General features: G+C 39.1%; 2 protein-coding genes across 7 annotated transcripts; both read right to left on the minus strand.

Moving 5' to 3' along the window:
- Nucleotides 1–27,274: 27,274 nt before the first annotated feature.
- On the minus strand, nt 27,275–35,037 carry LOC116267721 (uncharacterized). 4 transcript variants are annotated; one of them, XM_031649593.2, is made up of 11 exons: nt 34,857–35,034; nt 34,650–34,730; nt 34,244–34,567; nt 31,670–32,128; nt 30,971–31,148; nt 30,402–30,699; nt 28,743–28,815; nt 28,522–28,612; nt 28,211–28,290; nt 27,591–27,900; nt 27,275–27,515 (listed from the first exon to the last, which is right to left on the minus strand). In XM_031649593.2, the coding sequence occupies exons 3-10, from the start codon at nt 34,331–34,333 to the stop codon at nt 27,625–27,627; spliced, it is 1,545 nt and encodes a 514-aa protein (XP_031505453.1). In that variant the 5' UTR covers nt 34,334–34,567; nt 34,650–34,730; nt 34,857–35,034; the 3' UTR covers nt 27,275–27,515; nt 27,591–27,624. The 4 variants fall into 4 exon arrangements, with proteins under 4 accessions (XP_031505453.1, XP_031505450.1, XP_031505451.1 ...); XM_031649590.2 differs by having other exon boundaries at nt 27,275–27,900; XM_031649594.2 differs by lacking the exon at nt 27,275–27,515 and having other exon boundaries at nt 27,682–27,875; nt 34,857–35,037.
- A 12,652-nt stretch (nt 35,038–47,689) lies between these two features.
- Nucleotides 47,690–59,396, minus strand: LOC116267807 (pentatricopeptide repeat-containing protein At4g21190). 3 transcript variants are annotated; one of them, XM_031649720.2, is made up of 7 exons: nt 58,933–59,396; nt 58,757–58,830; nt 58,383–58,483; nt 55,348–55,446; nt 52,446–52,589; nt 51,895–52,107; nt 47,690–47,973 (listed from the first exon to the last, which is right to left on the minus strand). In XM_031649720.2, exons 3-7 carry the CDS (start codon nt 58,464–58,466, stop codon nt 47,746–47,748), a joined length of 768 nt encoding a protein of 255 aa, XP_031505580.1. In that variant the 5' UTR covers nt 58,467–58,483; nt 58,757–58,830; nt 58,933–59,396; the 3' UTR covers nt 47,690–47,745. The 3 variants fall into 3 exon arrangements, with proteins under 3 accessions (XP_031505580.1, XP_031505581.1, XP_049931265.1); XM_031649721.2 differs by lacking the exon at nt 58,757–58,830 and having other exon boundaries at nt 59,150–59,396; XM_050075308.1 differs by lacking the exon at nt 58,757–58,830.
- Nucleotides 59,397–72,089: the final 12,693 nt, after the last annotated feature.

Consider the following 72,089-nt stretch of genomic DNA (forward strand, 5'->3'; position numbering starts at 1 on the left):
CCAGAATGCGCCATAGATTGGGGCGTTGGCGGTTGCCGACCCCAGGCGATACCCCTCCACACCCTAAATTATGTCACAGCAGCATCAAGAGGTGGCGACCGACTGCTGCCTCTTGATGAACAAAAAAAAAAAAAAGTGGCGTTACGATCATTTCCGTTCGACCCATCAACAGAACGAGATATCCGATAAACTCTTCACCGCTTCCCCTCACCTTCCTCGTCAATCTTCTCACGGCCTGACTGATCTTATTTCCTTTCCGGCGCTTCCTCGCCGGCGATCGCCACATACTCTGATCGCGTTCCCTGACGTTATTTATTCGTTCATCGGTCGTGAAAATCGACGGAGCATTGATCACGCCCATTGCCCGAGCAGCAAAGAAAGACGATTAGCGGGAGGCATATCTTTTCCGGCAGACAAGCTCGAAAGGTACGGGGCCAAGGGTCATGGCGACGTGTATGGCAGCAGGGAAGAACGTCATCGTGATCGGGACGAGCAAGGGTTGGCTTATCAGGCATGATTTCGGAGGCCCAGATTCTTACGTTAACCTTTCGTTCGATAATTTGGTAGACAATCTTGTAATCTTGATGGATTGCGTCATCTGTTCATACATTGTTTAATTTTTTAGTGCAGTATACCGTTCAGTTACGACATTCTGATCTTGATGAATCGAATCATGCCGTCATCTCATATGCTTTTAATTTGCAAGTGCATTGTTCCTTTCAGCTATTTAACAATCGTAATAGTGATCGCATCATTCCTTCTCTGTTTAGTATTGTCCTCAGGGCACACAATGATCGCCGTTTTCTTGTGCAAGTAATCTGCGATCGTTAAGAAACTCATACCGCTTCTTTTGTTCGTGAACAATTCTCTTTAGCTGTCTTTTTGTTGACGGTCCTAAAGTTTAAGACGCTTGGATTCGTCAAGACTGCGGCCAAAGTAGTCATATTTTCTATGAACTTCAGATATATTTGGCACTAGACACGGCGCAATGCACAAACAATGTGTTCGGTTATGGATCGAAACATTAGTATGTTTGCTTTTTTCTTTCTTAGGATCCGTTTTCACAGGACTTGGAGAATTGATTCAAAGAACCCTTTATCAACATCATTTTTTGATCGCTGGTATGCATCTCTTGACTCCTTTTCTGTTTTTAGCATAACCTAAAAATGTTGTTACCAGAAAATCTAAAAGCGGATTATGTCTTGGCTAAGCTATTCCCTCGTATTTCTAGAATAGGGACACTGAAATTCTGCATGATATTATGGTTATGAAGATCAATTAAATTACGAGCCCATGCTTTCGTACTCTATTTGATTAAAGCCAAGCAGTTGCGGTAAAAAGATTGATATATGGTATCCAACAGTTATCTTGTTTTCGATTAACCTGTATGGTGCGGTTGACCATGGACACACCGAGCACTCGGTCAAATTACCTGAAAGGAAGCGTTCTTTTCTATTTTGATTTCCTTTACCGTCGTACTCCATGCCAATGTTTGTAGCTTTCTATCCATCCATGTGTGTGGCTGTAGATCTGGATCTTTCGTCCAGCAGAATGGGAGATCAACCTGTACACAGTGTGTTCCAGTATCCTGGTGGCTGTCATAATATAGCAACTGTCCTTTGCACTGGAAGAGCTGAGACATTCTACATACATGCAAAATGGCGCAAGCCTCAAATCTTTGCCAAATTGAAGGGGCTCATGGTCAATGCTGTTGCTTGGAACAGGCAATAGATAACAGAAGGTGGTTTCTTTACATAACGTTATTTTAATTTTTACAGGTCCAGATTTGGATCATGATATTATGGCATCCTATCCCATTTTATTTCCTATATTTAACACAATTTTTCTGCATAAAGCTTCTACAAGGGAAGTGATTGTTGGGACTGACAACTGGCACCTGTTCTCAGACTTGTCCAGCCAAACATGCGTATTTGATTTTTTCATGAAAACAAAAGTTTTTTTGTAGTTCGATTTTACCGTTAGCATGTTTCAACTTAGATTCAGTTTATGTACCTATCATGAAACTATTTCAAGTGATTTGTAACAATTGTTTGCAAAGGTTCCTCTTGGTCTTGCATGCATGGGATCTTCTTTATTGGTGCCATACAAGTAATGCTGCCCACGATGTATTGTAGCTTCCTATAACCATTTGGACATTCAGTCAAGGGCAAGAAGAGAAGGAATATCAGTGGCATAGAATGCAACGAGGTCATAGAGCATGTCTTGGTTTGCACACGGAGCAAGAATGTCTTTACATTATATTTGTTGTAGTATATAGTTGGAAATGTGTTCACGGCCCCTTCAATTATGTTTTGTTTTCTCGGTAAGCATCTTTCTGTTGACAACTTGATGTTGGAGGATGCACCAGTAGTAGGTGTAAGGCTACACCGTTTTTAAATTGTCGAGTGCCTAGTTGATGTCATGTCACCATAAATAAACAAAGGTAGAAATTTGCTTTATCGACATTACCAGAATATCATGATGTTGTGGGGGTTACGCAAGAGGACATATTTACTTCTCAAAATTTTGGGGCTGCATCTTTCTTCTCTAACCTTATTTCATTAACATAAATATGAGTGTCATTTTTGTGGTGAAATCCCTGAGTGGTTATAAGCTCTTGTAGCAACACAAAGATTAATTATAAATGCTTACGACTATCAATAGTCATCTTGTGCTTATGTCTTGACTAACTCTATTGCCTATTTTGATGTTTCTTTCTTTCACATTTATAGTGATTCTAGGATTTGATGTATTGAGCTTGTGGAGGGGAGTGAAAATTGGGACGCAATGCCGTTGTGATTTCTTATTTGTGAAAGAACATAAATGAGAGACTCATACACACCCACTTGGAATGCGGACAGAAGCACTGAAACACGGACAGAAGCACAGGGACTATCACAGAGTAGGGGTATTATGCGTACGTATAGCCGTCGACGTCGAGGGGTCAGCGCACAATAGGACAATAACCAGTAGATCAAGGACGGAGATCAGAGGTGGATGGTTCGGGCAGATGAAGACTGCATCAGCTGAAAGGAGCTGAGACAGATTGGGCACAACCAAGTGTGCGTCCGGGCCAGGCTTAGCTAACAGGAGCTTAGGCTAACTTGAGTGCGTCGCGTTTGGGTTCAAGCCCAGACCGAGTCATTGTATTCGTTTGTGTTTTGGTTTTGTTTGAGTCAGGTCTTGTACTCGTCTTAGTTCGAGACAGCGGGTTAAACTTGAGACAGTCCAGTGGTATATAAGCTGGAGACTGCGCCAAAACTTTAACTTTTGACATTTGAATCAATAAAATTGATATTTTCTCCCGCGTGAAGGCCAGACCACTAGATTGTGGCGCCAAAGTCTTAGCCGACGAGGAACACTCACCAGAGAAGGAATACCATGTGCAGAACCAGAGAGGAGGAGCTAGGAACTCCACCAAAACTGCAGGCGACGTCATTTCTAAGCAGCTGAGCAAATTCTAACCAAGGTACAGACGTTCATCACAGCAGCATCTAGAGGCCAGGATGGAGGAAGGATAGATCTGATTGTGAGCCCAGATGCCGATCGATTTGATTAATTGCAAACTGTTGCACGACAGCCAGAGATCAACTCTACCGGTAAGAATTCTCACTCCATAGATTCCTTACCATGGATTGATCCGTTAATCCGATCAAAAGAGGGAAACTGAAGTTGATACTCTGAGTGATTCGAGACCATCCCGTCTAACGCAAGGAACAGATCGATCAGATCCATCCTAGATCGAAGGATTAAGCAAGAGATTAGGTCCTGACGAGATCAGGCGAGAGCGACTGCCAACTTCGGCAGATCGCCTAACGTCTGGCTTAGATCGATCTTTTCTTTGGTTGAATCGATCTTAATCCGACGTATTGTGATCATGTTTGCTGAATTTACATCTGCGTCGAGCTACGGAGGAGTTTTATCCAGCAGATCAAGTTGTTGTGCGAAGAAGACATGTTACAGGTTCTGAAACAATCGTGACAGAATTGCCTAATCAGAGGCGAATTTCTAGCGATCGAAATCCGACCAAAGGACGGCATTAGATCCATTGAGTTTGTAAGTAAAAGATCAACCTTCTAATAAATTTTGACCTCAGTCGGAGTTGAATTGGCCAACTAACCGAAGCCGATCGAAATCGCGGCGGTGATTGGCCAAAATCGGCGACGTTGTTCTTACGACGACTAGAATTGGGGCTGGATTTCATCACCAACGAATGGTTGACTGGGAGTGAGTTTGGATCTAAAACTTTGGGCGTTTGATCCTCAACATCTGGGCTATCACTGGTCCAAATTTCAGCTCAATCCGAGCTACGGTCAAATTTTGGTGAATTTTTGAACGAGACTGACTCCAAAACATCGTCTGAACCCTGCGACCACCTGATTCAGGCAGAATCAGGTGCTACTTCAAGCGCAACAAGTCCTCAGTTGGAAGCGACTTTCGAGCTAGTTTTTGGAGCATCTAATCCTCCAGATCTTAGCTTTCTTTCAAACTAGATTTCATGGATTTTGGAGATCTATACGCTGAGATATGAATTTTTGAAGCAGTAGAGGTCTGACGCTGATTTTACACCTGCGAGAGTGATTCTTGCCAGTTTCCCCAACTTTTGTTAAAGATTTGGGTGAAATCAATCCTCTGGTGCATTCTCCATGACTCGAGCTATGTTTAATTGAAGAATTAGCCTTTGCTTTATAGCTTGATTCATTTGCAGCTTCATATCGATTGTTGTTCGTCGCTGTGGAGAACTGGTTCATAAGTTGAACCTGTACTTTTGAAGAGCGCGCTGCCGGTGCTGAACGAGCACCTGCTGCCCCCTATGCCATCATTCAACAGGGGTTAATTCCATCCTTGGTGATGCTCCTTACCTCCTAAAATCTCCATTCTATCACTGTAATCTTGCCTACAGTGACTGCGGATTCTGCTAGTGTCTATGACAGAAAAAGAACGAGGAGGAATGTAATCACCCCAAATTTTTCTAAAGGACAATGATGTTTTATCCAAATGCGAAATTCAAATTTAGGCACAAGATTTCCAAAATACTACTCTCAGATCCAAATTAAATCCAAAATAGAACTCTCAGATCCAAATTAAATCCAAAATACTACTTTTAGATCCAAAACCCAAGTTCAGATCCAAATCAATCATTTAAGACCGATTTGCCCCTCCTTTTGACCAAAAAACCTTCTTTTAGAGGGTGATTTTAGTCTTTTTTAAACAAGACCGATTTGTCCCTCCTTTTGACCAAAAAACCTCCTTTTAGAGGGTGATTTTAGTCTTTTTTTAAACAAGACCGATTTGCCCCTCCTTTTGACCAAAAAACCTCTTTTAGAGGGTGATTTTAGTCTTTTTTTTAAACAAAACCGATTTGCCCCTCCTTTTGACCAAAAAACCTCCTTTAGATGGTGATTTTAGTCTTTTTCAAACAAGACCGATTTGCCCCTCCTTTTGACCAAAAAACCTTCTTTTAAAGGGTGATTTTAGTCTTTTTTAAACAAGACCGATTTGCCCTTCCTTTTGGCCAAAAAATCTCCTTTTGGAGGGTGATTTTAGTCTTTTTAGGTCAAAAAATTCAAATTTTGGGTTTTGGCTCCAAAATCCTCTATAAATACCCCCCCATATCCCCCCTCTTGGGCAAGATTGGTCCTTGGGAGAAACTCTAGTGTATTCTCACTTGAAGACTTAGAGTTTCTCTTGAGCTCTCTCTCTCTCTCTCTCTTCCTCTTTTCATTTCCTTCTCCAACTTAGAGCAAGCACTTTTGGAGCTTCATTCAAAAGGGGATCTTCAAGTGAAGGTGTTCATCTTCCTTAAGTTATTTCCCATTAGAGGTATGTAATCTTCATCTCTCTCATTTCTCTCTTCTTTCTTTTCATTAATGTTCTTATTATTATGTTATTTCTTTCTCTTAAACATAGTGTTGTTGTTGTTTTCATTTTTTTTTTCTCATCTTCATCTCCCCATGGCCAAAGGAGATAGCACTCAACCTCTTTTTAGAGACAAGAGGCTATGCTCAAATGCACCGGGAGCATGAGAAAATGAGATGATATTTTATTTTATGATTAAATCATGCTCTTTCAAGTATTCTTGTTGTTCTTGTTCTTTCTCTTTCTTCTCTTCAATATATATTCTTGTTGTTGTTATTCTTTTCCTTAATGAATATATTTTTGTTGTTATTGTTATTTCATTTCTTCAATATAGTCTTGTCCTTGTTATTTTCTTTTTTTTCTCTTCTTCCTCTTCCCATGACCAAAGGAGATAACCCTCAATCTCTTTTTAGAGACAAGAGGCTATGCTCAAGTGCATTGGGAGTGTGAAAAGATGAGAAGATCTTTCGTTTCATGATTGAATCATGTTTTCTCTTTTATTAAATATAACATTGTATCTCTTTCTATATTTTCTTCTCATCTTCATCTCCCCACGGTTAAAAAAGGTAGATCTCAATCTCTTTTTAGAGACAAGAGGCTATACTCAAAGTGCACCGGGAGCATGGAAAGATGAGATGATCTTTCATTTTAATCATGTCCTTTCTTTTCATGAATACATTCTTATTGTTTTTTTTTTTTGTTTCATCTCATTTTCCTCTCTTCCTCATTTCTCCATGGCCAAAAGAGATAGCTCTCAATCTCTATTTTAGAGTCAAGAGGCTATACTCAAGTGCACCGGGAACATGAGAAGATGAAGTGGTATATCAATTCATAGTTACATCATGTCTTCCCTCCTAATTGAACTTTGCTTTTTCCATCATTCTCTTTCTTTCTTTCATTCCTTGAATGTTATCTATAAATTATGCACGCATGATTGCTTGGTTCTTTACTTACATGTGAATGTATGGCGAGAATGAGAGTGTGGTTTGGGGACTCTTTATTTTCATATTAATTTTTGAGGTTGGGACTTGTCCAACCCGGGATAAACCCTCACGAAAATGTACATGTTAATATGCATTTTCATGGCATTTTGCGCTAGATTCTTTCTTAATCATCGCATTAGGAACCCTAACGAGTGCTTCGTTATGTTGCTTGTTTTCTTTCATACCCAATGGTGGAAGAAATATATCCCTTACAACAAACTAAATAATAACATTGTATACTTATATAAATCATATTTTCCAAAACATTTTCAAAAAGAACCTTCTAATATGGCCTTAGGGACTTAGCTTAGACTCTTGCATGAGTCCAAGCTCCCCTCCGGCCCACATTAAATTTGAAGTTGGTAATTTTAAGTTGTTCCTTGATTTTTTTTAATCTTGTGAAGGTATGGATGTATACACATGTTATATACATTTATGCCAACATGATGACCCCCATCTTTCTCTCTCTATGCTTTCACTTTCTATTTTATAAATTTTCATATGTGCATGAATACGTATGTACATGTGTTCCATCTCCTCTCTTTCAAATATTTATTCCTCTTTTCAAGACAAATATCTTCTCTTATAACATTTCTCATACCCATATATGCGTATGATATTTTTCTTTTCCTCTAAAATCTCTCTTTCTCTTCGAATCAATACATCTTTTTCTCTTTATATGTGATGATATGTACACAAGTATGCATGTCTTTCTCTATATCTCTCTCTTTCCTTTCATAAGAGTGTTTTATCTCTTGTATTCTTCTTAACATTCTCATCTCATGAACTTTATATTTACCAACTTCAATAAGACCACAAATCAAGTAATGACCCAATATTGGAATCATGCTTGATGGTCTACAATCTCTATCCATTTTCAAAAACTTTTTCTTCTTATATATAATAATTATAACAACGAAATCTTAGATGTATGTTGTGGTAGGAATGATATTAGATGAATGTTGTGGTAGGAATGTTTTACTTTTTTTCAATCATATAGGGTAAATGCATTCATGCATTCTCACCCACTTTATTTCACTTATGATCACAAGCACCTCTCTAAAAGAACTTAAGCAAGAAGGGATGAAGCTCTAGCTAGGTGATAACCGAATTAGAGCAAAATCTCAAACCTACTTAAAGTCTTAAGAGAACACTAAAGTGATTTCAAAATGTTTTCACAAGTTTTTCAAATGATATTTACTAGTTTCACTTTTTCCTCAAAACATTTCACTTTTTCAAGCAATTCTTCAAGAACCTTTTCAAAAGTTTGAAACTCCAAACTTTCAATATTTTCTACACCGCATATAGAATAAAAAAGATGTTTAAGTTAAAACGAAATGCATCAATGATAAACATAGTCCTTGGGTTGATTACCCCCGGTAAAGGTGCCGAGAATGGTCGATCCTCGTACCGACGGGCGAGTCCCTTTCTTTCCTCTTTCAAAACAAAAACCTTATTTTTCTGGAGCACTCCAAAATCAATGAAAATTTTGGGATGCAAACAAGGAACTGTTCAGCAGGAAGATCATCGTGCTGCTGAGGAGCGGATCCTGGAAGAGACGTATGCTGGCATCTAACCAACGTCTGTTACCCCCTATTCCATAATCAACAGGGGTTCCATACATGATTCGGAAAGTGCAAAACCTCCTTCCTTCTTTGTACTTCTGGGTTATAAGTTCTTGATATACTATATTCTTGTTGAGTTGAGGTGAATCGGAAGAGGACGATCCCAGCTGAAAAACGGTTGTAACAGTTGACTAAGGAGGAGATTGCTGTGGGAATACTGTTGAATACCGAGGAAGCTTTGGCTTTATCTCCTTGGTGAACGCTGGACTGGCTCCAACAAGGTACAATCGAACTCCCTATAGCTGCATGGGAGGGTGTAATTCACTTCCAGCCAACCTTCGGGTTTGCAGCCATTAGGGAATCCTCCAAAGCTCATCTAGCGGAGGACACATTCCCAAGCTGCTGGATTTACCTAAGGCGAAGGGTGTGGATTGCTTGTTATAGGAATTGTATGTATGGTTTGGCATGGACTGAATGAATGTATATTGAGTGAGGAAGAGAGCTAAAATTGTATCGTTAACGCTTGTAAAGCCTCACACACAATTATTGACTGAAGTAGGAGAAGACTTGGGAAGGGAAATCTATCATTGTATTCCAGTCCTATGGGTTAAATTTCAGTCGGGGCTGCTGTCCGACTTAGGCTCGAAATTGTCATCCCTATTCTTTTATCCTCCTTCGGCATGTTCAACCCCAATAGATCTTGGAAACCAACTGCAAATTGGTGTTCATACAACAGCTACAAGGTCAGGTCGCATCAGTGGTATCAGAGCTGTTTTGGGGTAACTTGACATAGCCATGGTGAGAAAAGGCAAGTAGCCGAAAGCCGAGGTGATTCCTCACGGTGATGATGAAGTTGTTGCAGAGTTAGATTCTGAAAATGAAAAGATAGCTCAAATGGAGAGCAAAATGAATAGAATAGACAATAAGATGAATGACATAGACAGCAAGATGAATGGTATAGACAACAAGCTAGACCGAATAATGCACTTGATTACTGCGGTGACTACTTCAAATCAGCAGCTCAGCCAATGCATTGAGCAGGTTGAAAAAACTACACAAAGTGTGATAAATCGTGAGAATCATGGCAAAGCCAGATCTAATTCGCCTAGCACGTCTTATGATAAACAAAATGAACATGAAGGACCGATAAATATTAATATACTGAAAGAGCTAGAGAAACTAATAAATCGGTCTAAGGGAGTGCCGAGTTTGGGAGATAGGCATGATGGGCTAGATCAACCTAATCATAGGGTTGAATTTCAAGAGGAATGCCATCCACCAACAGTCCATGATCATCATATACCAGTTTGGGAGGACCTTGAGGAAGCACATAGGCCGGTTAATGATAGGAGAAAACCGATAGGGCGTCAAGGGAGAGAAAACCGCAATTACATTGATGCAAGGGCACCAGCACTAAAGATCGAATTTTCGAGATTTAGTGGGCAGAAAACTCATTGAGTTTTCAAGGCTGAGAAGTATTTTCAGTGTCAAAGCATACCACAAGATCAAAAAATTACTTACGCTAGGTGATACGGCCCATCCTGAGGCAGCCAGACAGGGAGCCACCCCTGACACCAGCAGCACTACCGACAGAGGTCACTTGATGGCCAGGGAGGCTAACACAAGGGAATGCGGGGATGACAACCCCGAGCCAGTGCCAAGGGAGGTTCATGGAGAGAGGCGCGGGCTGAGGACTGCCCGAATGAATTCAAGGGAGGTTGACCACGCTGCCCGACGAGGGGAGCAAATCGCCAGAGAGGTTATCTCGGGAGGCTTGGTCTCCATCGCCGAGACCGGGGCGAGGGTAGGGGAAGCTGTTGTGCTGCTGGTTGCCGCCAGACTGACCTGCGACCAGAGCAAGGCGCAGCCCAGGCGTCAGCCACCCTGGCCGACGCCCCCATGCCCAGCCGACCTTCCGCGAGTGAGGTTAAGGAGTCTTCCCTACAGAGCGTTCCACGGCGTAGGAAGGTTAAGGTCGAAGTCCCAGGTGAACACGACCAGCAGAGGGAGGTTAGCACTGGAGATTTGACTTTGCACAGGTCAGATGGAAAGGGGCTAGCCACAGCAAGGGGAGGTTCTATAACCTCCTCGGACAGGGGCAAGAGGGGCCTGCCACCAAGACGAGCAGAGGGCTGAGTCCCATTACCCAGCCAGCTATCACATCCAAGAGAGCGAAGTTGGGGGCAGATTCTATACTGCCCTAGAAGACTGCCCAATGAGCTATACTCGAGAGAATGATGGATACCCAACCGAGCAAGAGAACGTTGAGTGGCAATGGGTGGACCATGTGCAAACGGACTAGAGGAATGTGGGGAGTAGAGTGAAGGAAGAGCACCGGCCCTCCAGAGAGGTGAATAGAAATGGCTGGACTGGAAGCCATACCTCCCGCGGCAGCTCGGGGCACCACTCAGCCACACATAAATCACCAAGAGGAACCTGGGGAAGCAGTCCCTATCGGGGTAGTAATGACAGAACCCCCTATCCCTTGAGAGCTCCACAAAGAGGGCATAACATGCCCAAGAGCAAGGGCTTTCATGCAGAGCCAATCCACCACTACTGGTCACCCAAACTTGAGATTGAGCGAGACCAGTGGCATACCCGTAACCGCACCAAGAACAGAGGTGGTACCAGCCGGATGGGAGAATACCAGCGAGAAGGGAATCCTAAGGGTTCACGGTTAAGGGTAGGTTCAGACCACCTCCTTGGTTTGAACTATAGGAGGAATGAAAACCGTGAAGGGGACTATCGGCCCGAGAACAATAGCTAAACCCGATGGCCAATGTCAGTGCTCCTACCAGACCTTAATGCACCGATTAGAGAGTTCCAACGCTCCATGAGCAAGCTCCTAGAACAAGCATGTAGCCCTTGGTCCCCTATTGATTTCGCTCAGCCCACTCAACATAATCTAGCAAGGGACCTCGAGGAGGATCATGTTGATGATGGACTTCAGAAGCTTCCTACTACGGCCCAAGGAGAAGAGACACCAGTGTCAGACCAGACCGTGAGTGATGAGAGTGCAGATGTTGCAGCCATGGCTAGGAACTTAGGAAAAAGAAGAATGTTGGCCCGAGCTACAAGAAAACGCCTCACGAGGCGCGACAAACTTTTCCTGGCCTGTTTAATGAGAACCCGCAGCCGGATGAGGGTTGAATCCCGAGAGGCACAGCTTGGGGAACCCTCCAACGGAGAACCGATCCCCTATACCATGACGAATGGGGCTGAGAGCTTAGCAGCCCTATCGTCACTGCCTAATGAGAGGGATGATTCACCAACACAAGCAGAAAGCTTAGCCCCTTACAAGCAGATTCTCATGGGCATGGAATGGCGGATCAGGGCTGGAGAGGAAGAGAGGGATGAACACCAAACGCTTGCTGGAAAGGAAGATACGGGGGAGTCTCTTATTCCCACCAATGTGCTAATAAGCGTTGGACCACCCTCCCTAGCTGGTTCAGCAACTATTAGAGAACAATCTTCATCTCCCATCCCAAGATGTATCAGCTTGAAGATTATAGAGACGCCAAGCATGAATGACATAAAGGTTGACATCAAGCTAGCTAGACCTCTAGCCAAGGAGGACAAGGAGACCCCGGTTCTCAGCTGAGGATGTGAACCCTTGCTGACCGTGCACAGCATGGATGCACTAAAACAGATTGAGGAGCCGGCTGCATTCAGCCAAGTCTATCTTGGACCGGAATGGTTGAAGTCAGCCAAGATGGGAGGGACAAATGCTCCCAAAGCCATGGGGGGTACGGGCAGGACTTATGTCAGCGACAAACCATCAGGTATTAGAAGATCTTCCCCAAGCAAGGGGCGTTGGGCTAAAGAGATATCAGGGACTGGTGCCCCTTCCACCAAACCGGTAGCCCTCCTACCTTGGCATAAACACGCAGGCATCTTGGGAAGAGGACCTCCCGGAATGGCCCAACCCGTTAACGAGAAGGCAACCCATCACTGTAAAGCCGGGCACGTCGGAAGAATACAAATCCCATGTTGGACAGCCCGAAATGGTAAGAGTTACTCTTCGGTTGCCACCTTTTATGACCGACGCAGATGGACCGGGTATAGGAGGCCTAAAAATCCCTCCCAACAGCCACCTAGGGGGGAGCTAAACCGAGAGCTGCCTCCACATTGTAGGAGACTTCCTCCTGCGTGTACCAAGGGGCCTAACATTACTAAGAGCAGCCCGAAGGCTTCATCGTCACAAGGTTTTCCATGTAAGGTGGGATTCTTGGCCTCACAAGAGAAAGGTGGAGATGAGTTGGACCAAGAGGCTAGGGCCCAACTCAGGACTGCCTACCACCACCTAGTGAAAGAGAGAACCGAGCCCATGGTGGGGCTCCTACCGCCTGCCATTCGAGAGGGACTCCAGCCACTTACGTGGGACAAGGCATGCAAGAGAAATGGTTTTCCACAGGCCGACAAGGGCAGGCAGCAACCAAGCTATTCTCCATTCCTTCGTCGGTGCTTGACTCCCCTAGAACCGTTAAATCCTGACAAGAGAGGACCAAGCTCCCATGCTGGAGCGAAATGGGGACCAAGACGCCCATGTGGACATCCCCCTAGCCTCAAGGACAGATCAAGGGGAGAGGTTTCCTCCGAGCCTCCAACCGGATCTCTCAAGGAAGACGATAAAGATGTACACAACCGGGGTGATGAGAGTGAGGACCGAAGTAGGCCCAGCAATGGAGATGATGGCCTAATGCTGCGAGGATACATCCATACCATGGGCCTGGTATTGCTTGTGGATGGCAATCTCTCTTGTAACCTCATAAACCACCAAGTTGCTCGATGGGTTTAGGGAGGGGCAAGAGGGCACTTCACTAGCAATAGGGAAGTTGGAGGTGACATAAGGGAGCCCCTTTGTGCTGAATGTAAGGACGTGGAAATCCAGATCCAAAGTTATAAGTTCCGGGCAGATCAATATGTATTTGTGGGGTGTGGACCCGATGTGGTCCTAGGTAGCCCTTGGCTGCAAACACTAAGGGATGTTGTCCTAAGCCCAAGTGACTTGATAGTCTGGTTCACCAAGGAAAAGGGGGATGAAGTAACCCTTTTTGCCTTTGGACATGGCAACACTTCTAAGGGTGCCTTGGGCGAAGGGACGACCGACCATTACTTCCAAATGGCAGCACCCAACGCGCAAGGTGGGGCACCACTTCCGCCCATCTTCCAACCTCCACTTCAGCCTCATAGGGTCACAAATCAGCCACCGGACAAGAACAGCCGTACACTGGGGGAAGGGAGCCCCGACCATTCATTTATGGGTCAAGCACAAATTGCTTGGGATCCCGGTGGGGAAGGGCAGTGCTCGAGGGACTCCCCGCGCGTCCGTAGTAGGCAACGTCGTGAATATGGGCGGGAAAGAGAGAAGGCGGGCCACATAACAGGGAGGTTACTTATGGTAGGAGCCTGGAGACAGGCTTCATCTAAGCGGGGTGGATCTGATACGGCCCATCCTGAGGCAGCCAGACAGGGAGCCACCCCTGACACCAGCAGGACTACCGACAGAGGTCACTTGATGGCCAGGGAGGCTAACACGAGGGAATGCAGGGATGACAACCCCGAGTCAGCGCCAAGGGAAGTTCATGGAGAGAGGCGCGGGCTGAGGACTGCCCGAATGAATTCAAGGGAGGTTGACCACGCTGCCCGACGAGGGGAACAAATCGCCAGAGAGGTTATCTGAGGAGGCTTGGCCTCCATCGCCGAGACCGGGGCGAGGGCAGGGGAAGCTGAGGGAGGTTGTTGTGCTGCTGGTTGCCGCCAGACCGACCTGCGACCAGAGCAAGGCGCAGCCCAGGCGTCAGCCACCCTGGCCGACGCCCCCATGCCCAGCCGACCTTCTGCGAGTGAGGCTAAGGAGTCTTCCCTACAGAGCGTTCCACAGCGTAGGAAGGTTAAGGTCGGAGTCCCAGGTGAACACAGCCAGCAGAGGGAGGTTAGCACTGGAGACTCGACTTTGCACAGGTCAGATGGAAAGGGGCCAGCCACAGCAAGGGGAGGTTCTATAACCTCCTCGGACATGGGCAAGAGGGTCCTGCCACCAGGGCAGGTCAAGACAGCCACGCCTCAGCGCCCAGCCCATGCGCGTAGGTCATCGCCTGAGAACTGGGCGAGCTCGGCCAGAATGAGACCGGGCGGGACACGTTGGTGTACCACCCAAGACGCGAGGACCAGCGAAGCACGCAGCCCAGGCGCTGGCCATCCTGGACGATGCCTGGGTGGGCTCAGCCTGAGGGAGCATCAGCGGGACACGGGAGTCCACCTGACGGGATTCGTTCCCTCGGTGACGCCGGACACGAAGAGTAGGACAGGACACTGTATAGGGGGGACACTCAGGGCATAACCGGACACAGGTCTGGGCTTGTATGGTGGGTTGGGCCGTCTCTTTTGTAGACCCGGATCCAGGCACAACTTTATGGATCCGAGCACAGACTTTTTGGGGGATCCGAACTGGGGCCCGGACCCGTTTTTATTGTCCCGGTTTTGGGACCCGGGTCTCTTGAAGACCCGGTTTGGTTCACCTCACCAACCTGGTTCGACAAGGCTATCGAATCGGGTCACTGGTCGGCCACCTCCCACGACTCGCATGGGAGGTCGTTGCCTTCATCCCCTTCCCTTAAGAGGGAAGGGCAGCCATGGATGGAGTTGCGTTTTGTATTGGAATCCTGAGGGATCATTCCTGGAAGTTCTTCCCAGAAGCTCGCCGGAAGCTTTTCCCGGCGGCAGCCCTCAGATTTCCCGACATTCGCCCTTGAATGCATTGGACGTTTTCTTCTCCCCTTTCTCTGTTCTTCCCTGCAACTCTTCTTCGTTTTCCTCTCGCCAGACGCTCCTCCCTCGCCGAACGATCATTCCCAGCATAGAAGGGCCACCAGTGAAGGAACCCACGCCCGTTTCCGCCTCCCGATCGCCTTCCCGCGTGCTTCCTCCACGCTGAACCATCTCCACCGCACCGCAACCTCCTACGCATAGACGCCGCCTCCCTGCCGGTTACTGTTGCATTGTCTACCTCTCCCGCCGAGCGAGATCCTGGTGGATTTGGACCGTGGTCGGCTGCCTCCGGCATCCCTCCCGGCCACGGGCTCCAACACTAGGATGTACTTTGAAGGGGAAGCCTTGGAGTAGTTCCAATGGATCAGTCATAGAGAACCAGATGAAACGTGGGATCAGTTCAAGAGTGAGTTGATGAGTAGGTTTGAAGATTCCATATTTACAGATTTCAATGTGCAGTTAAAAAATCTCACTCAAACTAGAACAGTGTTGGACTATCAACACAAGTTTGAAGGTCTATCATACCAACTAAGGGTTTGGGACTAAGAAACCTTAGTAGGAGCTTTCGTTGGAGAATTGCAGCCTGATATTCAGTTGGTTGTGCTTGCCCAAGAATCCCGTGACTTAAAAACATGCATGAAAGTTGCCCGACACAAAGAAGAAAAATGGTAAGGAAACGGATTCTCCAAAAGCAAGAAAAACGGTTTGATCCACACCAGGCCAGACCACCTGAAAATAAACCAAAACCAAGATCAAAAGAGATATCACAACCCAGACATAATATACCTAAGAAGCATTAGGTCACGCCAGAAGAACGTGATAAGAAAAAATGGCAAGGAAACGGGTTCTCCAAAAGCAAGAAAAACAGTTTGATCCACACCAGGCCAGACTACCTGAAAATAAACCAAAACCAAGATCAAAAGAGATATCACAGCCCAGACATAATATACCTAAGAAGCATTAGGTCATGCCAGAAGAACGTAATGAGAGAATGACAAAAGGATTATGCTATCATTGTGATGAAAAATGGTTTAAGGAGCATATTTGCAAAGAGCGAAAATTGTTCATACTCATTAACGATTTTGATGAATATGAGGATGAGCAATCAGACCAAGAAGAAACCGGGAAGGCAATCAGTGGTATCCATGAGCATGATTCGACTGAGTTGAAGGAAGGTTATGTCAAATGTTGACTAATTCTAACGGCCCAAATTCGATGAAAGTGAGAGGACGAATCAGCAAGCACCACATTATTGTTTTTCTTGATATTGGTGCTACACATAATTTTATGATCACTTCAACAACCCAAAGCATTGGTTGTCAGCCAAATCCGCAAGTGGCCTTCAATGTCATGGTAGGAGATGGGTCGAAGTTGCCTTGTAACATATGCAAGGATGTTAAACTTGTCATGCACAAAATACCCTTCACGGTTGATCTATTTGTCTTGCCAATTGGAGGAGTAGACATCATTTTGGGTATACAATGGATGATGACCTTAGGTCGAATCACTTGGGACTTTGAGGAAATGACCATGTCATTTCCAAAGGAGGGTGGTGAAGGGCAAGAGACATTAACAGCCATTCGAACTCATGTGGAACCGAAAGTGGCCATGAAAACATTAATAGCACAACAGCCGGTTATGTGGCTGGTTATTATGGTCAAGGATGTTGTTCCTAAGATTGAAATTAATGAGGACATTCCAGAATGTGTGCAGCATATTCTAGACCAGTTTCTGGGAGTATTTGAGGAGCCTAAGAGCCTGCCTCTGAAGAGGTCACGCGACCATTGGATAACACTCATGAAAGGGGCTGAAGCGGTTAGTGTTAGACTGTATCGATATGCACATTGTCAAAAAACTGAAATTGAACATCTAGTCAAGGAAATGCTGGAAAGTGGAGACATAAGGCCAAGCAACAGTCTATTTTCTTCACCGGTGTTGGTAGTAAAGAAGAAAGATGGGTCTTGGAGGTTTTGCGTGGATTATCGTGCTCTAAACTATGTCACCATGAAAGACAATCACCCTATACTCGTGATAGATGAACTCCTCGATGAGTTGGCTGGAGCAACATACTTTTCATAGATATCAGCTGGCATACATCCACAAACACCACCCCTTTTGAGGTTGTTTATGGGCGACCTCCCCCCACTATTCATAGATATCAGCTGGGAACATCACGAAATGAGTTTGTTGATACGCAGTTGAGGTGCCGCGATGTGATTCTTAAGGATCTAAAGGAACACTTGGCAGCAGCCCAGAATCGCATGGTGATTCAATACAATCGTTGTCACCGAGCACTTCAATTCCAAGATGGGGATTGGGTCTTCCTAAGATGACCCCCCCAAGGGCTACTAGGAATGCATGGGGTAGGTCAAGCTAAGTTGCTTTCGAGGTATGTTGGTCCTTATAAAATCTTAAAGAGGATCGAAACTCTTGCCTACAAGCTGCAACTACCATCGGGCAACACCATCCATCCGGTCTATCATGTATCCAAACTCAAAGCGTGCCTCAAGCCTCCAACAGAAGGAGAAGTAGCAGCAGCACCAGCCTTAGCAACCCCCACTGACATACAACCACTACGTCGAGTAGGAGTGCAATGACTTAAAGTGGAGGGAAAGTGGAAGTTGCAGTGGCTGATTGAGTGGCTCACTGAGGAGGAGCTACCAGCTTCATAGGAAAATTCAGAGAACATACAAAAGCGATTTCTATGTTTCACACCTTGAGGACAAGGTGTTATTGGAAGGGGGGAGTACTTGTTACGATCCATATATGGATCCGAATGGGATGGATAGAGTTTAAGTATGGATTTGCTTTAGTAAGAGTCGGTCCAGTCCGGACCCATCATTGCTTTGTACTTAAGCTTTAGTTTTGCCTAATTAAGCATGATTATTGAGTTGTCTTTCTCTCCCTCCCGTTCCCTCCTCTCTTCTTCTTCTCCCTTCTCGCCTCTTGTTAGCCGACGGCTACCAAGTTGTCATTCTACTTTGTTGTCAATGTTTTGTGTTTCTCTTCATTGTTCTTATTCTAGTTGTACATTTATAAAAGAAATGCAAGTGATGAATGACTTTTTACATTTGCCAATTAGTAACATTTTTAGTTTTTTATCTAATTATATACAATCATTGTACAACCTGTAAGTTGACATTTATTCTTCAAATAAACATGATATTTTGGTGCTACGATTCTATGAAGAATGTAGAGGAATGTAACTAGCGTTACTAGACAACATGTCATTGTAGAAGATATTGTCAGATGTTACTAAACACCTCATGAAAATATTACTTGATGTCAATAATTTCATTAAAGAGGTTTCTGATTCTATGAAGGACTGAATGTTTTGTTTTTGTCTTGTATGAAGGATGTGTTATTTACCCCAAACAAGCATTCTTTCATTATCCATGATAAAATGTATTATGTTTGTTTACATTGACATTAATATCAATACATTATATGCCTTCGGTTATGTCTTCATGTCTTCTTTGTACCCTTCAAAATCACTTACATGACCATGTAAGTCAGCAACTTTCTCATTCAACTGTAATATGTCTTTTTGTACACCTTCTAATTGGTCAATCAGAAATTGCACATTCTCTTTGAACAAGTAAGAAACATTTTTATTGCAATACCATTGAAAGAAGTGACAAAATCTGGTTGTCCCCTGCGATAATAACAAATAGAAGGTTGTAATCCAATTTGGCAGATTGAAAAATGACAATTTTGCATACCAATACATACATAATTCCGACATTTTTAAAATAGCCTCCTTGAATTGCAACCACTATCTGAATGATTGAAGGCAATCTACATTTACATTGACAACTTTGACAACTAGAGGAGCTTGCCATTTTATGTTGAAAGTGATGGAACAAGGTTTTCTAAAGCCACATGACAAAAGGAGCTCTTTCAAGCCTGCATATTTAACATCCTAAAAGGAGACTAAAACAAAAGAAATCCACAATTAATATAATGTAACCAAATTAAATCCACTGCAATATCAAAGTATCATAAATTTGTCTTCTAAATTTATCCAAACTCATATGAGCAGCTCTCGGTGCATCAATCCTTCTACAATATCTCATGAGAAACGCCTTGGCAATATCCTCCCCAACAACTATATTTGTTTACTTGCCAAGTCCGACCTAAAGAACTCTAACAAAATGAACTAAAAATAAAATACCAGACTCTATATTGATTAGCATAGCCTAAAACACATCTTTGAAGCAAAGAAGAAATGCTCAAAAACTTTATGTGGCATGCATTATAGCCCCAATTTAGGTGTCCAATTGATGAAATAGTTAATCTGGACTCCAATATTAGCATTGCAGCATATAGATGAAGCTTTTTTCCCCTTTTTTTGGGAGGAATTAGATTATCTTGCATCAAAGACATGTTGAGCCCAAGTGAGGAAAATCGTGTAGACTCAAAACCTCAAAACTAAACTTAATTTGATACTAAAGTTAGCAAAATTCATTAGATTCTTAAGTTAGACATGCTTGAGAAATAATAGCAGCACCAGAATTTTGAGGTTAAGCATGCTTGATTGAGGGAAGCATCAGGATGGAATTTGTTAAGCAATTTGCAAACTTCTTTTGTCTTAATGTTTGATCCAAGTAGACATGAAATTAATTATGCATAAAATGTATAATATAAATGTATATGGATCATATAAGAAATGAGAGAAAAACATATGCTACCATATTCAAGCTAGATGTTAATTTGGTGGGATGTGTTACATGTCATGAGTAGTGGTGGGTTTTCAACTTGCGGAAAATGTATACTAGGTTAGGTAAAGTTAATTACTTATATGTTAAACATTACAGATGGGGTGATTTTAATTTCAATTGATGATGAAAGATATACAATAGATAATGTAAACTTAATTACTAGCATAAAGAGAATCAGGGTACGAAAGTAGCAAAAGAAACAAATTAAAGAACCTGACCTTGCCTTTGACGGTAGGCTGTTATACAGTAGGAGTGCTGGTGAGCTACTGGAATGGCACGGAAAGAAGATTGGGATGAAGAACTCTGTCAATGGTGGGAAAAAGAAGAGAAAAAATAGTGTTTGTGCTCCAAAAATCAATCTAGATGCACAATACAAGAAAGATAAATGGAAAGAAATTGCAGGTATGTTGGATCCACTTTAACCTCCTTTTTAATGTCAATGTTCAGGCTCGGATGGAAACTGCAAAACGTCGCCAGGTGAGGACGGTCCCGAGTAGGTGAGGCGAAGGAGGGGGGAGTGGGAGGAAGAGTGTTAGAGATAAGGTTGCTGATCCAACGTCCTTACCAATCTTGCAAGGTAAATCAAATCTTGACTTTCAAGCCAAATATAGAAGAAATGCAATTGACGCTGAAAAGAGGAAAGCAACAAATGCTCCAACACATGAAGATGCCAAAATCTATTCCAAAGGGAAAGAAATTCAAATTTGTAATCAAGATCCAAGATTTTTGGAACTTGACAGACCAGCTTGAAATTTCTATTTAGGATTCTTTCCTCTCTCAAGATTTTGTGGTTGTAAGAGAGTAATCTTTTTTCCAAAATTGTAAGAAAAGGAAAGGTTTCGTGGACGTAGGTCGAGTTTGACCGAACCACGTAATTTCTTGTGTGCTCTCTCTTTCTCTCGCTCTCCCTCTTTGTCTCTCTCATTTTAACTTTTTCATGGTATCAGGGCGGTAGGGCGCAGAGGGAGAAGCCGGCATCTTAGAAGTGCCGTAAAAAAAACGCCGGCATTGCAGAAGTGCCGCCGCTGCTTTCAGCGTGGAGCACGTTTTTTTTGCAATTCTTGGAGCATCCGTTGTTGAGATATTATTTCAACAATCTACCATGGCAACCGTCAATCCTCAATGGAATGCTATTGCAAGCCTCGTATCTGTCAAGTTGAACGAAAACTCGTAACTCCGCAGTGCCATGTCTAGTCAAGACTTATTGGGGTATGTTGACGGCTCTTCTACTCCTCCACCAGAAAAACTGAATGCGTACATTAAATGGAAACGCTTCGACCAGCTTGCGTTAAGCTGGATATTGTCTACTGTTAGTGAGTCTATACTCACTCAGATTATTTCTTATGACACGGCTCGGGAAGCTTGGGTGGCCCTGGTTAACGCCCATGCATCTCATTCAAATATTTGTATTCTTCAGTTAAAGAGGGATTTGCAAAATGCCAAAAAGAATGACAAAAGTATGTTAGAATATCTCAACTATGTGAGGTTTTTGGTTGATTCTCTTTGAGTTGTGAATGAAATTGTTTCTGATTCAGATATGGTTTTACATACTCTCAATGATCTGTCGAGTGAGTATGAAAGTTTTATTACTACAGTCACCATGTCCAAAATACTACCCACCTTCTCTGAGTTACATGATCTCTTACTCAATCAAGAGCGTCGACTTTAATTGCTTGCTCCTAAAATTCCTGCCCAAGTTGAGTCTTTAGCAACAGTCTTTTTCACTCAACGAGGAGGCTATGGTGGTCGAGGAAATTATGGCAGTCGTGGGGCTAATAGTGGCCAAAATGGTCGTAGCCGCGGAAGGAACTCTTACCCTGCTGGACGAAGCACTCCAGGGCAAAAGACTTCTGAAAATCAGCAGGTTATATGTCAATTTTGTGGGCGTCGAAATCATACTGCACAGACATGTTATGACATACCAAAGGCTTTTATGGCCATGGCCTTGAATGGTGGCCGCGACAATGCTTGGTACCCTGATAGCGGTGCAACCCATCATGTGACTCATAGTGATGATTCCATGGAAGACAAAGTCGATTACCAAGGTGGAGAAGGTGTTCTTGTAGACAATGGCGCTAAGGCTCCGATTTCTCATATTGGTAACATATTTCTCAATTCAATCTCTCGTTCTTTTCGATTAAAGAATGCTATGCATGTGCCAACAATCAGTCAAAATCTTATATCTATCTCTCGTTTTACAAAAGACAACAATTGCTCGGTAGAGTTTGATGCTAATGGGTTTGTTGTTAGAGACTTGCAGACAGGGGAAACTCTTCACAAAGGAAAAACTAAGGATGGTCTATACGTATGGGCTGATGAAGACAACAAGGAATCCAAACGTACTCTTATTGTGCAACATTTTGGAAGTCTTCCAGCCAATTTTTGGCACCAACGGCTGAGTCACTCTCACTTGAAGACATTGAATTTGCTTAAGAAAAATAATTATGTGCCTTTGGATGATAGTAAATTTGATTTCTGCTCTAGTTGTGTTTTGGCTAAGATGCATTGACTGCCATTTGATTTCAGTTTAAGTAATAACACTCATCCTCTTCAGTTACTTCATGCGGATCTTTGGGGGCCTGCCCCAACGTGTTGTAGAGAAGGCTACAAATATTATCTCTTGATTGTTGATGATTTCTCCCATTTTAGTTGGATTTTTCCTCTTGTTAGAAAATCTGACACGTTATCATGCTTCCAAAATTTCAAGATGCTTGTGGAAAAACAATGGGGATATGAGATAAAAAAATTTCATAGCGATTCTGGTGGGGAGTTTCTAAACAATAATTTCTCAAATTTTCTCACTACAAATGGGATAAAAAGATGTCTTTCTTGCCCCCACACGCCTCAACAAAATGGCATTGTGGAAAGAAAACATCGCCATGTTGTTGAAACAGGGTTAAGTATGATGATACATGCCTCTCTCCCTCAACGTTTTTGGGTTGATTCATTTAGGACAGCTGTTCACATCATCAACCGATTGCCTAGTCCAGAACTCGGAAATAAATCTCCATTTGAAATTGTTTTCAACGCGACCCTCAATATGATTATTTTCGAGTTCTTGGATGTACATGCTATCCTTTTCTTGTGCCATATAGAGAGTCCAAACTCTCTCCAAAATCCAAAGCATGTGTCTTCCTTGGATATGGGACATGTCATAAATGATATATATGTTTAGATCCAATCACTAACATGGTCTTTATTAGCAGACATGTTGTTTTCAACGAGACAAGTTTCTTATTTCAAGGATCTAGTTCTCCAACCACTGAAGGGGACGTTGGAAAATGGATTTCCAATCATCTTGACGTATTTCCAGCTGAGACACAAAAAAAATACAACTCCAAGCAAACCATATCTGGTTCAAATCGATCTCAATATGTATTATTACTCAGTCCTCATTCATGGGAAGAAGATCCAACTCCAAACAATCATTCGTTCAATTCAGTTGATGCAAGTCCTAATCGTGGGGTTCAAGAAAATGTTATTGATCAATCTCCTCCTTCTCTCACCATTGAAACTTCAAGCAGAACTCATCCCATGATCATGAGGTCTCAAGATGGAACTAGGCGACCCAAGACTTATATGGCTGCTACATCTCTGGAAGAAAGAGAACCAGAAAATATTGAGGAGGCTTTAAAAGACCCACGATGGATCGAGGCCATGCAAAGTGAAATGGATGCACTTTACAAAAACAAAACGTGGGACCTTGTCACACCACCTAAGGGAGTTAATCTAGTCGGATGTAAGTGGGTTTTCAAAATCAAACGATGCTCAGATGGGACTATCGCTCGCTATAAGGCCAGACTTGTGGCCAAAGGGTATAGCCAGATGAAAGGAATTGATTATTCTGACACATATAGTCCAGTGATAAAACCCATCACTATACGAGCAGTCCTGACTATCGTTGTGTCAAAGGCTTGGAGTATTCACCAATGTCAACAATGCCTTTCTTCATGGATTCTAAAGGAAGAAGTTTTCATGACTCAACCACCAGCTTTTGAGAATACAGCAAAACCTTACCAAGTGTGTCATCTCAAGAAAACACTTTATGGCTTAAAGCAAACGCCCCGGGCCTGGTTTAAAAGACTCAAAGGATATCTTCTCTAAAATGGGTTCAGAGAGTCATTAGTTGATACCTCACTCTTTGTTAGAAAAACCCAAGATACAATCATCTTTCTACTTATATATGTAGATAATATAATTATTACAGGCAATAATCATCAGGAGATTCAAAGGATTATACACAGCTTTGAACAAGCGTTCTCCATAAAAGATCTTGAAAAATTACATTTCTTCCTGGGCATTGAAGTGTCCCTTCAAAAGGACAAAATTGTTCTCTCGCAGGGAAAGTATATCAGAGATATTTTGAGGCGAGCAAACATGGAGAATGCAAAATCTTGTGTCACGCCTGCTGCTCCAAATGTCCCTCTATCCAAATTCGACGAGGAAAAATTGGAAAATGAGACTCAATATCGTCAGATTATAGGAGCACTTCAGTATGTCACTTTAACACGCCCAGATATTACTTATGCAGTGAATAAAGCTTGTCAGTTCATGAACCAGCCGACTTCAACTCACTGGACTCATGTTAAAAGAATTTTACGATATCTCAAAGGCACCATACAACATGGCTTTGAGATATCAAAATCTAATTCTTTTACTTTATCTGTCTACTCTGATGTCGATTGGGCTGGGTGCCCGGATGATCGAAGATCCACTAGTGGCTATGTTACAAAAATTGGTCACAATATCATATCTTGGAAATCCACCAAACAACAGACAGTGGCAAAATCTAGCACAGAAGCAGAGTACAAGGCCATTGCAGGAGCTCTCTCAGAAGTCATATAGTTAAATAACTTGATGAAAGATCTGGGCATTCAGACTGAACAAAAACCAATTTTGTGGTGCGACAACATTGGAGCAACATATTTAGCAGCAAATCCAGTTTTTCATGCACGAACAAAACATATAGAAATTGACTATCATTTCGTCAAAGAGAAGGTGGCAGACAATACGATTGAGATTAAATATGTTCAATCAGAAAAGCAATTAGCTGATATTTTTACTAAGCCGTTACCAGGGCCAAGATTTCATTATCTCAAGGAAATGTTAAACGTCCTTGAAATGGAGGTTGGATCGAATGGGCATGTTAGAGATAAGGTTGCCGATCCAACGTCCTTACCAATCTTGCAAGGTAAATCAAGTCTTGAATTTGAAGCCAAATATAGAAGAAATGCAATTGAGAGGAAAACAACAAATGCTCCGACACATGAAGATGCCAAAATCTATTCCAAAGGGAAAGAAATTCAAATTTGTAATCAAGATCCAAGATTTTTGGATCTTGACAGACCAGCCTGAAATTTCTATTTAGTATTCTTTCCTCTCTCAAGATTTTGTGGTTGTAAGAGAGTATTCTCTTTTCCAGAATTGTAAGAGAAGGAAAGGTTTCGTGGACGTAGGTCGAGTTTGACCGAACCACGTAATTTCTTGTGTGCTCTCTTTCTCTCGCTCTCCCTCTTTGTCTCTCTCGTTTTAACTTTTTCAAAGAGAACATTGCGAGACGAAAGGGGGAATGGGTGAGGGGAGCTGCTACAAGGTGAAATCTGGGGTGGTGGGTAGGGTTTTTAGTGGGTGAGGGGAGCTGTTGTCTTCAAACGTGGTGATGGGAAGGGGAACCGAGTGAGTGAGGGGAAGGGGAAGGGAGACAAAGGGAGAAGCGAAATGGAGGAGAAAGGGGAAAGTGGGAGGGAGAAGCGAAATGGAGGAGAAAGGGGAAAGTGGGAGGGAGAAGGGAAAGTGGGGAGAAAGGGGAAATTGGGAGGGATAAGGGAGAGAGAGAGAGAAAGGGGACTGCGCGCCCTTTTTCCAGTTTTTTTTCAACTAGCGTCATACGAACACAGTGTCATCGATCGGTGCATTCATCCGATAGGTCGGAAGCAGATATACCCTTTCCGATATATATATATATATATATTCTTTGAGGTAAAGGTTTTGTTCGTAATATATCTTCTTTGATGATATGGCGTTAAGTTTTTTTTTCAAGTATCAAAACGTCTACCAAGCTCGGTATGGAATTTGAGTTCTTTGTTGGGTATTTGCAGGATAGACAAACTGCTTGTCTCGTGAAATAATCTTAAATAGAGGCTACGAAAAACATGTTGATTGGTAAAAGGATTGCTGTCTCCCTTTTCATTTCAGCAACTGTAACTTCAATTGCTATGGGATGCAATTTACGATTATCTTATTAAATGGTATGTTTCAAGTGGACGATCCCAGCAATGCCAACAGCAGCAACGAAGGCAGAAAATCATTGGTGTTATTTCGATCGACATTGGCGGCTACTCCGACCACCAAAAGGCTGTGAGTGAAGGACCAGTCGAAGGAGTGGTGGGATAACGTCGACAGGTCAGACTACCAGGAGGCGACTTCCCGGTGAGCCATTTGCAGCGAACTGAACTAGCGGTGAAGGACAGGATGCTGTAGGAATCAATACCTGTGCCGCAAGGTGTGGAAGAAGGAAGATGAAGCAAAACATGAAAGCGCCCCAACACGCAGATAGTATGGGTGAAATGAAACACCTAGTATCAAAGTCATACTATTTAAGTAGGACTTTAATGCTAGTATAATAATACCATACGCACCCAAAACATCCACCGGTTTTATTCCGCGTTTGTTTGGGTATTGTACTTGTTTGTGGACATGGCATTTGTCCACTACCAGCAATTCAAACAACCCTTCGTGTTCTCGTGCATGACATGTTGGCAGGACAACATACCTCTCTCTCTCTCTATATATATATATATATATATATATATATATATATATATATATACACACATATATATATATATATATAAAGATGAGAATGTGACTTGCTCTTTGACAAGTTTCCCTTTTACTGCCATTACCGAAAGAGTAGGTACGCACAAGAAAATCCTAGATGGGTCCAGATTATTTTTCACAAAGGTAAGCTGGAAATCTAATATCTAAACAAACTAAGAGTGAAAACAAAACTCTGCTTTTTCTCTACTCCAAATTTTCTGTCAGACCTAGTGTTTCTCCTGGTTGCAGTGCAAAGGATCTGATAAAGAACCTTCTGACAGTTGACTCACACGAGGTGAAAAATTTACAGAATCCCTCTTCCTTTCGTGCATTGCCGCTTGGTTCTTTACACTTGAAGAATTGTAGTTTCTCATAGTCGAGCTGTACCCTGGACGACCCACTCGAGCTGTTCCCTGGACAGCCCCACATTAAGTCATCGTTCACTGGTTATAGTTATATATATATGTATGAATGACTTTTTTGAAGTTGATAACAGCATTTATTATAATGGAGTTTTGTTGCACACTTCTGGATGCGTACATAAAGACAAGACACATGTACAGTCCAAAATTTTCCCTGATTACACTTTATTAACAGCCTTATAACAATATACAAGCACCCCTTGTGAGATGGCCTAAAGCAAGACGTTCAACTAGAAAGCTGCACTCTAGCCACCATACCAGCCAGGCACATAGCACAGAGCAACTGGATAACCATTTTTAGGAATCCATAACAAAGGAAGACCCCATAATCCACTGACAAGACAATTATGGACTTTCGGACAGGACAAGATGATACTGCGGAGAAAAGAACAAATTCCCACTCAGAAAATTATTTAACCACATGCGTTTTAATTTTTCTATGAACTTTACCTGTTCTCCTCATGCCTAAACCAGTTCATTAGATTCATCTAGGTGGAGATGAACTCCTAGCAACTGGAGCACCTGTAGCAACAGCAAGGTTTTCTTGCAGCCCAACACCATTTCCAGATCTGGCACCAAGATTTTCTCTAGGCTGCTCTGGCCTTTGCTCTCTACCATTTTGCCGTTGTGCTAATTGCCTCTGGGCTTGACGCCTTGCTCTCCATCTTAGATACTCTATCAACAAAGAATTTGTGCTAATTGCAATTCCAAACCCCGTAAAGGATGAGAGGAGAACTGAAAGAATAGGATGAACTCTCAGCTGATGCAGATCCAAAAGAAGAAAAAGACACCATGAGTTCCTTTTGTAGATAAAGGTAAAGGAATAAAGACGGATACAAGCAGAAAGTGTTTGTGAATATTAAGTAGCTGTAAATATGAAAGGTAATAAACAAAAAAAAGGCTCATCCTGTTCTGCAGAAGGGTCATTGTAGCACTGGCATGTCCTGGAGAAGTTCGAGATAATCCAGAAGTCCTCACTTACAATTCTTGAAATTTGGACTTGGGTTTTCATAAATACATGTGAGTGTTCATAATTTTTAATTAAGCAATCACAGGAGGAGTTCACTTACAATAGAGTAGAAAATGTGGGCAAAAAGAATGACGGCTGCAAATTGGAATGAAGCATAAGCCCATATATAGTTCTTGCTCACTGCAAATACAGAAAAACTTATAATGAAAGCCATGAAAGAGTCAATTATCATACAGCAAAAGCAAAGGGAACATCAAGCCCTTTGTGTTCAATGCAAAGAAAAGAACAAACATCAAGGATTAACAACAAATAATCATGATATCAATGCTGTTCTCTTGTTAATACTATAGAATGCGCAGTATATGCATACACAACATTTTTATCTGTCAGGAATGTTAAATTGGACCATACCCATTGTGGAAGATATCATTGATGAGAGGAGACCGAGTACACAAGAAAATGGCAAAGAGATTGCAAGAGCTCTGGAACCCATATCAGCAACCTATTTGCATGTTGCCCAATGTTTTATACCATTAAGAACAGTTAAATGCATAAAAAATGGAGAATAGAACACAATCAACAGCAAAATCAAAGTCTTCCAATTATTTAGATGATGAAAAAGAAAATCTTACCAGAAGCTGTTCTAGGAAACAGAAATAGGCAAGCATGCTAACCATGATGAGCACGGGCACGTCCTGCCAAACTCTGCAAACACGACATGCTATTTCAATGCTAAAGGCCAATAAACCAGAAAACTAAAAGTTTGGAGATAAACACAAAAGGTATCTGGACAAAATAATTTTCTGGCTTGAACTTCATCATTATCCTTGGCCCTGCTTTAGGCCTTCAAACTAGTTATACAGTACATCCACCAGCTTATCAAAAAAATTCAGGGGCTTATACATCTCATACAACTCAACTTTCTGGATAATAGTCTTTTCGAAAGTGCAAGAAAGTCCACTGTAAGGCAGGTTTGGATCCAGTAAACTGCACACTCAAGTCAACTTCTAGTCAGGTTGCTAAAGTTGTATCAAGTCGGAGTTCAACACTCAGACCTGGAATTAAGCACCCCAAAAATGTGAATCCCTTAGGAAGGGTGGATCTTAACTGTAACACCACAGTCCTATAAAGTAGGATTTGGAAATAGCTCTAAATTGAAGAGACGTGTTATATAAAACCTTCTCAGTTCTTAGTTTGTCTGGTGCAACTAAATGACTACAAGGCAGGTTGGGATCTGTTAGATCAGATATTTAGGTAAGTATGAGTCAGGTTGTGAATTCAAATTGATGTTGCAAAAATCATATAGGAATCTGCATATGAAGAGTTAGTGATAAAGCCACAAAGGTTTCTAGTAAGTCATATTATAAAATAGAAGAGTTCTGAAAAAAAGCTAAAAGCACCAATTAGCAAAACTATTGTCCTGCACGAGGCTAAAATGAGTAATGGAACTAAAAAACTCCCATTGTAAGTGTAGTTGGCTATTTTGAACGTAGTAAAAACTAAGACAAAAAAGTGTTACATGAGAATATGGGGATGATACAATTTGAATGGTATCATAGAGTTAGATATAATCTGATAAATGGGTAGACAGAATCACATTGTTTCACAACCAGATACTGTTATGTGATTTTTACAGCATTAATACAAATTAACCATGTCATGAACACCATGACATTTTGAAGATATCATATTGTTCCTCTCAAACAGATCCCTGCATTTGTACTCAGGTTGTAGAAAATATGTAGAGATATTGGTTTGGGTGGACCAATCTCCACCAAAGAATGTGGATATCTTGGAAACTTCCATTACAGGTTTTGCATGGGGAGAAAATTCATGAACATCAAGAACTTTTGATGGATATGCTCTTTGAACAGAGACATTTTCACCTAAAAGCAAATGAATTTTTATTCACTAAAATATTGCTTACATTTGCATCATAGGCAGCACAAATTATCACAGATTTTGATTGAATGATTGAAGTGAGACTTTTACATCTAAAAGAGAAGGGGGGGGGGGGGGAGGTGAACTGATTCAGTAAAAGTTTGTTATCTTTTTTCTCACAGCTCAAAATATCTCAGATTTAATTATATAAATAAAAATTTAAACATCAAAATAACCTGGTATGTTTGGTGTTGTAGTGGAAAAACAGGTATCATTTCTTACGAGATACAACCAACAGAGCTTGATGGTTCCAAAAATTATAACATGATTTGTGATGGAACTTGATATAGACAAAAGAAAATCAAAACCAAGACAACAGAAAGAAGGTTTTGTAAAGCCAAAATTTATACCTGTAACGACTAACTTGTCTAGGAGGCGCTATAGCAACAGGATGCCTGTTGACAGGCTGAGCATTCTGTAATCTCAACAATGTAACTGGCAGATTTGTAACTTCTTGCTTGCACACATCGCATGTCTTGTTACCCTTAATACTAAACCATTTTACTGCACACTCTTGATGTGCAAGTGCCAGTTCACCCTTGCAACTACATTCCATCTTAAGAGTCTCACCTCCTTCAGCAAGCTCAACTAAGCATATCCTGCAAACTGCCTCCTCTTCAGGAATATCTTCACCATCATCTTCAGGCTCTACAGTTAATGGCAATAAATATAACATGCATTTGAGATTTCAGTTTCAGGACAATGTTATATTGAATTCCACGTAAAAATCCAAGCAATTACTGCAACCATCGATAGGTAACTGAAAAAAGAAATAAACAATGCGGATACAGAGAGTGGCCCCCTTCTAATGGTAGAGAAGATAGCATACATTGAAGGCTACAATGTATGTTGACATACCAATAGAAAACTTTTGAACTTATTATAAGGTGCATGTACCAAAGGATATGAGAATACAAACCAGTATTGATTTCTGGAATCTCATTCGTAGTTGTTGCACCCTCAACTACAGGAACACGTGGTGTTGCAGGAATAATACGCATTATACGTCCTGAGGAGTCTGCCCGCCTCAGACTTCTGATTTTGGTATTCACGGGCACAGAGAGTGAACGGGCTATTTGTTTTTGAACTTCTGGCCTCTGTTCCAGCAAGTGCAACCATGATTTTACTACTCCATATGCACAAGTTTCATAGGAAGGATCACACACCACTATGTTAATCAAGTTTTGAGAATTCATCCATGACAAACTGATTTCGGACACATGCTATTAAGGAAAAAGTTTCTTTAACTCTATATCTAAAGCCAAATGCTTGTTCTTTCCACAGGAAAATAGTTATATAAGTGCCAACCAATGTTGGCCTTCTACCATTAAAAGGGTCATCCTTTAAAACACACTGCCTAAAAGGAATAAATTCTTCTGCAGCTTTGTGGTCAAAACCCTGTCGTATTCTTAATTGAACAAAGTTTCCTATTAGGTGTCCACATGGTTAAGCAGAACAGATAGCATGACAACAGCAGGTAAAGAAAAAAAAAAGTTTCCAGTAGAAAATAAAGCCCTTACTGTGTTTGGTAGCTAGGGAAACCTATATCCAATATCTGATTTTATTAAAGAAGTTAAAACGTTATTCAATAAACAAACTGAATGAAATCAACACTTACTGTTGAACTAGGATGAGTCCTTTCATCTGTTCCATGAACTGAGTCAGCATCTGAACTTGCAACTGGTGTCACAGGTAATGAGTGTGTTTTCTTAATTGGAGGTAGAAACACCTTAGTCAGAGAAAAAGATCTGGATGGAGAAGGGTTTTCTTCCATTTTCTCAGACGAAGCTCCAGGCATGAGCAGGACAGCTTTCTCACAATCTGTCATCGGAACCTTTGTCATGAAACTCCTCTGGGTAAAAAGACTTTTAAATGATGTTTTGCCTTTGGCTGAACTTGGTTTAGGTGGTAGGTTCGCTTTTGTAGATACAGGACTAGGTGTTGGGGCCAAATTTATTCTGATAGAATTTGAGCTTAGGCTTTCAAGGGATCTTGTAGGTATCTGTAGAGAAAGGTTCGGCCGCCGTTGATGTGAAGCAGAAGTTGGCTCCTTAGCTATTTCTTTTTGTTCCTGGTCCTGCAAAACCAGTCATCATCTCAATTATATTCATAAACCTCAAAACCGAAAGGTTTATGGACATGGATGGAGAAACTATTATTTTGAGGCTGTCAAACTTTTTCCACAAAGTCACATGTCGAGTAAATTAGCCTCGTATTTCAAGAACCATTTTCTTGTCATTTGCCATAGAAATCAGAAGGACAAGAACAGGATAGAGTATATATCAAGACTCAGCATTGACTAATACAGTATAAACGATAAAGCATATTTTGACAAAGTGACAAGACCTCATAAACAATCAGTTTCACTGGTGGTAATGCAGTATACATGGAAAGGGTGGAAACAAGGCAAACCATTGGTTTAGGATTATCTTAGAGTTTGCGATTGAAGACAAACAATTGCAGTATTCCCCAACAAAGAGGTGATTCTAATACAAAACATAATTACTTGCATAGTTTTTTTGCCATAAGCTGTTAACTGACAAGAAAAGGCAAGAAGAGTTAAGCCATACGGCTAAGGTTACATCCAGAAGAAATGATGTTTCTGGAACATGCCTTTATCTCTAAGCATATAAAACCTCTTCCACGTTGCAGCTTCACCAGAGTAATAATGTTAGTCCTAAACACTAAGGCAGTTTATTTCAACAAGCAATCTAGATGAACTAATAGAACTAAATCGAAGTATCTCAAGTTTCTTATCAATCTTCATGGATAAGAGTAGTGCAAATATGATCTCTTCATATGGACAGAAAATTTTTGTGAAAAATATGGTAATTTGTCATAATTTTTGTGAAAAATATGGTAATTTGTCATAATTTTTGTGAAAAATATGGTAATTTGTCATTGCAAGAAAATATTAAATGAATCAGGTGCAAAGACACCAATAGTATTCCAGGAAATTAAAGATGGTAAGCTGGCAGTATATTGACACTGGCAGCTTCGCAAGAAAACTTTAAATGGATCAAGTGCATAGACACCAATCTTATTTCACAAAATTTCTCAGCTAAGTGTTCTTAGTTGATTTTTTTTTCTGTTGAAGATGATGTTTTCTTCAGAAAATCCCAGGGAAATATTCTAAGCTCTAAGGATAAAATTAAAAGAATGAGAAACGAAGTTATCAGATAATACATTTTGTATTAATCTCCTTGTAAGCAACAAAGAAACAAATAGAGAAGCCTTTATAGTACAAAAGAAACAAAAAAAAGAGAAGATCTACCTACAAATTTGAAACTGTCAGGATAATTTGGGATAACATTATCTGGCATTTATCGTGTCCTGTGGTATTTTAAAAAGTAAGCGGATACTTAGCCTATCGGCTGCCTTCCAAAATAGAGAAGATATAAGGTTATTTCATAATGTCAAATATAGACTATTAGCAACTGGTCAAGAGGAATGCAGACTGGTGAAGAGGAACACATTAACATGAGCATAAAACTATCATTTTTCTGGAAAAATCATTAATTATGTTATCCCCACGAAGCATAAATTTAACTCGTAGAAACGCCAACAGTAAAGCTTATGAAATTTTAAAAAAAGAAAAAAATCGACTATGCTAACATGCTAAGCCTAATTCCTACCTGGAATCACTCCATCAGACCAAAAATCTAAAAGAGAATCCTTACCTTATCCTACAAACACAGCCCAAATTCCAGTCAAATGAATTCACTGGTTCTGCATATAATCAAACACAAAGAATAGAAATGAAAAAGTACGACGCCTTTCAAACTTGTCAAAATTCTTAGTCCTTAGCATCGTTAGATGAATTCCGGGAACCAGTCTCCATTATCAAGAAATAAACCACTTCCCCCGTTAAATTCTCTCTTATATTTTTAAAATGGCTTAAGCAGCACTTCTATGGATTCTCAAGAAAAAAAAATAGTCTTCTTTCACATTTATTCCAAATATGATGAGTATTTATTCAATTCAGTGACTTTACAGTTATTCCTTTAAAATCTCCCGAAGAAGAATATCAGAAAAGGGGAAAAGAACCATTTCACTACAAAAAACTTCAGAATTCTGAGAAGGAAAAAAATTCCCTAAAAACTGCCCAATCGAACATGTTCCTCTACGACGTCCAATAACGAAAACCTTGTTAAAAAGAAAAATAACATGTGAAGAACTTCAAAAGAAATACATGTTGATCTGAGGATTCTGTGGAAACCACGCTAGAGTTCGCTTCCCTGTCGCCCTGCCGAGACCCCTCCTCCTCCGTTGTCCTTCCCATTGACTCTGAGAGAGAGAGAGAGAGAGAGAGAGAGAGAGAGAGAGAGAGAGTATGGTTGGTTGGGAGGTAGATGGTGGGTAGCGGTAAAGCAGCAAGCAGCGTTAGGTGGGTGGTGGTGGTGGTGCCGTGGTGGGGGTAGTGAGCAGCCAAGCAGCAGCTACAGAATCACACCAACGGCAGAGCACTTATGCAGCTTACGGCCAGTGGCGAGAGGGGACTTTCTTTACCCATGACCTGGAATGCACAACCGAGGATTCCATTGTTACTACAAAATCTCAGAAAACTAAAATTTGCAAAACCATCTTGAGATTTTTACCGTCTTCTTTACGTTCAATAGATGGACCTCTTAACTTTTCTACCAGTAACAGCAACAAGCAGCTGAGCGAGAAAAAGGATTCTGACACGGTAACCAACTAAAAGTGTCAAAAAAACCCGTTTTCACAAGTTAATATCTCTATTAAAACATGCTTTTCGAAATAAAGGATGGTTGACTCATACGAAAATATAAGTTGACGACATATACATGTGAGCGAGAAGTGGTAGAAACTGCATTGACTGTTGAGCGGGCGATGATTCATTGGAGCACCGATCTGATTCATTGGAGAAATGAGGATCCTCCAGTCCGAAGCGCGTTGGCACAACGGTAGGCTGGCAGGCAGCTGGTTGTTCGTTCGAGATAGAATGTTTCCCTTTTGTTATAAATGGGGACACACCCATATTCTAGTTGAATTGTAGTGCAGTTGCATCCCTGAGGCACGACACAGCAACGCAGCCATCAATTTAGGGAAGTGAAGATGTTTTTATACCTACATGTATAAACAGTACGAATTAAGAGGGGCCCCTTGAGGAAAATGCTGAAGTAGAATATAAAAATGGGGTTCTCTCAAGAAAACCTCCTTCCGACTTTGAGTTCCACATGATGCTTGGCTAGACGAAATTTATTTGGGCGACAAGGACTCCAGCCAGTATTTAGGTTCACGAATTTTTATACGGATCTTAGATTTTGTTTTTATTTGAAAGATACAAAGGTTCAATATGAAAAATTTGTAATTTTCTTCTTCTTTAGGCCCACAAATCTCAAGGTACGCTTTTCCTCCTCCTTGCACCTATTCCAGTAGAGGTCCATAGATTTAGGAAATAATGGTTTTTGATATATTTTGGTATACTATTTGGGTAGAGATCCATAAAATTAGGCAACAGTGGATAGCTTAAATTCTTGGTCCCCAAATTTGCAGTTTGCCAATATAATGAATTTAAAGTAATTCCACTGTAGACGAGGCCATTGATGTCCGGATTAGGATAATCAAATGACCTCACTGAAAAAGATGGCATTTTTTTATGAGATAAAAATGAAACCCAATATGTGGATCTAGATCCAATATGAGGAAGTTGGAATACCTAAACGAATCGCCTAAATGCACCTTTGGTCAAATTTAGAGATGACCCTTCTCTCCTCCTTGTCTCGCAAAGCGTCCAAAAGTTGCCAAGAGGACCAACTTGCCTCGAGCATGGAATTGCGTTTGAAGGCAAATCATATGTTAGCACCATTTGAGACCCACTTGATGGTGTTTGCCTACAAGTTGACAATCATGCTCCCAAGCTGTGCCTCATATTGCAGACCCAGTTACTTGATGCTTTTAATTAGCAATACAAAATGCCACCAAAACTGTTGATAAGGTTCTCTACAGCATATTTGTGGTCCTTACTGTAAGTTGTGTGAGACACTAGATGACCCAAACTCAATTTTGTATCAACACCATCAAGTCCTCACCACCTCAAAAGCTTGGATCTGAAATCCAAAATCAAGAAGATGACCTCTAGATATCCTTTTATGTAAACCAATTCAAACGTATAATCTCAAGGAACCATGCGGGTAGGACTTCCCACATTTATTAAAAATTTAAAACTGAAAACGAAGAAACAATGAAGAATAAAGAACGGAGCCTATGTTGCTATCCGCACAAAAAGTGATACAGAAACCTACGTAAGAACCTGGGCAACCTCAAGAGTAGGTGCCTGATTTATAACACTGATAAAATTAGCATATTTATTTATTAGTTACTACTGTGCTCCCCGGGAACCTTTCTCTTCCCTCAAGTTTAGCCTTAAGCCTCCTTGTACAGGAACTACCATTAGTCACCACCTTGATCTGCTGAAGACTCCTCTTAAACAAGATCTAGGAGCGTCGTTAGGCCTATTTCCAGCAATTTATATTCTGGGAAACTGATCTCAGTACTAAAATTGTAAGCTTCTAAATTTCTAATATCACTTCTCTTTGCTTCCTTGTGAACCCAAACACAGAGATCCCAAGTCCTCTTCTTTTTTACTACCAGCACCTGAATATGGGCTTCCACTCCTAAATAAGGCCAGCCTTCCACCAGCACTCTGAAATCAACCGCAAAACTCCTCCTTCTCCCTCTGATTTGCTTAATTGATGTCATATATATCTCCTTACATTTATGCCAAATGCTCTAGGCTTCATTTTTAAGCTATTTCTTCACACCATCACACATGCATCAATTCTTGTCTCCCAAATGCACCATATCACATAGTGGAAGGTGAGATGTCAACACTTGTGTAGCTTTTTCTTTTTATGATGCTACGACAACCACATCTTAATTCCTCTATAAAGTGAGAGTGAGAGGAACTTTTCTACGATGTTTAGCCTTCACATGCTTCCAAACTATTATAGCAAGCTTGCACTTAATGCATAAGTGGTCAGAAGTTTTCTCTTGCCTATTACAAATAAACCATCTGCTTACAATCACCCATTGTTGCTTCTACAGCCGGTTCTGTTGTTGGTAGTCTTCCATGAGATGCTATGAAGACAACCAGTTTGCCCTTAGAAGACCCTCCCTCAACCACATCCATTGTCATCAATCTTGTCTATTATACCTCTATCTTATTTTCTGCCAAACCTCATGAAAATCTACATCAATTGCTTTAAACCTCCCAAACATCATTTCATCCTGCCCCTCCATTAGGCTGGGTTTCTAAAGGGCCCTTTTGCCTAATAGTTGTTGAAAAGCATACAATAAGCTGAAGTCTGGTCAAGAAACTCCCTTTTCAAAAACCTATCAACTTGTTTAGAGTATCTACATGCATTTTAGTGAATAACAGTCAAAGAGTATTGACATCAGGATTACAATTTCTAAAAACAATAGTATTCCTTGTCATTCACAAATTTGTAACCCCAAAACCTTCAACACAATGCTTCCTTATTGCTCTATTTAAATTCATTATTCAGTTTGTGAAGCCAGCAATCACGCAAGTTTTGTCTTTAAATGCTTCACCCTTTGAAGTAATAAAAGTGAGAAAATCTTCAACATCCCAAGTCTTATAGTATGCTATACATATAACACAAGCAAACATAACACTACCTCTGCTTACAAAAAAGACAGGAACTTGCTTGCCATCCTTTTGTAAACATGTTGATTTGAACTATATACATTACATCTCTAAATGGAGGCTACATATCAGGCCTCATATCAATCCTAAACCAGTTCTAACTTCATCTTGCTTGTAGTTAAACCATGACGGACTGCATATTACTCCTCTAATGTCATTCCATAGACTAAAGCAAATCGCATTAATATCCCAACCATTACCATTATGAAACCATAAATTATGGTTCACCAAAAGCTTTCATATTATTAGAGGAAATAAAAGCCTCTAGACTTTAATTGCTCATGAGACTTTAAAGGGTCTTGACTGCCATCATGAAGCGCCTCTCTAACAGACTCCATATTCCTTAGAACCACAATAAATTTGCAAGCTAAAATTTCCCAAACTTGAATTGCTACATGTACCTTTTTGACACATGAGCAGTTTTTTCTTTATCCATTTGCCAAACATTATAGAAACCAGCTAGATAAACACCAAACTTTTTAAGGATTCAGTCATGACCTTCAAATTTGTATATAAAATTGCAAAGGGCTACGAGTCTATACTGTTGATCACTTTTAGCATCACTTCCCTTAGGAATCAATACCATCACAACTTGATTTATTTTTTAACAAGCTTTCCCTTGTTGAAAAATGGGGTGAACCATCTGAAGGAGATCGTTGTAAATCATATTCCAACGTTGCTGGAAACAGCACCCACGAATCTATTGGGCCTAGGTGTCTTTTCCCCATTTGACATGAAAACCACTTTCTCAATTCTTCCATTAACACTGACATTATAAGCTCTTTATTTCTTCAGCTATGACAGTCAATCTCTTGTTCATATTAGTCAACATAGAACCATCTCCCTAGTAAATACATAACAAGTTTGTAAAGAAATCCTCACAAGTACGTTTTAGATCCTCATACTTTGATAAGTTTCTTTCATCTGTTTCCAACTCAACAATCTTGTTTTTTGTCTGCCTACCTTTAACTAAACATGAAAAATAACTCATATTCATATCACCTTTAGTTACCTATTGATATTTGGCCCTTAATCTATGGGGTGTTTGATTGGTCTGGAATCAAATTTTACTTGAAAATGGAATTAAATTTTCATTCCAATTCTAATTCCCACATGTGTTTGATGACTTGGAATTTTCATTGCGTAATTGAAAATTCCTTTTTTGATTGAAATTAAATTAAATTTTTTGAATTGGGAGACTGTTAGATTCAAATAAACTACTACAACCTTCTAACTTGAAGCACAATTCCATTAGCAATTTGCAACTTCATGATGACACACACTACCTAGAAAGTGGCTGTTGAGGCTAGTAGCTCTTGTGAGAGATAGGAGAGAGCTGAGCAAATGACTTGATAATCAAACCCTTAATTTAGAGACCCTCATAGGCTTACAGGGGTCTATGCAGGCTCTTATGAAATCCAAGCAAAATTATTTGCAAGCAAATGAAAAAAAAACAAGTGACCACTAATATAGCTCATGTAGTTGTCCCATCCTTCTTACATGCCTAGAAGTTTAAAGACACTTACAATTTCCCACACAATGAAAAAACAAAGGTATTAGGATGAATAAAGTTAGAAATTATGACCAAATCTTAGTACATAATCATAAAAGAACTCTCATTTACTCTTCTTTGGACCCTAATTCCAAATAAGACTAGGAAAACTAAACTACTAAATAATGAAGAAAGATATAGAAAACACAAAAAATAGTTCTAAATTTATTTCTCTTTGTTAGGGTCTGATTGTTCATCTTTGTGTCCATTTATATTTTCTTTTTAAATTAAAGGTTCAAAGGGCAATTTTTTGGTTGCCTTTTGGCTTGTATGTAGGATGTCATATAAGGCCAAAAGTGATATTATGTTTAGTATCATGTGACATTCTGTTAAGGTAGCATTGATTTTTTTTTGTTTATGGGACATAGTTTTCCATTATTGAGTTTTAATTGTTTTCGTTATTATTGGTCACATTAGATAGTGATTTACGCATATCTTAGCACATTTATTGTTGGGAAACAACAAGAGAGGAAAAGGAAAAACTAATGTTGTATGCACAAAGTCTTAGACCAAGTTCAAAGCATCATTCTCATTAGAGAGAAAACACATAACTCTTACAGTCTTCAATACAAACAACTCGTACTACACTCGACCTAGTACACCTAACACACACACATATACCTATCTATAAAGCCCAAGAAAGCTGTAACTACCCTCATACATAATGATATCATAAACCCATGAAATTAAATCATAATATCTAAACAAAAAGAAACTCCTCTTAGTGTGGCCCATTAACTACATACCCTTAAGGTCATTCATGGCATGGGTTAAAAGCAAAACTACCACAAAACACACACAACATGACACTAACCTTTAATATTTTATTAAGAGCATACATTATTGTGCATGTGTTTGTGGACTCCTTGTATGTTAAAGGAGTATTGCATCACATTCTATCACTCCCCCTTGATACAAAACTCGAAGTGCCAAGAGATTATATGAATTTTGGGAACTTTGAATAGTCAAGAGCTTTTGTAAATCTATTAGCCACTTTATTATTTGTATAACAATACTTCATTATGATTAATTGATCAACAATTATTTCCTAAATAAAGTAATGGTGAAGCTCAATATGTTTAGTTCTTCCTTGGAATACTGTATTTTTTGTCACGATAATTTCTATTTAGTTATCAAAAAAAATTTATGTTGCCTTGACTCATTTTTTTTTACTCAAGCCATCCAAAAGCCATCATACACAGATTGAACTTGATACACAAATGTCATAGCTACAACAAACTTTGCTTCTAAAGATGCTTTATTGACATTACGATGCAGCCCCAGACCCAAGGGTAAAGACTACTTGTTTATGTTTTCCTGTCATTTACAAAACTAGCCTAATCACTGTGAGGAAAGCTGATCAACTTAAACTTGGAATTAGATTGGTACCAAATATGATAGTTGCTTGTTGCGTGGATGTAATAGAGGATTCACTCTGCTGCTCCAAAATGATGTTTTAATGGACAATGCATAAACTTTCATATCAATCCAACTACAAAGTCTTGGCATATTTGTATAAGATAGATCTATCTCCCTACTAAACTCCTATGTAGCTCTTCATCAACTTTCATAGTGCCATCATTTACAATTATTTTCTCATTGGTATTCATGGGAGTATAACATTATTTACATTTCAGTATATTGAATTTCTTTAGTATATCCAAAGCATCATTTTCTCGAGAAGTAAAAATATCATCATCAGTTTGTAAACTTGAAATCTAAGAAAATAATGTAACAAACCTAAATCTAACATGTTAAATTTATGCATTATGCTTGCCTTAGCTTTTTTCAATGAGACTACTAGAGGAACCTGTATATATGACGTCATTTACATATACACAGACTATGAAAATATCATTACATGTTTCCTTTACTTATAAAGTATGTTCGTTCTCATTTATGTGAAAACCATTTTCCATTAAGTATTAATTTAATCTCTTGTTCCATGCTCTTGGTGCTTATTTAAGGCCATAGAGAGCCTAATTCAATCTATATACCTTCTCTCTTTTTTTTCAACAACAATAAATCTTAAAGGTCCTGAAACATAAACTTCTTCTTTCAAGAAGCCATTTAAAGCTGTTAACTTTACATCAAACTGAAAAAAATGATCATTGCATATGAGTTGCTAATGCTAAAATAGTTTTAACAATTTCACAGTGTGCAACATAAAAAGCATTTCTGAAAAATTTATCTCATCCTCTTAAGTGTACCCTTTCATGATGAATCCTGCTTTAAATTTTTGCATGCTCCCATCAACATTTGTATTTTATAGACTAATTTCACACAATGACATTTTTGTCATCTGGTAGATCTATAAGTTCTCAAGTGTCGTTTCTTTCAAAGACCACTATCTCTTCTTCCATGGGCTTCACCCATTCTTGTCTTCCACAAACATCTTCATAACATCAGTTTTGTGTCCATTAAAGCTAATAGACAGTTATAAATATCATCAATCTTCCTTACTTTTCTTTTGCTATTCATAGTAAGTCCAATATCTTGATCACTTTAGGCCCTCTACGAAAAAATGATGTTCTTGGTGTAGGTTGGGATACATCTTTTTCTTCCAAACTCAATGACCAAATATTCATCTTTATTATTCTACTTCCAAAAACTGCTTTCACCAAAACATCTCGCCGAATAATAAGTTTACTTGTACCAGGTTTAAATAATTGATTCCGTTTTGTAACGTCTAAATATTTAATAAATATACATTTTTCACTTTTCTTGTCCAACTTATATGCTCACTTGAATCAATTAAAACATATGAAGTATACCAAAAATATGAAAATTAATTACATTGGGTTTGTTTTTCTACCAAGCCTCATAAGACATTTAATTGTGAACTACCTTAGTTAGTGAGATGTTAAAATTTAATCAACTCATCCAGTTGAAGTTATCTAATAAACAATAGAATATATATATATTATTCAAAGATGAAGTACCCACAAATGTCTGCCTAGATTGTTCAAGAGGCTTTTTGACCTTCCATGCCTTTTTTAATGCAAAAAGATATACGATGTTGCTTTCAATATAAGCATCTTTCACAAGTCCCATCACTGTATGTAATATAGGAAAAATTCAAAGTTATGCACTTGTTATTTAATAATTTGGGCTCATTATAATATAAATGTTCATACCATAGATGCCAAATATAAGAGGGTTTTTCAATGTCACCAATCAAAGCAACATCATCTATATGCAAAAATTCAAGAGGAAACATTTTACTTATAGTCACTTTCACAATGGCAAAAGACTTTACACTTACTATTTGACTTATGTTTCATGTTTTTAGATGTTCATTCATGAAAGTTAAGGAAATAACCATTGTCAAGCAACTGCCAACACTCAATCAATTGTAAGATAAACCAGGTATGTAATAAGCATCATGGATTAGTTTTGTACTACATGATTTAGTCTTAAATAGTTCATTTGTCTTCACTATACTTGCTTATTATTTCCAAAACATACATACAACTTCATAGACTCGTCAATATGGTGCAAGAGATTCTTTTTACCTATCATGTGGTTACTACTACATCCACTGTTTGTAAAGCACACATGATCGATTTTAGCTTCTGAATATATAAGGAACAAATTACCATTATTATATTTTTGTTGTTCTTCAGCAACATTAGCTTGTTCTTTTTTTTCTCTGCATTTTGCTTCAATGTTCTCATATGTTTTTTGCAAAAAGGTCATTGTTTATCTTCTAACTTGACCTTTAATTGCTTCCACTGTTAGCACTTTGTTGACCACCACCAAATCTCCACTGGTCATGGCCACAACCATGATATCCACCTTTGCCTCTTCCTCTACATATATGTTTGTTATCTAACATGCATGTACCATCTTTTTGCTTGTTAGAAATTTCTGCCTGACCCTTAAAGGCATGCTCAATGCTTTTTTCGATGGACCTTTCAACCTAGCTTCATGTGATATCTCCATGATAAACTTTTTTCAAAATATTTCAAGTTTCACTTGACTTGGTCATTACTATGATGCAAGGGAAGATGCGTTTAGTTATATCTTGCTATGGAACAGTAAGAGCCCTTGCATCCTTCTTGGATATTTCTTTTGTTTCATTCGATGACATTGCCACATCGTTTTCAACTAGATCCAAATGAACTTGTGGTGTGAAAAAATGAGTTCATTTTAATGCTCCAAATTCATAAATTTCTCTTGAAAATTGGTACAAAAGTGTGTCAAAGTTTGAGAGTATTATTCAGTTTCACACCATTTGGCGACATAATTTAACTAGGTGGTTATGAAGAACCTCGAAAAATCAGCTTTAGAAACGACATTCATGACATACAGATGTGTCCTTATGAATTCATCCAACTTGATCGAACATGGCGCCGATACCACAATGTTGGGAAACAACAAGATACAAAAAGAATAACTTGTGTTGCACTGAGAAAAACTCAAACCAATTTCAAATCATCATTCTTTGTAGAAAGAAAAAATACATAGCTCTTACATTCTCTAATACAAACAACTCAGTACTACACCACAACACTACACTTTGTACACCTAATATTACACATACAAATACCTATCTATAAGGCCCAATAAATTAGTAACTTCCCTTTTACATAATTAAATCATACCATTAAAACAAAAAGAAACTCCTATTAATGTGGCCCATTAACTACATAGCACGAAGGTCATTCACAACATTAGCTGAAAGCAAAACTACCCTAACATTTCTTCAATACCTTATCCATGCATACATTATTATGCATGTGTTTTGGACTTCAAGTATGCTAAGGAGTTTTGCATCACATTCTAACATCCATCTCTGCAACCAAGACTTGGTAGAGGTGACCTAGCTGGTTTAGATGCATATTAGAAGACAATTTTGGTCCTTTTTTTATTTTTGAGTGTGGAGGATTTGGTGACGAGTGCCAGTTGATAAATTAGGTGAGTATTGCAGGGCAAGATGAAAATTTGAAGCTTTGTTGGATCTAGGAGATTCAAGTCCTTGGAGAAATTATTTTATTATTGTTTCTTTGAACTTATTTATTTTTTATCTTATTTAATGTGCTTCTTAATTAACTTTAATTTTTTGTGATAGGATCTATATTATTGTCCAGCACATGATGTGAAAATATCTATTATATAGATAATAAAGTTATTTGTTTAATTGTTTGTTGAGTAATTTAATTCATTATTTGGTTCTGGTTTTTGTTCAAGGGTTTCAAAACTTGAGATAGAGAGCAAAATCGTGATTTTGGTTTTGCAAATAATCTATTTCGATGTACATTGGCTGTATTTGGATCTGAATTTTAGAAAACGTATAAGATTTTTAAAAACTAGGCTTGTAAGAAACTAGAAACTATCATGATTTGAACTCTGAATTCATGGGGCTCAAAGTTTGGACTAGACATGCCAATTTTCAAGCATGTGTTTCCGTCAAAATATACTTCAGTTCCAAATCCGTCTTGAAGTTTTTAGTCAGAATCTCATATCTAAAGCGTTGTTATTAGAGCATAAAAGGTCACTTAAAACATCTGCTAAATTATGAGAGGTTTTGAAATTGATCGAGATCTGTTTTACGATCAGAAGCAAGTTTAAGACCTGATTGTAAACCTTAATGGTTGTAAAATCTTCATATTTTTCCTTGAAAAATATTGGTGCAATTTACTAACAGAAGACAATATGTGCTTACTTATTTGACTTGATCGGGTGGCTTATTTGATATGTAAATGTTGTCGAGCTCTTAAATGCTTATATATCTTGTTATCATGCAAATTACTTGAAGGATGCCACGGACTCACCGTGGTAAGAGGTTCACATGACAATGAGTTGAAATAGATGTGCATATTCTTATTGCATCATCATGCTTTAGATATCTATATGAATGAACTAATTTGTTATTCATTGATAATAATTATAGACGCGGTTCGGGGTTATACGCAGAGTTGCTCCAATGTAGTTGAGCAGCGTTCCTTTGTTTTTTTATGATTTTTTTTTTAGTGTTTGTTGGATTTATTTAGAGATAGCTTAGCCAATTGGTTTCACCCTTTAAAAGTCCAATTATAGAGGTTAATGTCGTTCGACTCCCGTTGATTTAAAAAGTCGATGCAGATTTAATGTTCGTTCGACTCCCGTTGAAATCAATGGACGGGTGTAAAAATGGCAAAAAATGTCTCCGGAGATTAAAAAAAAAAAAAAAAAAAAAAAAGTGCCCCCACTAAAAGGTCAAGATATCAAAAGGTGACAAAAAGTCACCTTTGTTAAAAGATAAAAAAGCATCTCATGTGACTGATAAAAGGAGAAAAAAAAACCCCATAGAGCCAGGTGGCTTGGAAGAGCCGTCAATGGTCGACCGAGCATCGCAGCGCTCTACTAAAAGGTTGGAAGATATTAGACATTGCGTCGACCGAGCATCGCAGCGCTCTACTAAAAGGTTGGAAGATATTAGACATTGCCCTTCGACTATATGAGTTGAGTTGATATATCATATTCTTAGGCAATAAGCCTAAATGTTGTGATAAAATATTATCCTTTGACTTGTCTCAGCATCTGGTGGTGACTTGTGAGTGCCCACAATACTTCACTGGAATTAAGTCATCAAAATCCATGTATGACAAAATATAAATGTGGTAGAAAAATCAATTATAGTCGCTTAAAATCTACACAAGTACATTTAAGTTTTTGCATTGATCTTATATTTTATTCATTTAGCTGTACATTAATTGTTTGATATTTATTGCACATGTAACTATATTATTAGTGGTAGCATTGTAGATACCAATATATTTGATATTTGTTTTAGCTTTCTTTGTGTTGGCCAAACTGGTTCCACAATAGCGCTTTCCAAAGTTCCGTGTCCTCTTTTATTCCTTTCAAGTGCTTCATGGAGATTTGACCATTTAAAACCCCACTTAAGTTTATCAACGATAACGCACAAAAGGCCAAGATTCTATAGACTGGTTGCATTATAGAATATGATTTACTATTCAATTTATGGATGCGACATTTTTTCTTTTTGCTTAATCATTGTGAAAACATCCATTTATTCTTCATTATTAAGAGGGTTCGCTTTGTCTGTGATGATGCCTAAACATTTGAGTTGATTTATACTCTATTTTATAATATTTGAGAAAGAAAAGAAAATCCCAGCTCTGGCATTATCAATAATCTTCCTTAGCATTAGCAACATGCACCTTTTCATTTACGGTCACCTCTTTATGTGCCCCAACACTTGATACAGTGGTTTTTATTCCTTACCGACAGCAGTTCAATTTCGTATGCTTTTTGTTCAAGTTTTTTACCACATTGAAAATGGAGTCCCCCTCTCAAGTAAATGAAGTTGCAGTCATGATTTTCGTACTTACCATGTCATTGATGAACGAATGCAATGTTATTTCATGCATCATCTATAGTCGCCTCTGACATAATTGGACCCTTTGAATTTTTCTTGCTCGCTATTGGATTCAAATCTGATATATCCTTAACAGCATTCATTTTTGGATAATCATTATTCAGATTCGAATGCAAATAAAGTAGAGTGATATCCAAACCCACGTCTGAAATACAGTTTCAGAGTCCGATTCCAATCCAAATCTAATTTTTATATTAATATCCAAATCCAAATCTGAATTTTGAACTAAATTTTACCAATTTTCAAAATGTAAGAACATTAGATATACAATGTTTGTTTAAAATAAATTCGATCTGAATATGTATCTGAATCCGATCAGATATTTATCTATATCCAAATTCAAATCCAATCGGATGTCATTTCTTACATCCGATTTCCATCTGGTTTCTTAACCAAATAGAAATTAATTTTTTTCCATATCCAATTTTTTTGGATGGACTCGATCAAATATCCAATCCACATACCAACCGCCTCTCCGTTGCCCACAACGGTAAGTCATTCCCGAACACAATAATAATGTAACATAATTGACTAAACGTGTCCCTCGACAAAATTTTGAAGACCAACTTAAATGTCGTGTTTATAAACATGACATATTTATACTTGTATTTGAGAATATGATGCAGCCACTGCCATTGACACTTCACATGGACATGCATGAAGTACCGGATATAAAGTATTACCGAGCACAACAAGTACGTGAACAAATAAAAAACATTAAGTATCGCAAAATTCAGAACTAGAATAATGTAATTTTTGCCTCGTGAATCTATTCACTGAATTTTTCTCGCATGAAACTTTATCGTTTGCTGTACAATGTGTGGTTCCAACCCAAATATGACTCACCCTGTAGAGGGACCAGGAGAACTACGTGCTCGGTTGGTGATACGCGTGGTATTGCTACATACTACAAGAGTATTTAAAAAATGCCAGCGCGATATCAGCTAAGCGTGGACCTCAACGTGTTCCTGAAGTGAAAGCCCCTTCAAACATAACATACGCTTACTCATGGAAAGGAAATAAAACCATCTTACGGAAACTTGTATAATCTCATAGAAGAGCATTTTACATGTTAGGTTCAGAAACTATTAAATTGACAGGCTCTTTGACATACTCTGTCCTGACTCTCACGCGTTTTCCTTTTACATACCGGTACTCCCATATCTGGGGAGGATACTTTTTCACTAGTTTTTCATATTTATCAAGCATTCCAAGTTCCTTGAATGCATCTCCAATCATTGCTACGATAGAGTTGTTGGGCCGGATACCAAGCTCTTCCATATCGGCAAAAACCTTCAACATGACAGTTCAAGATTAGCAACTTTACTACCAAAGCACAAAATGTCAAAGAAAATAGCAGCTACATTAGTGAAAAAAATAACGACTGTACAACATGCTGCATCTAGTTCTCAGAGAATCAGCATCGCAATATCTCCAACCAGGCAGAGGAATAGCGGATATGAGCTGTGCATGCCTCTCTCAGTTACTAACTTCAGATAATCTCTCACTAAAAACGTGACGTTGTCATTAGTTGTTTACGACATCATCTTGTCTACCTTTCTTTAGACAATTGATGATGAAGATGCAACTACATGCACCTCCGGTGCTGTGCATACTCTTTACCAAGAGTTTGTGAAGCCATGTCACATGGCTGTGAGTATGCAAACACACGGTGTGGGGGTAGAGCACCTTTGAAATGCACATCTGGTGCTGCGTGTGCTCCTTATCCAGGGTTTGTAAAGCTATGTCACATGGTTTCTGTTACCAGTGCAAACAAGGCTGTAGGTAGAGCACTTTCCAAAAAGTTAGATGCAGGGACATGTCTATATATATATATAAATATATATATAAATATATATATATATATATATATTGGAAAATTGAATGGTGACTGAGTATCCAAAGTCACCCAGCTCACTCATGAGGGCCGTCTGATCCATCATTATGGACAGTTGAGAGAAAAACAAAGATAGAAAGATGATGAATATTTTTGTCATCTGGTATTTAGTTCACACTTTTTTTTTTCTTTGTTTTTCTCTAAATGGATTGGATGGTTCTCATCAGTGAGCTGGGTAGCCAAATCCACCATTTATTCACTATATACATACATACATACATATAATATATATATATATATATATTACAGGTCATAAATGGAACAAACAAAAGATTCATGAATAATAACTTACAAGTCATAAATGGATAAACAACAGACCAAAATATGCACCATAAAGGTCATTTTCATTTACCTATTGAAATTAAAAAGTAATGACACTGATTATATCACAATAAATATCGATTTACATATAATACAAAAATCAATTTCCTTTAGCTTTCTTTGATACACAAATGAAAATGGATTTCAGTTGAAGAATTACATCTACGTTTCTTCGATTTACATATAGTACACAAATCAATTTCCTTTAGGTTTCTTTGGTACACAAATGAAAATAGATTTCAGTTCAAGAATTACATCTATGTTTCTTTGAAACGTAAATAAAAAGTTCAGTTCAGCAACTTTTTATTGCTCTCAGGTTTTTAACATCAAGGTCCTGCTTGGCTATTATCATGTAGCTTGTTTTCCTTTGGGAAAGTCTCAAGAATTCAAAAAATTAAAAAAAAAATGACAGAAATTATGAATTTTTGAGTTTTGGACTAATTTTCTTAGAAAAACTGTGCAAAACGGTGGGAGGAAAACAGGGAAGTCCCCATTCATTAACCCTAATCTTACTTTAGATATAAATTAGGAAAAACTTACATGGTCCTCCTTATTACAGCTTAGGATGGAAAATAATGTTTTAACTGTAATTAAGTACCTCAATCTAATAAATATTTCCCTTAACATTCCCCATCAAGCTGAAAAATAGATATCTATCACACTCAGCTTGCCATAACACTTCAACATGGAACTTGGAACTGGTTTAATGGATACATCAGCCACTTGATATTCTGAACCAGATATGCATCTTCTTTGGACCATATCACAAATATAATAACAATCCACCTGTTTTGTCGTCTCATGAGAAACTGGATCATTAGCAATATATATAGCAGTTTCATTGTGACCTTTTATCACCATGGAAATAGAAACTTTTAACTTTATGATCCGTCAATATGGATTTGACCCACATCACCTCAGCTGTTACTTGGGTCATGACTCTATAATCTAATTACGCACTAGACCTAGTAATAGCAGTTTGTTACTTCCTTCTCCATATGACTAAATTTCTTCTTACAAATAAACAACATCCAATAGAAGATTTTATGTGTTCAAGAGGGGAGAGAAAGGCACTGGAAAAGAAGGGGGGAGAGAGAGAGACATAGAAATATGAGAGAGTCACCCAAAAAAGACAAAGAAAGGATGACTAAAAGAGGGGAGAGGGGCGACAGAGAGATGAAGAAAACATGAGATATATATATATATATATATATATATATATATATATATATATATGGCAGGAAAAATTGTCAGGAAAAGAAAAAGGGGAGAACAGTGAAATTGGAAAAAATAACAAAAAGAACCTTAAATGGCAATGATTCCTTAATGGTGCCAGTACAGTTTCCAGAATTACTGCTCCCACCAGTGCAGTTGTTGGCATACAATCAACAGATGAAGCACGCAGGGTTTCTTCGAGCCTGACTGCAAGAACAACTCCCATACAAAGAATAGGCATAGAGAAACCCAACCGTCGGGTTTCTTTTATATCGAAAATAAAACCACCATGAAGCCTAACTATGTGTGCGTTTTACAGCTGCGGCAGTAAAGGAAGCCTGTGCATTTTAAAATTAACCGCAATCTGGTATGTGTTCTGTTGAGAAAATTAAACAACACTTGCCCAAGTCTTGTTTAACTCATGACCAGGCCAAATCAAACAAATATTAGCCAAGTCACACGGAGTTTTGTACATAAACGTCCCCTTAGTGGGTTAACCCGATAGTGGGTCGAGCCGGGCCAGTTAAAAATGACGTGGACGGAGCATTGGGCTGGCTGAGCTAAGTTACAATTGAGTGTGGGAGGAGAATCAAAAGGGGGAGGCATCGGCCCTTACACCACACACCACCTCCTGCAACCTGCCCCCCCTAAAATAAACATGGCCTGTCTGATTGGAAGGCCCACACCAGCCAAGACCTTCTCGGCTGGGTAGAGAAAATGAGATCTCTTCTCCCCATACATATTACATACATATATATATATATATATATATATATATATATATATATATATATATATATATATATATATATATATATAATTCATTTTTTGGCTGCTTTGCACAAATTCAACCACATGGAGAAATGTTGAATGTTGAAAACAATATGTTACAAAAACGTCATGAAAATCCAATTCGTGAACAGATTTTCTACAGATTTATGGTCAATGGTCTTTAGCTCTCTCTACTCATAAACTCTGACATAGACATCACATTTCACAATTTCCTTTTATTCCAATAGTTTGCATCGATCTATATTCTTAGATTTCTGAACAAAGGCATAAATACACTGAAAGGCCAGATGGTGGGCCTGTTTATTAGTCAGATAATAAGCTTGTAAACAAATAGAAAATACGTTCATAACATTCTGCAAAGACATTGATAGTTAAAGAGGTTTTAAGAAAAAAACGGGATAATGTAACTAACAAAGTTAAAAGGATACGAAAGTTTTAAAAGGTTTAAAAGAAACATATTACTAATCGATGTGTCCAAATAAATCAATGAAGGTACAACAGTCAGATAGATAAATTGCTCCAGATCCATGTCCAACTTCCACTGGACCATCATACAGTAAAATCTAGGGCTTTGTAAGCTTATGCTTCAAAAACAGATCACAAGGCTCAAAAAACAAGCAGGCAGGAAGAGGTTAATGGACCTTAACGCTTTCTAAGACATAAATTACTACTATAAGAGTGTGGTTTATTTCCTTCAGATTTCAATACATCTCAATTCTCAACAGCTGCACCTATATTATACCATCATACAGTAAAAGGTAGGGCTTTGTAAGCTTATGCTTCAAAAACAGATCACAAGGCTCAAAAAACAAGCAGGCAGGAAGAGGTTAACGGACCTTAACGCTTTCTAAGACATAAATTACTACTATAAGAGTGTGGTTTATTCCCTTCATATTTCAATACATCTCAATTCTCAACAGTTGCACCTATATTATATCTATGTAGCACATATGTTATACTAAAAGATATAGTTTGTTGATTGCTCATACCTCAAACATCTTTCTGTGCATGCCCTTGCTATGATAAATAGAAATCATTTTGTCGAAGAAAATACGTGGTGTGCCTTCTAGATTTTCAGAGAATATCTTACTCCAAAGGTCCTCGGCTTCCTCAAGCCTACCATCTTCTGCTAAAGCATTCAATAACATAAAATAACTCCCCATGGTCTTGCCCTGGCCTTTACTCACCATCCATTTCGTGACCTGCAATATGCTCAAAAGAATAAGAATGTGAGAGATAAAGAGACAAGTCTTCAAATATATTAAAGTGATTCAACATACAAATGAAACTAGGCACATCCATCAAATGCCTCAGGTCTGATTGGTGCATAACAATCTTTTACAGCAGCAAAACATCTCCAAAGAGCCATAATATAGCACTAAATACAACCAGAAATAGCTCTACGGCAGCATTGCATACAAATCATGCATATCCAGTGCATAAAGAAGAAAACCCACTCATCTCGTGGCAGAAACAGAAAAGGGAGAAACAGCAATAAAGAAATTGTTTTCAGATAAAGCAAAGTGTGTAACCAAAGTACCTGAATTATTCGCTTCCATTCCCTTTCTTCTTCAAGCTTTTTCAAAGCTTTCTTCACTGTAATCAAGGGAAACTCCAGATCCCAAGCAATGAAAGAATCAAGAGCCCCATAAACTTCTTCTTTCACATTAGACAGTCCTCTTATCTGCAATCCTATGAGAGGGTTAAGTTAACAAAACAAAAAGAAGACCAGTCACAGCCACTGATATCTAATTTGATGCTGTCAAATATACACCCTAAAGCAACTGCAAGCTTTCCTATAACAGAAACTTGCAAGAGAAGCACTGCAGGTTCAATTATGCTTAGATACTTTGATATCTTGATGCTTTCAGATTTGTCTAAACAAAGTATTTAAACATGTTATGGACCTTGTTTGATGTTAACCTTCAAATCACAAAACAGCACTTCTCAATTGCAGCTCTACACAGTTCAAAACTCAATAAACCAGACAACTGGCAAAAATAGCGACTGATAGATACTTATGTGGACATTTTGCTGTTAAAGTGCAGGAGAAACCAAATGAGACTCCAAATTTAAGAAATTGTCAAAACGAACCAAGGAAGAATTTTCCATTCAATCCTGGATTCCATAAACTTAAGATTCTTAACAATGAATACATGAAGCAGGAAAAGAAATTTGTCACTTGAAGATATGCTCAAAGAGTGTATTTTATGTGTTCTTTTAAAAAAAAAAGTGCTAAAAGCCTAAAAATATGGTTAACTGGATGTAAAGTATTTTGAAAGAACCACAATGCTATCTGCATCTGAGAGACTCAAAATCCTAATGAAAACAAAAATATCATGACAAATCAAACATCTTGCAAAGTTTTTTGGAGGAAAGAAAAAACCTAGTGGTATATCTGTCTGGACATGCTTTTGGCTCCTTTATATATTCAAAGAAACTTTTATGATTTTTTATGTTTTTGCTATTTTTGTCTTTCATGGCTTTTGCCCAATTCCCTCTTTCTTATCATAGAAGTTGGAACTTTTGGAACTTTTCAATGAAAATGACATTTTGGAAATTTCCTAAGGAAAACATTGCTGAAAATTTTCCAAGAATGCTCTTGGTCCCTGACGTCCAGATGGTTCCCTGCTTGGCTTCAAGTTGACGAGTACCTTGTAGGCTTTTAAAATTTCCAACTAGTGAGTTCCTATCTTGGACAAAGGTCAAGCACAACTGAACTAGGTATGAAAAGGTAAGCATCCATTTAGAAAGAGAGAAGCAAAGAATACATCCAAGAGGTCTGCATTAACCTCCTAATGAGTCCATTACTATGACAAACTTTCGAGTGGTAGAGGTACATGCTTCAAGACAAACCAGTACAAATAAGTACATTAAAATTAAATTAAGAAACTTTGAAACAAGTAACGACAATATATTTCTTTTCTCTCAACACCAAAAAATCCAGAAAACATGAAAAACAATTTACTAGAAAACAACATTGTCCTCACATATATTTGACCTTAACGTTCACCAAGCATGCCTGACATTTTTTCCCAAAAGAAAATAACGAAACATATAGAAACTAAATGTTGCAAACACCCAAATCCAATTTCTTTCTGCTTCAGGAATGGAATTAATAAGGCCTCAAATTACTTAAAACTGATCCCAGTGCTTGCCAATCCATCAGAGTATAGCTACATGATAAAGGCAGATGTGATCCTGCTGTTTTGAAGTATAAATCTTCAGTTTCTGGAAATTAGCCTGACAATGTGTTGCATGGACACTGACATGAATGTCTGTACTTTATGTGAGTTTCAGGCATAACAAGGACTATACATACATGAATGTACATCCATACACATATATATATGTGTATATATATAATATATATATACATATATGAAAAAAGTAAATCCAGTCCCACAAGATTTTCCCGTCCCTTTCCTTTTGTAGGATCTACCAGTCCCAAGGTACATAGAACGTTCGTTAAATGGAAAACTATGTCACACGGATGCAGGGTGCAGGTGCCGAGGCTGATGTGGGTGCCGGTGCCAGTGCGGATGCAGGAAAAAATTGGGTGCAGGAGTCCGGCAAGGGTATATATATAAATTTATTATATATATAAGTATAAATATATGTATTCATAGTATATATATAATTATATGGTTTTTTCTTAGCTTAATTTGTCCTTTTCTTTTTACTTTTATTACTGTAAATAAAGAAAGAGAGGGAGAGAGAGAAGAGAAAAAAGAAAGAATTTTTTTTAAAGGAAAAACATGTGATGTGGTTGGGGTGCAAGTCAAAGCCGCACCCGCATCGTGTCGACCCAGGTGCTGCACCCTTTTTGAAGAGTTTGTGTGACATAGATGAAAAAATCAAAGGGAGGAGGTAAGAGAAAGAATAGGTGAGAGAGGAAAAAATAGGGTTGGAAGACCCAGTCCTACTAAGATGGGATTGATTGAACCTATTCCATATATATATACATATACATACATACATACATACATACATATATATATATATAGATAAAGGAGATTTAATGTTGTACCTACTCTTCTTCCGTTTATTATTCACCCACAAAACAGAGCAAAGGAGGAGTAGCACCGGAGCCTCTGCCTTCTTTCTTCCTAGTTTATTGGAAAAGGGAAAACCACCCGTTCCATCAAAGAAGGAGTAAAAAAAAAAAGAGGCAAACTGTTAAGAAGTGTCAAACGGGTTTCAATGTCTAGGAGTCACAATGTCTATAAATGTCAGACATGCAAATTCATGCTTGCAGAAGTACCTAAAAATGGCACTAACGTCTTCAGGCCAGGTATGGCCTTTCTCTAGGGTCAAGGCTATGTATAAGACAAGTCAATTTAGAAAACCAAACGATAATGATGACAAATTCTATTCTAACGATGGGATTCACAATATAATGGATTTTACAAAAAGCAGATGAGTAACAAAAAGGAACTTACACATTCAACAAGCTTGAGTGACTTGGAGACAGTGCCTATTCTCTTCCTTGATTTCCACGCACGAGGAAACCTAGGCCTTGGGCCTTTTGCAGCACATAGCTGGTGATATGAGTAGTTTGGTCAACACTAACATGAGAATGGAAAGAAGCTTATGTACACCATGAAGTTACTGCTATAAAAAATTAATATATAGTTGAAAATGACGCATAAGCCATAAAAGGCAGGAATTTAACTGCTGACTGCTGAGAAACATATAAAGACTAGTTAATGGTGATTGCCACAGAAACTTCTAAATGAGGATGGCAGGCATTCTAGACAGATATTTGATGAAAAGTTGATGATATGCGCTCATGATGAATTAAAAGCATATTTTTTTTGCTAGTTAATTGTTTTATTAAGGACCCTGTTAGACCTTTCAGCGGTTCATGTGTTCTATGTTGGATATAAATGAATGTCACAAAATTAAGTCACCTTAGAACAGAAAAAAAAAAAAGATAGAGCCAGTCAGGACGTCACATGGCTGTTCCATCATAAAATGATCTATGAGACCTAAGGCATGTGAGCGAACTCAAACAATTCAGTGCACAAAGTCTTGGGCAGAGCCTTCTTTTTTCTCTCACTCTCTCACCTTAAGTTAAATTATTTACCTTCATTTATATCATTACTCAAACATCATTTTTATCATTTTACCAAGTTATGTTTTATGTTTTCTTGTTAGTTTTGCATTTATTTTATTTTTCCCTAATTTTTAACATTTTTATTTTTAAAAAAATTGCTGAATTTTTTCTGAGATTTTCCCCAAAATTTTAGTTTTGCCAAAAAATACCCAAGAAAAATCTTGCCATTTAAAACCCGTTAACGATATTTGTAGCTATGGTTAAGACCATATGAACAGCCAGTCCCTTGTCTAACCTCTCTTATATATCAAGGGGCTAACCCTCTTATAATGTATGCTTTGCTAAGCATTTAATTGTGAAACATCCTTTTTGAAATTATGCCTCGGATCAATTGAGTGACTGTAAGTCGTTTTTATTCCTTCAAGTGTGGTGAACTGTTTTGGGTCCCTTTTAGATCTTTATCTTTGGTGAGTTATGCTTTTCCAGCAGTTATTGTTGGGTCTTTCACAATTTTCCCTTTGGTTAGGTTTCTCACCTAACCATAATGGACCTCTTGTATGGACCGAATCAATTAAACTCACTTAGCTGGGCAAGGCTACAGCATCCCCGAGACATCAGAATGAATCCTTACTTTGTAATGCCAGTGGAACATCAATGGGAACCTAGTGACATCTGAAGATCCCTGCCCCAAATTTCTCTAGCACAGACACAACTTTAAGTAGTTTTCAATTGATTGGCTTTTCTTGAGCAGTGTTTGATTGTGGCAGATCTTAAACTCAAGGATCAGATCTGGCATGGCCCACCTAAAATCCACAGTTCTGTCAAACACCAGATTTTAGATCCATGGGTTTAGCATCGATGGTGTGCCCTAAACTGATGCATTCTTTTCAGGAAGGAGGGATCTTTGTCAAAATCCACAGATCCAAAATGCCAAGATCTTCCAGTACCTCAAATCACCTTTGATCTGAGATTGTAGACATTCAGACACAACCTTAGGGCTTAGGGCATGTATGAATTGGGGACATTTTTCACTTAGAAGAGAAGAGTACTAGCTAGATGAAGAATGCCTGCTATATGGTACAAACATCCAAACAATGGTGAAGTTATACACGGATAACTTCCTAGGCTAAAACTTTTTGTATGAGAAACGGTGAAAAAGGTGGACCTGAAAGGTCCAACCTTTTTTGCCTTGGAAAAGTTATCCAAGATAGAGACACTCCAAGTTTTCAAATTGCTCTTGACGAGAGAAAAGTAGACATTTGACATGGCCTTTTGTCTGGCAATAAGCAGAATTATAGCCTAATCACCACTTTGCAAGCATGCCATGAATTGACATTAACAACCAGCATCTGAGGAGCCTTCCCCTAGCAATTTCATGCTGCTAGCATGAGGTACCATAATTACTTCTTCTTGTCTTGTCCTTACTAGCAATAGATCATGCTTCTACATTGCAACAGATCAACCTTCAGGTTTATTACCAGGCATTTGGTTACTGGTCCACCTTCTCTTCGAAGGTCCAAAACGTGGATGCTTGTTCAAAACTTCAAGAACATTTGTTTTTATTTGTTTAATGAGCTATTTGCAGACAATGAAATAAGTGCATCAGGGAAATATTCGGCTTGTTGCTAATCTTCACCAGACCCATTTTATGGATGTCACATACATGACTGGCAAAAATAGCAGGCAGCTGTGTCACTTAGTCATCAACCCTCTTCAGATCCTAACGCTTTTAAACTCATATATATAGCATTTTGACTACCAGCTTCTCCAAGATGTCGTATCTCTTCTTCCCCTTACCCAATCAAGAATGTTTTCATTACAAACTAAGAAATGACAACAGTATTCATGATGTTCCATCACCATAGTGACACCTAACGTATGTTAAGAAGAACTGCAAGAAAAATAAAACCTTTTCCATAGCAAATGGTTTATATGTCAACTACGTTATAAAATATAAACCACATTAAGATGCAACTTCAAGATGACCACCCTTGCCCTGCTAAAAAGGAAACACTCTCTTTGATAACCTAGTAGGATGGTAACGAATAGTCAGTGACTTAGATGCAAGGGCAGCCATCCATACTACATGTCATATAATTATTATCATGAGCAGACTTGTTACTTCCGCTTTTCAAGTTATAATGACTGTATAAAGGACAAGTACCATTCGACTTTACCCAATTTTACAAGAAGCACCAAAAACGCATGCGATCAGAAGAATCACAAAAAGCATCGCAAGAACTATACTCCTGGCATCTACCCAACAGAAAACTAATGAAGAAAGAACGATAACCATTTCTTTATGGCTTGTATTGCAACTGTAGATACTGAACCCATAAACGCAGATAATGATAACCAGTGACTGATATTAATAAAAACACTATTCATCAATACAAATTTAAACACCATCTTACTTACCACATAATACCGCAGTCTACTATGGAGATCGATGGAACATGAACTCGTCGAGTTAAATGTCAATGGATTTGCTACCAATAGCATCTTTGAGAGCCACACGCCTGCATCGCGGCAGAGATGAGAAAAAGCAAAAGCCAATCAGCAAAAAATGAATTATGAGGAAATACACAAAAGCCCATCAGATTAACAACATGAAAGGAATCACGGTGAATATGGTCCCTCAGTGGCTCCATGAGCATTAACTATATAGAGAACATGGTTCATTTACAAATCGTTGCTTCCCCTCGGAAGGGGCTAATAATTCATTTATAATCTCCAAATAACGAACTCGATGTGTATCCAAGTTAGTGCCAAGATTGAGCAACAAGGCTTACAGTATGTTCTTCTCGAAGCTTTCCTCGGGCGTTAGGGAGCGCTCTCCTTCTTTCCTAGAAGGAGGATAGATTTTCTACTTCGTATTGAGACAACAGGCACTATTACTTCCTCTTGTCATAAAAAATAAAAAAGAGCTTCATGCTTAGAAGTCATTAGCAAGAGTCCCGTAGTCTACCGGCGATAGCAGAGAAGAAGGCGAAAAGAAATGGCGCTCAGAATGGAGGGAACCGCTGTTAAGGGAGCAAGCTAGGACGAGGTTAAGACCACTGGAGAAGCCGGTAGTTTGCTGCTATTGGTCCGATGATAAAAAGCTAATGGGAGCTGAAGGTCGTTTCCTATCGGAGCAACGACTATCGGTACGAGTAGCAGTGGTAATTTTGGGTGGTAATTACTTGGTGATAGCGTTGGTGATTTTGGATGGTGTGCCGGCGTTTGTGTTGACGAATGGTGGTGGCGGTGCTGCTGGTTTTATGCCCACCCCTAATCGTAGTGGGCTTAGTGGTGGTGCTGTCGTTTGGAGGCAGTCGTGACCATGCCGACTAACAGTGGTGGAGATACAGGTCGCGCTGATGGAGAGAGGGAGCAGGAGGAGGAAGCCGCGTGAAGGCCAAGAAAAATGGGCTTGCCATTGTAGACGGCCCTAAAATAAAAGTGATAAAGTTTCATTACATGTGAATATGTGATCTTGGACCAAATTTTAATGGGGCAGGTTACAAATTATGCCGGTGTGTGTAGTCCATCCACTTTACTCCAAATTTGCTACTTAGTCGTTGCACCACCACTCTGCACATCTAAGTGCATTGCTTGACTTATCTCACATGCTTCCCGAGCAATACCCAAGCTGGCAGCATCTCCTTTTACTGGCTTGGTCGGGCTAAACATAGTCGGTCTGCAACATTCTCCCACTGCCAAATCGTCACTGTCCTCAGTGACTTTGCCCCAGGCAAGAGAAATTATGCAGCCATCATTTTCTTTTCTTTTCAATTAAGCTCATATCTGTCTAATTGACGCACCCGCCACGTCGCGGCTACCTGCCTTATCGGGTGTTTTGCCTCTTGTCCATCCTTAGTTCTTCTCTCGTTTCTATCACTGTTTGCACTTTTCCTTAATAACGTCTAGAACGTATTCAACAACCACTAAGTGTCAAATTTCCAAGATGTGTTGTCAGTCTGTGCTCTACATGCTCCCTTCCTTAAGTCATGTCAACACTAAGGGCCCTTGTCTTCCTAAACAATCCTTTTTCACGTTGGGCCTCTCACTCTATCTACCTCAGTGAGCAGCTCTCCTGGCTTTTCTGCTCCTGACACCCAGATACCATCTTCAGAACGTGTGATCTCCATCTGACCAACATCAACACAGTCACTTGAACCAATGTTCGACGAACATGCCCAAACTATGGGGCACCAATAACAAGCCAACGTTTTTCAGAACCACTTATTGATTATATCAGTGCAACATTCTCATCTTTCAAGTTCTTTTCGAGAAATCGTTCTGCTTTGATACCACTTTGTCACGAGCCGACCTTTTCAAGCCTATTTGGCCCGTGCAGCGCTGAAGGTTTCTCAAGCCTTCGCCAGCCTGACTCATTTTCAATGTAGCATAAGATTTCATCAATCTTTTGGAACTGCATATTAGATGAAGAGTGTTAAGCACTAGGCACACCATCGCTCAGGGGCCGTTTGATGGCCGGAAATTTATTTCTGAAAAAAAATTTCCAAAAATAAATTTCTGGAATTGATGAAACGAAAATTTTTTTCCGTTTTTCCAAAACCAGCTTTTGTTTGTTATGGAGGAATTATTTTTCTAGAAAAAAAATATCTTCGTTTGATGAAAATGGGGAGGAAGAAAGAGGAAGGAAGAAGGGAAGGAGGGAGGAGGAAGAAGGGAGGAGAGAGGAAGGAGGAAGAAGGGAAGAGAAGGGAGGAAGAAGAAGAAGGAGGAGGAGGAAGGAAGGGGTTTGGGAGGAAGAAGGCAAGCACGGCGGACAGGAGGATGAGGTACGCTCCCAGCCATCGTGCCCTAATTTCCTTTTCCATTCCCCCTTCTATTCTTTTCCTTTCTCTCGCTGCTTCTTCCTTCCCCGCTCTCCTCCGTTGCCCTTTCCTCTCCCCTCTTTCTCCCTCCTCCTTTCTTCTCCCAGTGATTCTCTTGCTGGCCTTGAAAAGAGGGATCCCAGAGAAAAAGAGAGGAGAGAGAGCTTTCCCTTCCCTTCTTCTCTTCTTCTCTTCTTCTCCTTCCTTCCCTTCTTCTTCCTCCCTCCTTCCCTTCTTCCTCCTCCTTCCTTCCCTTCTTCCTCCTCCCTCCTTCCCTTCCTCCCTTCTCCTTCCCTTCTTCCCTTCTTCTTCCTCCCCGTCCATTCTTCCTCCTTCCTCCAACGGTCAAAAAAATATTTCTGGAAAAATTTGCCACCTCTCTGGCTGGAAAAAATTTTCCAAAAATATTTTTCCGTTTCCACCTCCAATGGAAAAAAAAAAATCTCTACGTTTGATGAAATAAGAAAATTTTCAAATATTTAAAATTTTTCTCCTTCGCTACAGGAGATCTCCAGGCCATCAAACTGGCCCTCAGGTTTATCCTATAGTAGACCATCGACAAGTCGTAGTCATGAGGCCATGTCAGAACATCGCCATTTCTCCAAGTGCCTATTTACTTCCATACGAAATCTGGGTGAGGGTAGACTTCCTTTAGGAGGAAGTCCCCAGCTGAAGCCAGTTGCCGACTATATGTCATTAAGCAAAGGGACTGACCATCGCTCTACTCGTACCCCCATGTGCATCTAAACGCTACGCGTGGGGAACCCTTCTGATTCCCTAATGACGGATTTTCACTTCCAAATGGACTGACGACCATGATGCACTTATACGCTTCATCGTTGCACCACTGCACTGCACATCCATTTGCATTGCTTTCTACTTGACTTAGCGTCTGACTGGATCACACAAGGTTCCTGAGCAATGCCTAAACTGGCCAAGCAGCATCTTCTTCCACTGGCTTGGCTGAGCCAGACATAGTCGGTCTGCAACAGTTGCATCCATTTTGTTTTCTTTTTTTTAACCATTCTCTCTCATTTTGAGCCCTTCTCCAATTGCTTTCCAACTATTTTTTATGTCTTTTTTAGTTCTTTAGCCCGTTTTACAACTCTTTACCTTGCAATAGTCTCCCTATGTAATTCAAACAGTTTAGGTTTCTGCCACTTAGATGACCTCATACACAATAATATATGATTCCACTAGCTGTGTGCTTACACTATTTTACCATTTTGACCAACCTTTAAAAACCTTAGAAAGAAATCACTTAGGACAAAAAATCAGCCTCGATTAAGTTTGTTTTGAGTCCATCTTAGCTAGAGAGAGAGAGAGAGAGGGAGAGAGAGAGAGAGAGTAATTTCCTGCCTGCCTCGCTCACTTTAGTTCAACTCAGCTCAAATAAGCTTGATGGGGTTTATTTCCAAGGAAATGGTTCAATTCTACCCTTATCCTACACTAGGCTAAGATCAAGTTCATCATTCTATATTTAGCCTGGCCTTAGTTTGCCACGAGTTGTGGTCACCCAATTCTAGTTAAAACTCAGTTTATCCATGTCATTCACTTGGCAAGGGCATTAACTCATTTTCAACTGAACTATGTGCAGCCAAAATTTAATCATATTCTTTTTCTACTCATTTAGCTTGACTGCAATTGAGTTCAATTGTTCTAAATATAGTAAAATTCATTTTTCTTCTACGACTTACCTTATCTATTTCATAGTGTTATTTCGAGCTCATTTTTGTTGGGACCTCATCAAAATTTCATCTTCCTTTACAAAAATTATTGTCTGTGCAAATCTCAATTGTTTGCTCCATGATTTACCTAGTGAAATCCTGTTTTGAAATCCTCCAGAAGTCTATTTGTTTCGAAATTTTCTAGTTTTCCTAGTCACTCCATCATACACTTAAAAGGTTTTACCAAACATATGGCCAACCCTTTTAGAAAGTTGTTTTTAAAAGCAAACATGGCTGGGTTTTTGAATGGGACTCAAACCAAACTCTACTGGGAAAATGATCATTTGGCATACTTATTCAAGGGTAGCTTGAACTTTTTATCAATGGCATTTTTATGATTTGATTCATAATATTTATTCTTCAAATGCCAAAGTTTTCACAAAGCTAGCATGGTTCTTTTTAATCATGTGGGAACTACTACCCAATTAATCTTAACAATGAACCTTGTTTGAAATCATTAAACCCAATTAGCGAACCCACCTAAGAGATACCCCTTTATTTCAAGGTTTTCAAAGAAAGTTGAGGCCACTATGCCAATCCTCGTGAGCCTACAATCTGAATTCTTATAAGCATGAGCCTACTAACCAATACGATTCAAGCCCACTACAACAAAGCTAGGTCTCAAGCTAGTACCACCATTGAACTAAACCTACCAACCCTAGAGATAGGTGGGTTGCACACACGGGAGGTGCCACAATTCCAAGCATTTCAAATTTGGATATAAGGTCCACATTTATATCTGATAGACTGTCCATGGCCCGATTTTCATAGTTTTAGACTTTGGCTTCTTGGCTTAAATCTGTTGTCCAGTGTACACTCATGATCTGCCTTTTATTTTGGATGCAGATCTCAATTCCATATCTCAGTTCTAAATCTCAAATGAATATCTCAATCCTATCCATGATTGAGTTTCTAGAGACATCTCTTGGGATGAATTCCTGATCTACAATCCTATCCAAGTCTAATATTTGGAACCCAAGTTTTTTGAAGATCCCACCTCATGCTTATCCAAAATTCACACCCCTTCCTAGAGGCTCCTATAAATAGCCATAGGTTGAGAGGGAGAAAGATTCATTCAAATCTTCAAAGGGAGAAGGATATGGAAGAAGAGTGCAAGGGAAAATAGGCAAGGAAATTAACTTCAAATCTCCCCCTTAGTCATCTCATTTCAGATTCTCTATCTCTCAACTTCACTAGCTTAGTCTTTTTGGCGCCTAGCTAGCTTCCTTGGCTAGCTTCTTTGAAGCACATTAGTTTTTTTGGCTCACTTGCTCAACACCTTTTGCAAGTTTATCAAGTCTTCTTAGCTTGTTTCTTTTAGCCTCTTGTCCAGCCCCTTCTTAGGGGTAGAGTAAGCTTTATAGGCATTCTTTTGGAAGCAATGTCATGTACAATTTTTTTTCTTTTTCTAATATTTCTTTTAGCTTAAGCTTGCATTGCATATAGTATAACAACCCAACCCACTCCTGGGCTCGAGCCCCTGGTTCGGCGGATCCCAACCCGTCCCCTAGCAGTTTCGGCTCCAGCCTCAAAAAGGCTAGGAACTAGGATAATCATCTCATTAAAGCCTCCTTTTATAAGCTCTTGAAGATCTCTCACAATCTTCGATATGAGACTAAACTTCTGGGGTGTTACAATCTACCCCCTTTAAGGCACACGTGTCCAAGCGTGTGGGACCTCAGGTCCGAGTGTTGAACCGGCTCTGAATACCACTATAACAACCCGACCCACTCATGGGCTCGAGCCCCTGGTTCGGCGGATCCCAACCCGCCCCCCAGCAGTTTCGGCTCCAGCGTCAAAAAGGATAGGAACCAGGACAATCATCTCATTAAAGCCTCCCTTTATAAGCCCTTGAAGATCCCTCACAATCTTCGATACGGGACTAAACTTCTGGGGTGTTACATATAGTTTGTTTTATTTATTAGTTTGTTAATGTATATGCACTCACATGTTTCTCTATTTTCCACTTGTACATGGCAAGAATGCAAACATACATTCACCTTCTTTCAGGGATTAAGGGAATTAGATCATAATTGTGGTATTAACCATACTCAAGGTGTAAATAAGACCTAGAATTCCTTAGTGAATAATCTTTTGTATTTTCCAATCTTTATAATTATTTGAAAGTTTCTTTCTTTCAATCTTGATTTTTAAGCCTTTTATTTTAAATAATACATCATGAAGATTAGGCTACATCATGGAGACCTAATAATAAAAGAATTGTGATCAAACATGTTTTAATCTTGAAAGTCTAAATAGGATTTTCTTCAAATGCATTTTTCAAAAGTTAATCCACATGCATCATTATTCCAAAACTATTTCTCCAACACTGTGTCATGAGTGCATCATATGTTGAATATTTTGACACTTATGCAAAAGAAAAGAGAGACAATCATTCAATCATTGATTTAGATTCCCTTTGATAAAGGCACAGGGAACGTCCGAATCTTACCAATAGGTGGGGCCCATGTAACACCCCAAAAGTTTAGTCCTGTATCGAAGATTGTGAAGGATCTTCAAGGGCTTATAATGGGAGGCTATTAATGAGATGATTGTCTTGGTTTCTAGCCTTTTTAGGATTAGAACCAAAACTGCTAGGGGGCAGGTTGGGATCCGTCGAACCAGGGGCCCGAGCCCGGGAGTGGGTCGGGTTGTTACAGTGGTATCAGAGCTGGTTCAACACTCGGGCCTGAGGTCCCACACGCGCGGACACGTGTGCCTTAAGGGGGGTGGATTGTAACACCCCAGAAGTTTAGTCTCGTATCGAAGATTGTGAATGATCTTCAAGGGCTTATAATGGGAGGCTATTAATGAGATGATTGTCCTGGTTCTTAGCCTTTTTAGGATTAAAATCAAAACTGCTAGGGGGCGGGTTGGGATCCGTCGAACCAGGGGCCCGAGCCCGGGAGTGGGTCGGGTTGTTACAGAAAAAGAGAATCATGGACCAGGGGCCCGAGCCCAGGAGTGGGTCGGGTTGTTATAGCCCATCTCTCAAGTTTTTTGCAATTTAAGACATGAAGGTAAGCTTTACGATGCAACACCACTGGGAGTTAAGGCTCCCATCCTTATTATTAAAGAATTGAAAAATCAACAAAATAAATCTGCACAAAAAAAAGGATCTATATGCTAAATATAACAAATTTTGCATATAAACAAAGTAATAACTATGTTAGGACCTATCTTCATATGATTGAGTCATTGCCCTTTATTGCTTGAATTGCTAAATATTATTTTCAGTGTCAACCTGATGCTTGCAAACTTAGAGTCTTAACTTTGAACTTAGCTGGTATTTGATTGTATATAAACTTAAGCATTGTTCACTTTCATGTTTAATTTCTTAGGAACTTAAACCAATGTAGAAGGATTATTGATGTTGACTCAAGTCTAGTTCAAACATGTCCTCACCAATTCAAAAGTTATATGGAAATAATGTATGCAATTGCAGTTTTCTTTTGTTATTTAAACCCATATGAGGCCCCACTTTATTAGAGTTGACTGTTTTGCATGTACTCATGCTTTCTAAAAACCTCTTTTACCTATTTGTCTTGGTTTTCACATTGCTAGGCTTATCTATGAACCATAGTTCAAGAGCAAACCCCATGGCTCCACCATTTTTTTTGGCCAAATAAACTCCATTTGCTAGTGTCATGGGCTATAATATAGGTATATCAGCAAACACTTAAGGAAAGTGGAGACCCCAAACCTTGGCCATCTAGAGGAGCATAAGTTTCATATTTTGTACACCAGTTTAGATATACGAACACAACTTAATATTGAACCACCAAAATGATATACCCTAAGTCATATTGGGAGCCTACATCTTCCCAAAACCATGCATACTAAAGTTCGTCTACAGGTATTATTAAAGCCAAATTTTCAAAACCCTAGACATATTGGAAACTACAAACAAAGTCTTTTAATCCAAAATTTTCTAGACCTCCTTATCTTTTGTTCTATCCATCACACCTTCAATCACCACCTTCATTTGGTCTCTTGATTTTGTCAAACCCCTCATTCGGTTAACCCAACACATCTACTCTTATGTGATCTACATATTTTCTAGATCTAGTGACCAGCCCATCTATTTGTCTTGGACTTCTACTCATTTTGTTTGTCTACCCTTTTAGTAAAGATGGAAACTTTAAACAAGATATTATTTTTCCTCGAAATCATGTTGTCTATGGGATCTATCCAGGTGACCTAGAGAACAAGATAATTACAACATGACCCCTGGTCCTAAGATAGTATTCAAATTGGTACGTTGACTTCACCTATATGTTCCTAGACTACCTAGAGGAGTGTCCTCTTGAGCTAACAACAACATAGAGGATGTAGATAGTGAAGGAGAATATAATCCATGCTTAATCCCCTCACGTACCTACTCCTTCTAGTTTTTTTGGGAAAAATAACCCTACTATTGGATGGATTTTTGATATGTCATGAGACTTTCATAGCTAACTATGCTTTGTCAGTGAATCCTTTTTCGTCAATTCAAGTGAATGTAACTTGAATGCGGTGTTAGTTTGTCTTGCAAGAGTCAAGGTATCATTCATAACAGATGAATTGTTGGTTCAATACATTGATTTGATGGAATTTTACCTTCAATATAGTTCATTGGTCAATACATCTACTCTATTTGGGATAGCATGCAAAAGGATCAAGCAGGTTGCACTCCTATGTATAGTAGGGCTTATATTTATCATAGGTGTCCTATGTATAGTAGGGCTTATATTTATCATAGATCAACAAGATTATTTGTATGTTAGGATGTTCCAACTCTTCAGAAGGTAGGACACTTTTTTTTTATTAAGTGCATTTATGTTGCCATGGCTGTCCTAGCATTTCTTTACAGAGAGTTGACTAGGTTCTCAATAAGAGAGTATGATCTAGAAGAAAGAAGTATGTATACATGGTAGTCCAAGTCCTTATTCACTTTTATCATTGGTTGCCATAAACAAGCTCAAGATCTCAGTGCTTTGGGATATACAATGTAACATGTTCTAATTGGCCACCCTTTTTTTTCTTCATTTGTTCGTAGGGGCTGTAATATGTCAGGAGTACTCTAAGTGGTGTGAAATGGTTATTGCACTATGTTTGGATCTTTAAAACATTGTGTTGCAACCATCTTCATCAATTAATATCAATTACTTTTTTGGACAGTAATTTCAAAATGAGACTTAATTTTTAATGACATCTCATCCATTCTATCTTCGTTTGGTGACCTCACTTTGGTAGTGAGACTTACTATTATTGTTAGATCCTTAAAAGTTGGCAATACAATTGCAACTATGTGGCAACCCAATCCCTAGTACTCAGACATCTATTTTTGCCAACAATTCATGATCATTTGTCTCCAGCAATCATTTGTCATTTTTAACCTTCTCAGCTTTAATTTACTTGTCTCTAGGTAACACTTCATGTCTCTTAAGATGACGACAGCTAGGTCTAGATGTGGCTCTAGCTCAGCTCACTTTGACAAGGGAAAGAAGCCTTAAGAGGTGTGCCAATGAGAGTCCAAATAAGCAACCAAGGTATGAGCGACATAGATTTAGCAATCTATGTTTTGTTTTAGAAGATGATGATTGAATTTATGGGTGAAAGTGTCAATCCTGGGTCCATTCACTGAAGAAATACAAAGGAATGTTACAAAAAAAAAGTTAAAAAGAAAAAGGGAGTACAAAAGAAAGAATTAGATGACAATTATAGCTTTGAATTAGTGGAATAGAGTCTTATGAAGCACAAAAGAAGCAAAACCAATCCTCCAAGAGTAGATCCACTATCTTCATTGACAAAGAAGACTCTAGGCCTAATTAGCTGCCCAAAAGCCAAAAGTGGACATTGTTTAGGCTAAGCTGGAAAAATTGGAAAGAATGATAGGAACCTCCAAAATAAAAGTGTAAAGAAGAAGGTGTATACTAATGAAGATGCCTATGATGGCTGAGAAGGTGATGAAAATACGGAAGATCTCTACAAAAATTTTTGTAAAGTTTGATAATAAAGGAAACCAAAAGCTCAATTCACAATGTTCTTTTTGGGATGCCAATGGTTCCACAAGAACAATTGTGCATTATTCCACTATATTCATAGTTTGGATGGGGCTGTGTCTTGTTGTTACTCTAAAAGTATTGACCTCATTGAGTTGAAATAATTTGGCAAGATGTTTAAGATTCCTTCATAATACTAAGGTGGCACCAACTCCTAGTTGTCTTTAGCGTCTCCACCAAAGGCAAGAAGACCCTATATTTCATTCAGAGGATGGAGATCAACATGCAACAAGATAAAGACTCTTATTATAGACGACCATCTTTCTCTATGAAATTTAATAATTTTAATCATCGACCAAAGAGTCTCATATCATCTCCTTGGCACAATTCAAATCCTTTATTAAACTCACTAAGAGTGCAAAGGGTTATGACCAGAACTAAGAATATAGTATAGAACGACATAATCTGGATGAAAAATCAAGACGAACCAAAACAAGGATGTACAATTACACCATAAAACAAGGATGTACAATTACACCATCTTATCAATCGACACTAGTTTGAGGCAAAACAATGGTGCTAAAAGCAACAAAGACAATAGTAGAGGAGGCAATAAACAACATGACGACAAGAAGAAAGATTCAGCCCAGCTTTCCTTAGAAACATAAACAGGAAGGCAAGGACAATCATCTAGGGTGGTGGGGTGGAACTTTGATCCATAATTTATGCTATTGGAATAAAATTTGGAAAAGATAGGAGTATATGCTCTCCATGGAATTGACAAAGTTGCCTAAGGGCTTCGACTCTTAATTTAGGAGACAAGGGAAATATGTAGGATCAATTCCACAAATTTCATTCAGTTTTGAAGCATAATACTCAACATTGTTTCATGTTGAAGAACATTGATAAAGATGACATCAATAAAGACTCATTGATCAAGAACAACGAGCACCAAGATATCTTATTCAATCTCTTCCCCGACCACAAGAAGGAAAACAACATGAGGTCATTTAGGGAGGTGTCAATGTTCCTTTCTCGAGTCTTTCTAGTATTTGTTATTCCAATTATGTTTTTTCTTTTCTCTTGAATGATGGGGTCCTAGTAAGATTCAAATTTCATTAAAAGTCCTTTAGCTATAGACAAACCTTCACTTATCTTTCATTTTGGGTGGAACTTAATCCTCATAATCATTATTATTTAGTAACTAAATCCATCGGTATCTTGATGAAAGTTGCCATGTTGGGGCATTCTTTCTATATTTCCTCTGTTTTTATATTGGGACATCTTGTAAGATCTTCACCAAATCCTTTTCCTCTCCATTCATGATAAAGGGCCAATATGAGTTTTCCAATACAAGATTTTTGAAATGAATTTTTTTTAAAAAACAATTTGAAAGGCCACCCATGAGTTGGTATTTTTCAAAACCATTTCCAAATCAAGCCTCTTTACCAAGCATTTTTTAAATCATTTTTCAAATTGAATTTCTTGGTTGCCATTCTCCAATCCTTTCACAAACTCAATCTCTAGGCTAGTGCTTTTGAAATCAATTTTCAAATCCAATATTTGAGTGGGATTTGTCAAAATATACTTCAAATAAGCCCCTTGTGATGGAAATCTTTCAAAAATTAATCTCAAGTCCACTTTTTGTGCTTGAATTTTTTTACAGAAAGTTTCAATTCCAGCCCTTATATTAGAAATCTTCAAATGAAGTTTTGAATCTAGTCTTGTGCTGGAAAATATTTCAAAACAATTTCAAATCCAACCTTTTGTTTAGGGACTGTTACAGGGTTTTGTGAGTCATCCTTGCGTGAGCCATAGGGCACCCGAGAGATAGATTGAGAGGGTTTGGCCAAAGGTGGAATTGGCAAGGTTTCTCCGGGATTGGGATTGTCTAGCCAGAGGATGTGAATGCTTTGGTTAGGCTAGCAGTTATATCTAGCACTGGTGAGTGAACCAAGGATAGATCTGGCCTTTGGTTGGGCTAAAGTGCCGAATATGAAGGATGCTTGCAATTGGGTAGGGCACAAATCAAATTGAATGAGCAAGGAATCAAGCAAGAGAAGCGGACATGAGATATTACTGTGCACTAGGATGGATCACGGCTCTTGACTCCTCTGTTGCACTCAGGACTTGTCCTCTAGATCACCAAGCTGATCTAGGTCTCGTTTGGATCAGATCTAACAGTTGAAGGGCCAAGGGTGTAGATCATGTGCGTTTGCAGGAGAGCTATGCTTCTAAGGAGTAGTTGCCAAGGATGGTATGTGGGATCTCCTCCTATGCGGGAGAGATACACAACTAGGGCGTAGTTGTTGCACAGGTACCTCCCAACAAGGCCAAGGACAGCCAAAACACTCTGTTGGGATTGACGGAGATAGATGAAGGAATGAGTACTCGGATTGGAGGGAGATTGCTGGCGGTGGTTGGTCTTTCATGGTGTCCAAGAGCAAGTTCTCCAACAATCCAAGGGTCATTCCACACCTTGAAGATGGTCTTCACATAAGCAAAGATCGAAGAAGTCAAGGACAAGAAGCATATGCAATTGCATAAAGAAAAATACCTCCATTCTATTCTATTGATTCAAATCAGAGAGAGAATGTCCAATGCTTGAATGAATACAATGCAAAAAGGATTGCTTTTTAAGCAAATGGAGATTGTGCTTTCTACAAGAGTGGAAACATTTTGAAAACCCTAGCCCTAATGGCTACTTTAGGGCTGGGTGGCTAGAAACCTGTCGGTTTCCTTGTTGGGACCGGTGGCATTTTCTTTGCAGGTTAGAGAGGATGATGCCTAGGGTGGAGGTGGCACTCGGGATCCTTCCATGTGGCGTCCGGGTGGCAAATAAGTGGCAGGTGGAGCCGAGGTGGTGCACTAGCATATGGAAAGAACATGTGGGCGGCACATGGAATCCTGGAGCTGATGCGGGGATACTGCTTGCATTAAGTTTCATGGTTAATAGGGTTCTGCTTTTACCTTGTTTTGCTTGCATTAAGTTTCATGGTTAATAGGGTTCGTCTTGATTCTGCTTTTGGTTTTTTATGATACTATGAGGAAAAAGTTTTTGTCTTGACTCACTGTTTTCAAGAGACCTTTCTTTTCTGCTATATGGAGGTTGTTGATCCTTCCAATTGTTAGAAAAAAAAACCTGCATGACAATTTTAATGCTAATTTTATGAAAATTTTGTGGAATTACTTTGTACTAATTTCTCAATATCTTTATTTTTTGGACCAATCTGATCTGTTCGTTTTATCAAACTTACATTGCAGCAAGTGCATGGGATATGCAATTCTTTTTAGTGGTCTGAAGTGGCATTATGGTGTAAAGTTTACCTTATGACAAATAGATACAATTGAAAATATTGCATAAAAATCACACTTACCACTTGCTCACAAGCTGCTGGATTATTTTTGTGAGTCAAGATATACATCATAGCTTTACTAGGTTTTTGTTGTTCACTATGTTTCTCAGTCTTTCCTCAAATAAAAAGAAAAAATAATATTTTCAGTCATGCAACGGAAAGTAAAATTTAGCAAGAAAATGTGCTAATATAAATGTTTTCGCTATTTCTTCATGGTATCGAGCAAGACTTT

This window comes from Nymphaea colorata, chromosome 14, assembly GCF_008831285.2.
Source record: "Nymphaea colorata isolate Beijing-Zhang1983 chromosome 14, ASM883128v2, whole genome shotgun sequence".
Lineage (NCBI taxonomy): Eukaryota > Viridiplantae > Streptophyta > Magnoliopsida > Nymphaeales > Nymphaeaceae > Nymphaea > Nymphaea colorata.

Bases quoted from the DNA above. Each gene is read 5' to 3' on its own strand.
- LOC116267721 (XM_031649593.2), bottom strand. From the start codon at position 34,333: ATGGGAAGGACAACGGAGGAGGAGGGGTCTCGGCAGGGCGACAGGGAA. The intron at 30,700-30,970 runs GTTTGTATTCTC...CATTAACTGTAG, and splicing joins GATTCCAGAAATCAATACTG to AGCCTGAAGATGATGGTGAA. The intron at 28,613-28,742 runs GTAAGATTTTCT...ACATGCAAATAG, and splicing joins GTTTCCTAGAACAGCTTCTG to GTTGCTGATATGGGTTCCAG.
- LOC116267807 (XM_031649721.2), bottom strand. From the start codon at position 58,466: ATGCTATTGGTAGCAAATCCATTGACATTTAACTCGACGAGTTCATGT. The intron at 52,108-52,445 runs GTACTTTGGTTA...AGCATATTGCAG, and splicing joins AATGGAAGCGAATAATTCAG to GTCACGAAATGGATGGTGAG. The intron at 47,974-51,894 runs GTATGAGCAATC...GTCATGTTGAAG, and splicing joins TGCACAGAAAGATGTTTGAG to GTTTTTGCCGATATGGAAGA.